General features: G+C 47.9%; 1 protein-coding gene across 2 annotated transcripts; it reads left to right on the forward strand.

The window, feature by feature from the left end:
- Window positions 1–32247: 32247 nt before the first annotated feature.
- Window positions 32248–53269, forward strand: LOC109772224 (uncharacterized). 2 transcript variants are annotated; one of them, XM_073508943.1, is made up of 11 exons: window positions 32248–32509; window positions 32628–32773; window positions 36826–37034; window positions 37171–37316; window positions 37414–37490; window positions 37579–37701; window positions 37791–37893; window positions 38088–38125; window positions 51724–51808; window positions 51961–52227; window positions 52326–53269. In XM_073508943.1, exons 3-11 carry the CDS (start codon window positions 36883–36885, stop codon window positions 52664–52666), a joined length of 1332 nt encoding a protein of 443 aa, XP_073365044.1. In that variant the 5' UTR covers window positions 32248–32509; window positions 32628–32773; window positions 36826–36882; the 3' UTR covers window positions 52667–53269. The 2 variants fall into 2 exon arrangements, with proteins under 2 accessions (XP_073365044.1, XP_073365045.1); XM_073508944.1 differs by lacking the exons at window positions 32248–32509; window positions 32628–32773; window positions 36826–37034; ... (3 more) ...; window positions 37791–37893; window positions 38088–38125 and adding an exon at window positions 38192–51547.
- The last annotated feature ends 18820 nt before the right edge of the window (window positions 53270–72089 follow it).

Here is a 72089-nt window from a genome sequence, read left to right on the forward strand (position 1 = left end):
TGAATATTCTAGGAAATATGAACACTTTTTTAAATCTTGAACAGTATTTTTCAAAATTATGTACAATTTCGAAAGAATGCGAACAAAATATGAAAGGGCAAATCTTTTAAAATTCACAAACATTTTTAGAATACACCAACTTTTTTTATAAAAACATGAACATTATTTGAATTTCTGAACATTTTTTAAAACAGAAACATTTATTAAAAATTCATAAGATTTGTAGAAAATGTCTATCTTTTATACATGAACATTACTTTTAATTTCGAAAATTTCACTAAAACCAGAATATTTTTTCGAATTTGGAGCATTTTTTGAAACAACATTTTTTTAGAAATCTCGAACAATTTTGGAAAATAATAGTTTCTTTGAAAAAATGAGAAACTTTTTGCAAGTTCTGAATAATTTTCAAAATAGCAAAAAAAATTGGGTTCTTAACATTTTCCAAATTTTGTTTTTTATTCTGGACTTGTTTGAGAATTTTTAATTTACGAAAAATAAAATTGGAAGGGAAAAAAGTGATAGGAAAAGGAGAAGAAAAATAGAAGAAAAACACAGAAAAAAGAAAAATGGGACAGTCCATTATTGGTTGTCCTGTGCGAAAGTCCGACAATTTGTCGCCCAGTGCGAAAAATAAAATTTTCCCAACTACGTGGGCAGAAAAATAAGTGGGCTGGTTCCGCTGGACCACAGAGCGCCGCCCACGCACGAAAATTCTTTTTCTAGCATACAAACACACAAGAATTTGGTACCACCTCAGATAGAAAAAAACATTCTTTTCGATGGCGAACGGATGAAAAAATTGGTGAAACACACTTACTTTATTAATAGGTATAGATTCACCACACTCTTTGTTGGGGAACGTAGTAATTTCAAAAAAATTCCTATGCACACGCAAGATCATGGGGATGCATAGCAACGAGAGGGGAGAGTGTTGTCTACGTACCCACGTAGACCGAAAGCGGAAGCGTTAACACAACGCGGTTGATGTAGTCGTACGTCTTCACGATCCGACCGATCAAGTACCGAACGCACGGCACCTCCGAGTTCAGCACACGTTCAGCTCGATGACGTCCCTCGAACTCCGATCCAGCCGAGTGTTGAGGGAGAGTTTCGTCAGCACGACGGCGTGGTGACGATGATGATGTTCTACCGACGCAGGCCTTCGCCTAAGCACCGCTACGATATTATATCGAGGTGTAATATGGTGGAGGGGGGCACCGCACACGGCTAAGAGATCAATAGATCAATTGTTGTGTCTATGGGGTGCCCCCTGCCCCAGTATATAAAGGAGCAAGGGGGAGGCGGCCGGCCTAGGAGGAGGGCGCGCCAAGGGGGGAGTCCTACTCCCACCGGGAGTAGGACTCCTCCTTTCCTTGTTGGAGTAGGAGAAGGGAAGGGAGAAGGAGAAGGAAGGAAGGGGGCGCCCTCCCTCCCTAGTCCAATTCGGACTAGTCCATGGGGAGGGGTGCGGCCACCCTTTGGGGCCTTTCTCTCCTTTCCCCGTATGGCCCATTAAGGCCCAATACGAATTCCCGTAACTCTCCGGTACTCCGAAAAATACCCGAATCACTCGGAACCTTTCCGATGTCCGAATATAGTCGTCCAATATATCGATCTTTACGTCTCGACCATTTCGAGACTCCTCGTCATGTCCCTGATCTCATCCGGGACTCCGAACTCCTTCGGTACATCAAAACTCATAAACTCATAATAAAACTGTCATCGTAACGTTAAGCGTGCGGACCCTACGGGTTCGAGAACCATGTAGACATGACCGAGACACGTCTCCGGTCAATAACCAATAGCGGGACCTGGATGCCCATATTGGCTCCCACATATTCTACGAAGATCTTTATCGGTCAAACCGCATAACAACATACGTTGTTCCCTTTGTCATCGGTATGTTACTTGCCCGAGATTCGATCGTCGGTATCTTAATACCTAGTTCAATCTCGTTACCGGCAAGTCTCTTTACTCGTCCGTAATACATCATCTCGCAACAAACTCATTAGTTGCAATGCTTGCAAGGCTAAAGTGATGTGCATTACCGAGAGGGCCCAGAGATACCTCTCCGACAATCGGAGTGACAAATCCTAATCTCGAAATACGCCAACCCAACAAGTACCTTCGGAGACACCTGTAGAGCACCTTTATAATCACCCAGTTACGTTGTGACGTTTGGTAGCACACAAAGTGTTCCTCCGGTATACGGGAGTTGCATAATCTCATAGTCATAGGAACATGTATAAGTCATGAAGAAAGCAATAGCAACATACTAAACGATCGAGTGCTAAGCTAACGGAATGGGTCAAGTCAATCACATCATTCTCCTAATGATGTGATCCCGTTAATCAAATGACAACTCATGTCTATGGCTAGGAAACATAACCATCTTTGATCAACGAGCTAGTCAAGTAGAGGCATACTAGTGACACTCTGTTTGTCTATGTATTCACACATGTATCAAGTTTCCGGTTAATACAATTCTAGCATGAATAATAAACATTTATCATGATATAAGGAAATAAATAATAACTTTATTATTGCCTCTAGGGCATATTTCCTTCAGTCTCCCACTTGCACTAGAGTCAATAATCTAGTTCACATCGCCATGTGATTTAACATCAATAGTTCACATCACCATGTGATTAACACCCATAGTTCACATCGTCATGTGACCAACACCCAAAGGGTTTACTAGAGTCAGTAATCTAGTTCACATCGCTATGTGATTAACACCCAAAGAGTACTAAGGTGTGATCATGTTTTGCTTGTGAGATAATTTTAGTCAACGGGTCTGTCACATTCAGATCCGTAAGTATTTTGCAAATTTCTATGTCTACAATGCTCTGCACGGAGCTACTCTAGCTAATTGCTCCCACTTTCAATATGTATCTAGACCGAGACTTAGAGTCATCTAGATTAGTGTCAAAACTTGCATCGACGTATCCCTTTACGACGAACCTTTTGTCACTTCAATAATCGAGAAACATATCCTTATTCCACTAAGGATAATTTTGACCGCTGTCCAGTGATCTACTCCTAGATCACTATTGTACTCCTTGCCAAAATCAGTGTAGGGTATACAATAGATCTGGTACACAGCATGGCATGCTTTACAGAACCTATGGCCGAGGCATAGGGAATGACTTTCATTCTTTTTCTATCTTCTGCCATGGTCGGGCTTTGAGTCTTACTCAATTTCACACCTTGTAACACAGGCAAGAAACTCTTTCTTTGACTGTTCCATTTTGAACCACTTCAAAATCTTGTTAAGGTATGTACTCATTGAAAAAACTTATCAAGCGTCTTGATCTATCTCTATAGATCTTGATGCTCAATATGTAAGCAGCTTCACTGAGGTCTTTCTTTGAAAAACTACTTTCAAACACTCCTTTATGCTTTGCAGAATAATTCTACATTATTTCCGATCAACAATATGTCATTCACATATACTTATCAGAAATGCTGTAGTGCTCCCACTCACTTTCTTGTAAATACAGGCTTCACCGCAAGTCTGTATAAAACTATATCCTTTGATCAACTTATCAAAGCATATATTCCAACTCCGAGATGCTTGCACTAGTCCATAGATGGATCGCTGGAGCTTGCATATTTTGTTAGCACCTTTAGGATTGACAAAACCTTCTGGTTGCATCATATACAACTCTTCTTTAATAAATCCATTAAGGAATACAGTTTTGTTTATCCATTTGCCAGATTTCATAAAATGCGGCAATTGCTAACATGATTCGGACAGACTTAAGCATAGATACGAGTGAGAAACTCTCATCGTAGTCAACACCTTAAACTTGTCGAAAACCTTTTGCAACAATTCTAGCTTTGTAGATAGTAACACTACTATTAGCGTCCGTCTTCCTCTTGAAGATCCATTTATTTTCTATGACTTGCCGATCATCGGGCAAGTCAACCAAAGTCCATACTTTGTTCTCATACATGGATCTCATCTCAGATTTCATGGCCTCAAGCCATTTTGCGGAATCTGGGCTCACCATCGCTTCTTCATAGTTCGTAGGTTCGTCATGGTCTAGTAACATAACCTCCAGAACAGGATTACCGTACCACTCTGGTGCGGATCTTACTCTAGTTGACCTACGAGGTTCAGTAATAACTTGATCTGAAGTTCCATGATCATCATCATTAACTTCCTCACTGATTGGTATAGGCGTCACAGAAACTGGTTTCTGCGATGAACTACTTTCCAATAAGGGAGCAGGTACAATTACCTCATCAAGTTCTATTTTCCTCCCACTCACTTCTTTCGAGAGAAACTCCTTCTCTAGAAAGGATCCATACTTAGCAACGAATGTCTTGCCTTCGGATCTGTGATAGAAGGTGTACCCAACAGTCTCCTTTGGGTATCCTATGAAGACACATTTCTCCGATTTGGGTTTGAGCTTATCAGGATGAAACTTTTTCACATAAGCATCGCAACCCCAAACTTTAAGAAACGACAACTTTGGTTTCTTGCCAAACCACAGTTCATAAGATGTCGTCTCAACGGATTTAGATGGTAGCCTATTTAACGTGAATGCAGCTGTCTCTAATGCATAACCCCAAAACGATAGTGGTAGATCGGTAAGAGACATCATATATCGCACCATATCTAATAAAGTACGGTTATGACGTCCGGACACACCATTATGCTGTGGTGTTCCAGGTGGCGTGAGTTGCGAAACTATTCCGCATTGTTTCAAATGAAGACCAAACTCGTAACTCAAATATTCTCCTCCACGATCAGATCGTAGAAACTTTATTTTCTTGTTACGATGATTTTCTACTTCACTCTGAAATTATATGAACTTTTCAAATGTTTCAGACTTTATGTTTCATCAAGTAGATATACCCATATCTGCTCAAATCATCTGTGAAGGTCAGAAAATAATGATACCTGCTACGAGCCTCAATATTCATCGGACCACATACATCTGTATGTATGATTTCCAACAAATCTGTTGCTCTCTCCATAGTTCCGGAGAACGGCGTTTTAGTCATCTTTCCCATGAGGCACGGTTCGCAAGCATCAAGTGATTCATAATCAATTGATTCCAAAATCCCATCAGTATGGAGTTTCTTCATGCGCTTTACACCAATATGACCTAAATAGCAGTGCCACAAATAAGTTGCACTATCATTATTAACTTTGCATCTTTTGGCTTCAATAATATGAATATGTGTATCACTACGATCGAGATCCAACAAACCATTTTCGTTGGTGTGTATGACCATAGAAGGTTTTTATTCATGTAAACAGAACAACAATTGTTCTCTAACTTAAATGAATAACCGTATTGCAATAAACATGATCAAATCATATTCATGCTCAATGCAAACACCAAATAACACTTATTTAGTTTCAACACTAATCCCGAAAGTATAGGGAGTGTGCGATGATGATCATATCAATCTTGGAACTACTTCCAACACACATCGTCACCTCGCCTTTTACTAGTCTCTGTTTATTCTGCAACTCCCGTTTCGAGTTACTACTCTTAGCAACTGAACCAGTATCAAATACCGAGGGGTTGCTACGAACACTAGTATAATACACATCAATAATTTGTATATCAAATATACCTTTGTTCACTTTGCCATCCTTTCTTATCCACCAAATAGTTGGGGTAGTTCCGCTTCCAGTGACCAGTCCCTTTGCAGTAGAAGCACTTAGTCTCAGGCTTAGGACCAGACTTAGGCTTCTTCACTTGAGCAGCAACTTGCTTGTCGTTCTTCTTGAAGTTCCCCTTCTTCCCTTTGCCCTTTTCTTGAAACTAGTGGTCTCGTCAACCATCAACACTTGATGTTTTTCTTGATTTCTACCTTCGTCGATTTCAGCATCACGAAGAGCTCGGGAATTACTTTCGTCATCCCTTGCATACTATAGATCATCACGAAGTTCTACTAACTTGGTGATGGTGACTAGAGAATTCTGTCAATCACTATTTTATCTGGAAGATTAACTCCCACTTAATTCAAGCGATTGTAGTACCCAGACAATCTGAGCACATGCTCACTGCTTGAGCTATTTTCCTCCATCTTTTAGCTATAGAACTTGTTGGAGACTTCATATCTCTCAACTCGGGTATTTGCTTGAAATATTAACTTCAACTCCTGGAACATCTCATATGGTCCATGACGTTCAAAACGTCTTTGAAGTCCCGATTCTAAGCCGTGAAGCATGGTGCACTAAACTATCAAGTAGTCATCATATTGAGCTAGCCAAACGTTCATAACGTCTGTATCTGCTCCTGCAATAGGTCTGTCACCTAGCGGTGCATCAAGGACATAATTTTTGTGTGCAGCAATGAGGATAATCCTCAGATCACGGATCCAATCCGCATCTTTGCTACTAACATTTTTCAACATAATATTTCTCTAGGAACATATCAAAAATAAAACAGGGAAGCAACAACGCGAGCTATTGATCTACAACATAATTTGCAAAATACTATCAGGACTAAGTTCATGATAAATTTAAGTTTAATTAATCATATTACTTAAGAACTCCCACTTAGATAGACATCCCTCTAATCCTCTAAGTGATCACGTGATCCATATCAACTAAACCATGTCCGATCATCACGTGAGATGGAGTAGTTTCAATGGTGAACATCACTATGTTGATCATATCTACTATATGATTCACGCTCGACCTTTCGGTCTCCGTGTTCCGAGGCCATATCTGTTATATGCTAGGCTCGTCAAGTTTAACCTGAGTATTCCGCGTGTGCAACTGTTTTGCACCCGTTGTATTTGAACGTAGAGTCTATCACACCCGATCATCACGTGGTGTCTCAGCACGAAGAACTTTCGCAACGGTGCATACTCAGGGAGAACACTTATACTTTGATAATTTAGTGAAGGATCATCTTATAATGCTACCGTCAAACAAAGCAAGATAAGATGCATAAAGGATTAACATCACATGCAATCAATATAAGTGATATGATATGTCCATCATCATCTTGTGCTTGTGATCTCCATCTCCGAAGCACCGTGTTCACTTCCCGGACTCCGCCGAGAAGAGACCATCACGGTTACACACACACTTGGTGTATTTTAATTGGGTCAAGTGACAAGTTATCTACAACCGGACATTAACAAATTCCCATCTGCCTCATAACCGCGGGCACGGCTTTCGAAAGATAATACCCTACAGGGGTGTCCCAACTTAGCCCATCATAAGCTCTCACGGTCAACGAAGGATAAACCTTCTCCCGGAAAGACCCGATCAGTCTCGGAATCCCGGTTTACAAGACATCTCGACAATGGTAAAACAAGACCAGCAAAGCCGCCCGAATGTGCCGACAAATCCCGATAGGAGCTGCACATATCTCGTTCTCAGGGCACACCGGATAAGCGAAGCGTACAGGTACCAACATAACCCAAGTTGCCAAGGGACGGTCCCGCACGGTGCTCTAGTTTGGACCAGCACTCAGAGGAACACTGGCCCGGGGGTTAAAATAAGATGACCCTCGGGCTCGCGAAAACCCGGGGGAAAAGGCTTAGGCGGCAAATGGTAAAACCAAAGTTGGGCCTTGCTGGAGGAGTTTTATTCAAGGCGAACTGTCAAGGGGGTCCCATAAATCACCCGACCGCGTAAGGAACGCAAACTCAAGGAACATAATCCCGGTATAACAGTAACTAGGGCGGCAAGAGTGGAACAAAACACCAGGCATAAGGCCGAGCCTTCCACCCTTTACCAAAATATATAGATGCATTAATTAAATAAGAGATATTGTGATATCCCAACATATCCATGTTCCGACATGGAACAAACTTCAACTTCACCTGCAACTTGCAACGCTATAAGAAGGGCTGAGCAAAAGCGGTAACTTAGTCAAACAACGGTTTGCTAGGAAAGGATGGTTAGGGCTGACATGGCTAAAATGGGAGACATGATATAGCAAGTGATAGGTAGCGGAGCATGGCAATAGAGCGAACAACTAGCATAGCAAAAATAGAAGTGATTTCGAGGGGTGGTCATCTTGCCTGCAAGATTCTCAGAGTTGTCGAAAGCTTGATCCTCGTAAGCGTACTCGACAGCTTCCTCGTTCACGAACTCGTCTCCCGGCTCTACCCAAGACAAGAACACAAACAAACGGAACCACAATCAACAACGAGGAATGCGCAAGCAACATGATGCAAAACAAGTATGATATGCAAGATATGATATGCGATGCATATGCGTGCTCCGGAAGGAAAATGATGAACATGGCAGTAACTTGGCAAACCAAGCATGCCACTGGAAAGATGAGATGATTTCGGTCGAAATCGATATAAAGATCACCGGAATCGGATGCACGATTTGCAAATGGCAAGCAAAACAAAAATGACACGAATCTGCGATAAACAGCAAGATAGCACTTAAAATACAACAAATAACAATGCTACAGCACCCCAACATAGCAACAAAGCACATGGAAGTAAACTACAGGAGATTCTTGACAAAATATGAACACTAAGCTACGGCTAGTTCACAACATATCAAGATCAAACAAGCATGGCAGAAGTGCAAAAGATTACAGGTTCACAGACTTGGAGAAAAACTGGACATGGCAGAAAACAGCATCAGGTAGCAATGTTCAGAGCATGAAATCAACATGCTACAGGAACTTAACATAGCAAAACAAGGCATGGTAGTGTTCTTCTAAATGCACATGACAGAAGTCCCTTACTGAGTATAAGCCAAAAAGGACAAGAAGATAAGATCGCAAACATGTAAACATAGCAATTTCGTTATCAGGTTTCAGACTTGGCAGAAAACAGAGCATGGCAGAAATAATAATATGAAGGCCTCTTTGTGAGCTTGATGCACTCACTAAAGAGAAATGCATGATAAACCAAGCATATCTACAGCAAGATGGCATGTTTATGAAGCTAACCATGGCAAGAACAATTGCATAGCATGTATGGATCAACTACAATAAGCTTGGCAAAAATGAATATCATGTTAAGAATCTGCCAAAAATATTTTATAGCAAAAGTAGAGCAAGATTGAGTCATGCTATGGCACTCCATAATTGCAAAAAATTGCAGGAATGGATCAATTACAACTATAGATACAAAACATCCTTACTGAACATCTCTAAAATATGCATGGATCTCTCTGTAGCATCAAGTTTACATGGCAACAAAATTACAGCAGACAAGGAATTAAATCAGTCCCTGAAATCAGAAATATTACGGGGCCTACTTTGCATGTTTGTGCTAGTCACCACAGAGATCACAAAAATACATGGACTATACCATTGGAAAGATGGCATGGCATACTTCAAAACACATGTAGAGCTCATGCTCAAAAGATGCACAGATTAAATGATACAAAAATAACAAATCTCCAAGTTCTGCTAAGAACCAGAGATTAACAGCAACTAGCCCTCTTCCAACGAAGATTTGGGCATCAAGATGACCTCTAATAAACATGGTGCAATTGAACAAAATGAAGAGCATCACGAGACGAACAATATGACATATTACACGCGTGAATCGGAGCTACACGCACAAAGTTACGGCATCGGGAACAGAGGCACATGCTGAAATAAAACCAACACTTAGAGAAAAAATAGGGGGCTACGGGAAGAAGTCAACGGGAGCATCCCGATCGGGCCGGCTCCTCGAGCTCGGGCTCGCTCGCCGGTCGGGAGGGAAGAGGAGGCGGGCGCCGGCGGAGGAGAGGGTCGCCGGAGGTGGGGGTCGCCGGCGGTGGCGGCGGTGAGGGAGGCCGGAGGCGGCGGGCCTCGGGCGGCGGGGCACGGCGCCGGCGGCGGAGATGGCGGGGCCGGCCGGCGGCGATGGCGGCGGCGGCGGGGCCGGCGCAAGGCGGCGACGCGGCGGCGGCGGCGGTGCGCGGCGGCGGCGCGGGCACAGGAGGAGGCGGCGGCGGGCTCGGGCGGGCCCGCTGCGGGCTTCGCGGGCCGGCGGCGGGGCGGCTGGACGTGTCCGGCTCCGGCCGGACGTGTCCGGCGGCGGAGTGGGACGAGGGCTAGGGTTAGACTGCGGTTGTATTTCGGGATGCCCACATATTTATAGGTAGAGGGAGCTAGGAGGCTCCAAATGAGGTGCGGTTTTCGTCCACACGATCGTGATCGAACGACCTAGAGCATGGAAGAGAGTTTGGTGGGTTTTGGGCTGGTTTTGGAGGGGGTTTTTGCTGGATACTCAATTGGACTTTGCGGATGCCCGGTTAACCGTTGGAGTACCAAACGACCTCTGAATGGAACGAAACTTGACCGGTAGTCTCCGGGTGGTATATTAAGACCACTTGACAAGCCTCGGTCCATTCCGAGGAAGTTTGACACACGCACACGAAAGAAAACAAGAGGGGTGCACCGGAGGAGATAGGAGCGTCGGATTGCAAAACGGACAACGGGGGAAATGCTCGGATGCATGAGACGAACACGTATGCGAATGCAATGCACATGATGACATGATATGAAAATGCATGACATAAAAAAATACAAAACAAAAGACAAAACCCGACAATGGAGGGAAAAACATATCACATAGCCGGAAATGGCAAGAGTCGGAGTTACAAATATGGCAAGTTACATGCGGGGTGTTACAACACTCCACCACTACGAGAGGATCTCGTCCCGAGATCTAGGACTGAAAGAACTCCGGATATTCGGAACGGAGATGGTCCTCGCGTTCCCAGGTGGCTTCCCGGTCGGAATGGTGCGACCACTTCACTTTCAGGAATTTGATAGACTTGTTGCGAGTCTTGCGCTCAGTTTCTTAAAGAATAGCAACTGGGTGCTCATGATAAAACAAATCTTCTTGAAGGTCAATCTCTTCGAAGTTGATAGTGCGCTCAGGCGTCTTGAAGCACTTGCGGAGCTGTGACACGTGGAACACATCGTGCACGTTCGCGAAGTTGGAAGGAAGCTCAAGTTGATAGGCGAGGTCGCCTCTTTTGCCAATGATCTTGAAAGGACCCACGTATCTAGGGGCAAGCTTCCCTTTGATACCGAAGCGACGAGTGCCTTTCATTGGAGAGACGCGGAGGTAGACATGGTCTCCGATCTCGAAAGCCAAATCACGATGCTTACTATCATAGTAACTCTTCTGGCGCGATTGCGCGGCTTTGAGGTTATCACGGATGACTTTACACATATCTTCAGCTTCAGTGATTAAGTCATTGCCAAGAAGTTGGCGTTCACCAGTCTCTGACCAATTGAGAGGAGTACGACACTTTCTGCCATAGAGAATCTCGAATGGGGCCTTGCCCGAACTCGCTTGGAAGCTGTTGTTGTAGGAGAATTCAGCATAAGGAAGACAATCTTCCCATTTCATGCCAAAGGAAATGACACAAGCCCTGAGCATATCTTCAAGAATTTGATTGACTCGCTCGACTTGGCCACTAGTTTGAGGGTGAAAAGCTGTGCTGAAGCGAATATTTGTGCCCATGGCCTTCTGGAAGGAGTCCCAGAACTTAGAGGTGAAGATGCTTCCACGATCTGAAGAAATCAATTGTGGAATGCCGTGCAAAGATACAATTCTGGAGGTGTAGAGCTCTGTCAGCTGAGCTGCTGTGATGGATTCTTTGATAGGAAGGAAATGAGCCACTTTAGAGAGCTTGTCGATGACAACGAAGATAGCATCATTTCCGCGCTTGGACTTGGGAAATCCAGTCACGAAGTCCATCTCGATATGATCAAACTTCCACTCTGGGATAGCAAGAGGTTGGAGGAGACCAGCTGGTCGTTGGTGTTCTGCTTTCACTCTTCGGCAGACATCACATTCATTCACGAATTGAGCAATCTCTCACTTCATTCTAGTCCACCAATACGACTGCTTGAGGTCATGATACATCTTCGTACTTCCAGGATGAATGGAAAGGAGAGAATTGTGCGCCTCGTTCATTATGACTTTCCTTAGATCACCTTTCGGAACCACAATCCGGTCCTCGAAGAACAAAGTGTCTCTGCCATCAATGCGATAGCACTTGTATTTGGAAAGACCCTTGTCGATACCACGTTTCACCTTCTTCACCATGGCATCAAGGAGTTGTGCCTCACGAATTTGATCTTCCAAAGTAGGAGATACTATGAGGTTGGCAAGAACGCCTTGAGGAACAACTTGAAGATTCAGCTTGCGGAAAGCTTCACAAAGATCCGGTTGGAAAGGCTTGAGGATTAAGCTGTTGCAATAAGCTTTCCTGCTTAAAGCATCTGCAATGACATTTGCTTTGCCTGGAGTATATTCGATACTCGGATTGTACTCTTGAATCATTTCGACCCATCGAGTCTGCCTGAGGTTGAGGTTGGGCTGAGTGAAGATATACTTGAGGCTCTTGTGATCAGTGAAAATGTCCACTTGTCTTCCCAATAAGAGATGTCTCCACGTAATCAACGCATGGACAACTGCCGCCAACTCAAGATTGTGAGTGGGGTAGTTCTTCTCGTTGGGCTTCAACTGCCGAGAGGTATAGGCCACAACTTTCTTCTCTTGCATTAACACAGCACCGAGACCTTGGAGAGAAGCATCACAGAAAACTTCATACGGCTTGGATTCATCAGGAGGAGTCAAGACAGGAGCTGTGACTAGTTTATCTTTGAGAGTGTTGAAAGCAACGTCACACTCAGGAGACCAGACATACTTCACATGCTTCTGTAGGAGGTTGGAAAGAGGCTTTGCAGTCTTGGAGAAATTCTCAACGAATCTTCGGCAATAGCTTGCAAGACCCAGAAAACTGCGGAGCTGCTTGACATTTTGAGGAGGTTCCCAATCCAGAACTGCGGACACCTTCTCGGGGTTAACAGCGATGCCTTTGGCAGAGATGATGTGACCAAGGAAAAGAACTTCATCGAGCCAAAGCTCACATTTAGAGAACTTCGCATAGAATTGATACTCTCTGAGCTTGTCGAGCACCAATCGCAAATGTTTGGCATGGTCCTGCTTATTCTTGGAGAAGACCAAGATACCATCGAGATACACCAGAACGAATTCATTGGTATAGGGGTTGAAGATGAAATTCATCATCTGAGAGAACACCGGAGGAGCATTGACAAGGCCGAAAGACACGACAGTATATTCATAAGAACCAAAGCTTGTTCTGAATGCTGTCTTGGGAATATCTTCTTCACGAATGTGAATCTGATGATAACCCATACGAAGGTCACGCTTCGAGAATACTTTAGCACCTTTGAGTTGCTCAAATAGCTCATTGATGTTGGGGAGTGGATACTTGTTCTTGATTGTCTTCTTGTTCAATGGACGGTAGTCGACACAAAGTCGGTCCGTGCCATCCTTCTTCTTGACAAAAAGAACACCACAACCCCATGGAGAAGAACTCGGTCTGATCAAACCCAGACGCTCTTGTTCATCGAGCTGCTTCTTCAATTCCTTCAGCTCGTTAGGTCCAAGCTTGTATGGACGCTTGCAAACGGGTTCAGTGCCAGGCTCTAGTTCGATAACGAACTCAACTGGCCGATGAGGAGGCATACCCAGAAGCTCTTCTGGAAAGACATCTTGATACTCGCAAACGACTGGAATTTGAGAGATGGCATTTAATTCGCCCTTCTCATTGAGAGAGAAAAACCGAATGGTTTCATCACGAGCGGCATAGATAATCACATCCTCAGACGAGTGTGTCAATTGAATTTCCCTGGCAGCACAATCAAGTTGAGCCTTGTGCTTAGAAAGCCAGTCCATCCCGAGAATAAGATCAATATCCGAGTCACCAAGGACCATTGGAGAAGACTGAAATTTATAGTCACCTATCTTGATGGAAACATTCGGAACCATCGAGTTGGCTCTCATTGCCTTCCACGGAGAAATAACACCCAAAGGTTTATCCAGATAAGACCAGGAAAACTCATGCTTGGCAAAAAACGGTCTTGACATGAAACAAAGCGATGCACCAGTATCAAAAAGAACTTTTGCAGGAATATCGTTAATAGGAAGATTACCCATTATCACATCAGTAGATTCCTCCGCTTGAGCTGCATTCAACATGTTCACCTTTGCAGACTTTGGATTATGCTTGACCACTGCATTGCTGGAAGATCTGACAGGAGGAGGAGGAGGAAGACGCCTCTGGTTGAAGCACTTGTTAGCATAGTGACCTTTCTGCTGACATTTGTTGCAAGTCACCTCTGAGAGTGGACGGTGATAAGGAGCATTGGACTTTGGAGCTTGATTCTGAGACTTGTTCTGATAGCCAGAGTTGGAAGAACCATGGCCACCTTTGTTCTTCTGCTGGTAAGGCTGACGAAACGGAGGAGGAGGAGGCAACCAGAACTTCTGTTGCTTAGCTGTCACAAGTGAGGAAGAAGAAGACTGAACTGCGTCTCTGACTCTCTTCTTAGAAGCCTCACACTTGAGCTGAGCAGCCTCTTGCTTCAGTGCCATATTGTAGAATTGATCAAAGTGAGTAGGCTCAACAAGAACAAGAGCTAACTGCAGATCCTCTTTAATGCCACCTCTGAAGTGATAGATCATGCTCTTCTCATCAGGAACGTCTTGTTTAGCGAAGCGAGCAAGTTTCTGAAACTGAATGTTGTATTGATACACAGACATGTTTCCTTGCTTGAGATTGCGGAACTCCTCACGCTTGCTCTCAACAACACTTTGTGGAATGTGGTGCGCTTTGAAGTCCCGACAGAAGTCAGTCCAAGTGATCACACGACCTCCTCTGGAATCTTTGTATTGTTGATACCAATCAGCAGCTTGGTCCTTGAGCTGGAAAGAAGCGAACTTGACATAGTCCTCAGGCCTGACATTGCTACATTCAAAATGCTTGTTGATGTCCACGAGCCAATCATCGGCATCCGTAGCCTCGGCACAGTAGCTGAAAGACTTGGGCTGATTTGCGAGAAACTGGTTGAGAGTGGCAAAGTGAAACTGATTGTTGCCTTGACCTTGATTGCCTTGATTGCCTTGCCCTTGAGTACGTTCTTGCAAGAGTTGTAGAATCATCTGAGCATTGGCGTTGGTGGCTGCCATGATAGCCTGCCATGCCTCCGGAGGTGGAGGTGGTGGCGGAGGGTTCGCTTGACTCCCTTTAGCGCGATCCGGATTCTGACGCGTTGGCGGAGCCATCCTGAAGAGGGTGACATCCGTTAGCATCTTGATAGACAAATAGATAAGTAGAATCAACGGACAGAAATTGCAACATATAGTCTTCACAATAAACATTCGAACGAAGATGAACGAATGAATTCCGTAGTAAATCATCACACTTCCATAAGTTGAGAAGCCACTTGAAAAAGATATGGAATGAACATATGAATTCGAAGTAACTCGAATACCACAATACAAAATAAAACAAGTATTGGCTTGCAGAATAAGCCGGAACAAACATATGATAGATATTTCGTCCGAAGTTTTCGTGGTGGGGCCCACACGGGCTCAATCGTACAGCACCATCATGTACAAGGCTGTGCACATGACATACGAAGCATCCCTGAGTCGGCAAAGCCATGGACTCTTTAAGACACAACGAGACCATTGTAAAATCAACAGTGGAAAGGCAGACCACTAGACGTCGAACCCCAATCTCATATCATGCGTCTGTCGGAAAGATATCCTAAGGCTACTTGAATTCCCACTTATAAACTCCCAAAACTTTCTGGTTATGCAATCTGGTGTAGGAGATACAGGGGAGACAAAATATATCACCCAAACTAGCAATCCCTAGATCCAGCTGTATCCATCCGTCAACACATAACCAAGAAACCTTCGGAAATCGTTTACCTCAACCTTCGAAAAACATCCGTTATACAAGTTATGGCAATACTCCCGAACTCCCGCCCCAGTACTGGGTGGCGTCGAGGTGATCTCACCAACAACTGCATAAAAGAGATTTCGATGTCGGCGAAACTCAGGTATTCCAGAACTGCAACGATAAAATTGTGACGACAACACCTCGGAGCTCAACTCCCCGGGACACTGCCACAACCCCTAAATGTCAGGAGGCACCAAGAACAATGTTCTCATCACAAATCCATCGGAACGATTCCAAGATACCCGCGTGATCCTAAAATTTTTTTTAGTGAAATTTGAGGACAGAGTAGTCAAAACTTCTACGTCAGGAGACCTCACCAGAGCGACGAAGGGACTGAGGAGTAAAAAGAATCCTACTCTCCGATATATATAATCCTAAGACTCAAAACATTTTTTTTCTAGACTCAACAACGCCAGCGATTCGATCAAGAAGGGGGCTCCTAAGTCGGGGATGGCTCTGATTACCAACTTGTAACGCCCACGATGCGGCTATATCTCCCACGTGTCGAGGCACGACTTAGAGGCATAACCGCATAGTGGTTTTGTCGCAAGAAGGGTCATCTTCACACAATCCCATGTAATGAACAAGAATGGGATAAAGAGTTGGCTTACAATCGCCACTTCACACAATACATAAATAAATATCATCATACATCATCCAAAATACAATCATAAAGACCGACTACGGTCGAAATCCAGATGAAAATAAGATAACCCCAAATGCTAGATCCCCGATCGTCCCAACTGGGCTCCACTACTGATCATCAGGAAAAGACACATAGTAACGACCACGTTCCTCGTCGAACTCCCACTTGAGATCGACGCCATCATCTGCACTGGCATCGTCGGCACCTGCAACTGTTTTGGTAGAATCTGTGAGTCACGGGGACTCAGCAATCTCACACCCGCGAGATCAAGACTATTTAAGCTGGTAGGAAAAGGATGGTGCAATGAGGTGGAACTGCAGCGGCAAAAGCATATATGGTGGCTAACTTGCGCAAATGAGAGCGAGAAGAGAAGCAACGGAACGGGCGTCATCTAGCAATGACCAAGAAGTGATCCTGAACACCTACTTACGTCATACATAACACAGACCGTGATCACTTCCCGGACTCCGCTGAGAAGAGACCATCACGGTTACACACGCACTTGGTGTATTTTAATTGGGTCAAGTGACAAGTTATCTACAACCGGACATTAACAAATTCCCATCTGCCTCATAACCGCAGGCACGGCTTTCGAAAGATAATACCCTACAGGGGTGTCCCAACTTAGCCCATCATAAGCTCTCACGGTCAACGAAGGATAAACCTTCTCCCGGAAAGACCCGATCAGTCTCGGAATCCCGGTTTACAAGACATCTCGACAATGGTAAAACAAGACCAGCAAAGCCGCCCGAATGTGCCGACAAATCCCGATAGGAGCTGCACATATCTCGTTCTCAGGGCACACCGGATAAGCAAAGCGTACAGGTACCAACATAACCCAAGTTGCCAAGGGACGGTCCCGCACGGTGCTCTAGTTTGGACCAGCACTCAGAGGAACACTGGCCCGGGGGTTAAAATAAGATGACCCTCGGGCTCGCGAAAACCCGGGGGGAAAGGCTTAGGCGGCAAATGGTAAAACCAAAGTTGGGCCTTGCTGGAGGAGTTTTATTCAAGGCGAACTGTCAAGGGGGTCCCATAAATCACCCGACCGCGTAAGGAACGCAAACTCAAGGAACATAATCCTGGTATAACAGTAACTAGGGCGGCAAGAGTGGAACAAAACACCAGGCATAAGGCCGAGCCTTCCACCCTTTACCAAAATATATAGATGCATTAATTAAATAAGAGATATTGTGATATCCCAACATATCCATGTTCCGACATGGAACGAACTTCAACTTCACCTGCAACTAGCAACGCTATAAGAAGGGCTGAGCAAAAGCGGTAACTTAGCCAAACAACGGTTTGCTAGGAAAGGATGGTTAGGGCTGACATGGCTAAAATGGTAGACATGATATAGCAAGTGATAGGTAGCGGAGCATGGCAATAGAGTGAACAACTAGCATAGCAAAAATAGAAGTGATTTCGAGGGGTGGTCATCTTGCCTGCAAGATTCTCAGAGTTGTCGAAAGCTTGATCCTCGTAAGCATACTCGACAGCTTCCTCGCTCACGAACTCGTCTCCCGGCTCTACCCAAGACAAGAACACAAACAAACGGAACCACAATCAACAACGAGGAATGCGCAAGCAACATGATGCAAAACAAGTATGATATGCAAGATATGATATGCGATGCATATGCGTGCTCCGGAAGGAAAATGTTGAACATGGCAGTAACTTGGCAAACCAAGCATGCCACTGGAAAGATGAGATGATTTCGGTCGAAATCGATATAAAGATCACCGGAATCGGATGCACGGTTTGCAAATGGCAAGCAAAACAAAAATGACACGAATCTGCGATAAACAGCAAGATAGCACTTAAAATACAACAAGTAACAATGCTACAGCATCCCAACATAGCAACAAAGCACATGGCAGTAAACTACAGGAGATACTTGACAAAAGATGAACAATGAGCTATGGCTAGTTCACAACATATCAAGATCAAACAAGCATGGCAAAAGTGCAAAAGATTACAGGTTCACAGACTTGGAGAAAAACTGGACATGGCAGAAAACAGCATCAGGTAGCAATGTTCAGAGCACGAAATCAACATGCTACAGGAACTTAACATAGCAAAACAAGGCATGGTAGTGTTCTTCTAAATGCACATGATAAAAGTCCCTTACTGAGCATAAGCCAAAAAGGACCAGAAGATAAGATGGCAAGCATGTAAACATAGCAAGTTTCGTTATCAGGTTTCAGACTTGGCAGAAAACAGAGCATGGCAGAAATAATAATATGAAGGCCTCTTTGTGAGCTTGATGCACTCACTACAGAGGAATGCATGACAAACCAAGCATACCTACAGCAAGATGGCATGTTTATGAAGCTAACCATGGCAAGAACAATTGCATAGCATGTATGGATCAACTACAATAAGCTTAACAAAAATGAATATCATGTTAAGAATCTGCCAGAAATATTTTATAGCAAAAGTAGAGCAAGATTGAGTCATGCTATGGCACACCATGATTGCAAAAAATTGCAAGAATAGATCAATTACAACTATAGCTACAAAACATCCTTACTGAACATCTCCAAAATATGCATGGATCTCTCTGTAGCATCAAGTTTACATGTCAACAAAATTACAGCAGACAAGGACTTAAATCACTGTCCCTGAAATCAGAAATATTACGGGGCCTAATTTGCATGCTTGTGCTAGTCACCACAGAGATCACAAAAATACATGGACTATACCATTGGAAAGATGGCATGGCATACTTCAAAACACATGTAGAGCTCATGCTCAAAAGATGCACAGATTAAATGATACAAAAATTAGAAATCTCAAGTTCTGCTAAGAACCAGAGATTAACAGCAACTAGCCCTCTTCCAACGAAGATTTGGGCATCAAGATAACCTCTAATAAATATGGTGCAATTGAACAAAATGAAGAGCATCACGAGACGAACAATTTGACATATTACATGCGCAAATCGGAGCTACATGCACAAAGTTACGGCATCGGGAACAGAGGCACATGCTGAGATAAAACCAACACTTGGAGAAAAATTAGGGGGCTACGGGAAGAAGTCAACGGGAGCACTGTACCAGATCCCGATCGGGCTGGCTCCTCGAGCTCGGGCTCGCTCGCCGGTCGGGAGGGAAGAGGAGGCGGGCGCCGGCGGAGGAGAGGATCGCCGGAGGTGGGGGTCGCCGGCGGGGGCGGCGGTGAGGGAGGCCGGAGGCGGCGGCCCTCGGACGGCGGGGCACGTCGCCGGCGGCGGAGATGGCGGGGTCGGCAGGTGGCGATGGCCGTGCGCGGCGGCGGCGCAGGCGGGCGGCGGCGCGGGCACAGGAGGAGGCGGCGGCGGGCTCGGGCGGGCCCGGTGCGGGCTTCGCGGGCCGGCGGCGGGGCGGCTGGACGTGTCCGGCTCCGGCCGGACGTGTCCGGCGGCGGAGTGGGACGAGGGCTAGGGTTAGACTGCGGTTGTATTTCGGGATGCCCACATATTTATAGGTAGAGGGAGCTAGGAGGCTCCAAATGAGGTGCGGTTTTCGCCCACACGATCGTGATCGAACGACCTAGAGCATGGAAGAGAGTTTGGTGGGTTTTGGGCTGGTTTTGGAGGGGGTTTTTGCTGGATACTCAATTGGACTTTGCGGATGCCCGGTTAACCGTTGGAGTACCAAACGACCTCCGAATGGAACGAAACTTGACCGGTAGTCTCCGGGTGGTATATTAAGACCACTTGACAAGCCTCGGTCCATTCCGAGGAAGTTTGACACACGCACACGAAAGAAAACAAGAGGGGTGCACCGGAGGAGATAGGAGCGCCGGATTGCAAAACGGACAACGGGGGAAATGCTCGGATGCATGAGACGAACACGTATGCGAATGCAATGCACATGATGACATGATATGAAAATGCATGACATAAAAAAATACAAAACGAAAGACAAAACCCGACAATGGAGGGAAAAACATATCACATAGCCGGAAATGGCAAGAGTCGGAGTTACAAATATGGCAAGTTACATGCGGGGTGTTACAACACTCCACCACTACGAGAGGATCTCGTCCCGAGATCTAGGACTGAAAGAACTCCGGATATTCGGAACGGAGATGGTCCTCGCGTTCCCAGGTGGCTTCCCGGTCGGAATGGTGCGACCACTTCACTTTCAGGAATTTGATAGACTTGTTGCGAGTCTTGCGCTCAGTTTCTTAAAGAATAGCAACTGGGTGCTCATGATAAAACAAATCTTCTTGAAGGTCAATCTCTTCGAAGTTGATAGTGCGCTCAGGCGTCTTGAAGCACTTGCGGAGCTGTGACACGTGGAACACATCGTGCACGTTCGCGAAGTTGGAAGGAAGCTCAAGTTGATAGGCGAGGTCGCCTCTTTTGCCAATGATCTTGAAAGGACCCACGTATCTAGGGGCAAGCTTCCCTTTGATACCGAAGCGACGAGTGCCTTTCATTGGAGAGACGCGGAGGTAGACATGGTCTCCGATCTCGAAAGCCAAATCACGATGCTTACTATCATAGTAACTCTTCTGGCGCGATTGCGCGGCTTTGAGGTTATCACGGATGACTTTACACATATCTTCAGCTTCAGTGATTAAGTCATTGCCAAGAAGTTGGCGTTCACCAGTCTCTGAACAATTGAGAGGAGTACGACACTTTCTGCCATAGAGAATCTCGAATGGGGCCTTGCCCGAACTCGCTTGGAAGCTGTTGTTGTAGGAGAATTCAGCATAAGGAAGACAATCTTCCCATTTCATGCCAAAGGAAATGACACAAGCCCTGAGCATATCTTCAAGAATTTGATTGACTCGCTCGACTTGGCCACTAGTTTGAGGGTGAAAAGCTGTGCTGAAGCGAATATTTGTGCCCATGGCCTTCTGGAAGGAGTCCCAGAACTTAGAGGTGAAGATGCTTCCACGATCTGAAGAAATCAATTGTGGAATGCCGTGCAAAGATACAATTCTGGAGGTGTAGAGCTCTGCCAGCTGAGCTGCTGTGATGGATTCTTTGATAGGAAGGAAATGAGCCACTTTAGAGAGCTTGTCGATGACAACGAAGATAGCATCATTTCCGCGCTTGGACTTGGGAAATCCAGTCACGAAGTCCATCTCGATATGATCAAACTTCCACTCTGGGATAGCAAGAGGTTGGAGGAGACCAGCTGGTCGTTGGTGTTCTGCTTTCACTCTTCGGCAGACATCACATTCATTCACGAATTGAGCAATCTCTCGCTTCATTCTAGTCCACCAATACGACTGCTTGAGGTCATGATACATCTTCGTACTTCCAGGATGAATGGAAAGGAGAGAATTGTGCGCCTCGTTCATTATGACTTTCCTTAGATCACCTTTCGGAACCACAATCCGGTCCTCGAAGAACAAAGTGTCTCTGCCATCAATGCGATAGCACTTGTATTTGGAAAGACCCTTGTCGATACCACGTTTCACCTTCTTCACCATGGCATCAAGGAGTTGTGCCTCACGAATTTGATCTTCCAAAGTAGGAGATACTATGAGGTTGGCAAGAACGCCTTGAGGAACAACTTGAAGATTCAGCTTGCGGAAAGCTTCACAAAGATCCGGTTGGAAAGGCTTGAGGATTAAGCTGTTGCAATAAGCTTTCCTGCATGCACAAAGTTACGGCATCGGGAACAGAGGCACATGCTGAGATAAAACCAACACTTAGAGAAAAATTAGGGGGCTACGGGAAGAAGTCAACGGGAGCACTGTACCAGATCCCGATCGGGCCGGCTCCTCGAGCTCGGGCTCGCTCGCCGGTCGGGAGGGAAGAGGAGGCGGGCGCCGGCGGAGGAGAGGGTCGCCGGAGGTGGGGGTCGCCGGCGGGGGCGGCGGTGAGGGAGGCCGGAGGCGGCGGGCCTCGGGCGGCGGGGCACGTCGCCGGCGGCGGAGATGGCGGTGCCGGCCGGCGGCGATGGCGGCGGCGGCGGGGCCGGCGCAAGGCGGCGGCGGTGCGCGGCGGCGGCGTGGGCGGGCGGGCCGGCGGCGGGCTTCGCGGGCCGGCGGCGGGGCGGCTGGACGTGTCCGGCTCCGCCCGGACGTGTCCGGCGGCGGAGTGGGACGAGGGCTAGGGTTAGACTGCGGTTGTATTTCGGGATGCCCACATATTTATAGGTAGAGGGAGCTAGGAGGCTCCAAATGAGGTGCGGTTTTCGCCCACACGATCGTGATCGAACGACCTAGAGCATGGAAGAGAGTTTGGTGGGTTTTGGGCTGGTTTTGGAGGGGGTTTTTGCTGGATACTCAATTGGACTTTGCGGATGCCCGGTTAACCGTTGGAGTACCAAACGACCTCCGAATGAAACGAAACTTGACCGGTAGTCTCCGGGTGGTATATTAAGACCACTTGACAAGCCTCGGTCCATTCCGAGAAAGTTTGACACACGCACACGAAAGAAAACAAGAGGGGTGCACCGGAGGAGATAGGAGCGCCGGATTGCAAAACGGACAACGGGGGAAATGCTCGGATGCATGAGACGAACACGTATGCGAATGCAATGCACATGATGACATGATATGAAAATGCATGACATGACAAAATACAAAACGAAAGACAAAACCCGACAACGGAGGGAAAAACATATCACATAGCCGGAAATGGCAAGAGTCGGAGTTACAAATATGGCAAGTTACATGCGGGGTGTTACAGGGCGCCCCCCCCCCTAGTCCAATTCGGACTAGTCCATGGGGAGGGGTGCGGCCACCCTTTGGGGCCTTTCTCTCCTTTCCCGTATGGCCCATTAAGGCCCAATACGAATTCCCGTAACTCTCCGGTACTCCGAAAAATACCCGACTCGGAACCTTTCCGATGTCCGAATATAGTCGTCCAATATATCGATCTTTACGTATCGACCATTTCGAGACTCCTCGTCATGTCCCTGATCTCATCCGGGACTCCGAACTCCTTCGGTACATCAAAACTCATAAACTCATAATAAAATTGTCATCGTAACGTTAAGCGTGCGGACCCTACGGGTTCGAGAACTATGTAGACATGACCGAGACACGTCTCCGGTCAATAACCAATAGCGGGACCTGGATGCCCATATTGGCTCCCACATATTCTACGAAGATCTTTATCGGTCAAACCGCATAACAACATACGTTGTTCCCTTTGTCATCGGTATGTTACTTGCCCGAGATTCGATCGTCGGTATCTTAATACCTAGTTCAATCTCGTTACCGGCAAGTCTCTTTACTCGTTCCGTAATACATCATCTCGCAACAAACTCATTAGTTGCAATGCTTGCAAGGCTAAAGTGATGTGCATTACCGAGAGGGCCCAGAGATACCTCTCCGACAATCGGAGTGACAAATCCTAATCTCGAAATACGCCAACCCAACAAGTACCTTCGGAGACACCTGTAGAGCACCTTTATAATCACCCAGTTACGTTGTGACGTTTGGTAGCACACAAAGTGTTCCTCCGGTAAACGGGAGTTGCATAATCTCAGTCATAGGAACATGTATAAGTCATGAAGAAAGCAATAGCAACATACTAAACGATCGAGTGCTAAGCTAACGGAATGGGTCAAGTCAATCACATCATTCTCCTAATGATGTGATCCCATTAATCAAATGACAACTCATGTCTATGGCTAGGAAACATAACCATCTTTGATCAACGAGCTAGTCAAGTAGAGGCATACTAGTGACACTCTGTTTGTCTATGTATTCACACATGTATCAAGTTTCCGGTTAATACAATTCTAGCATGAATAATAAACATTTATCATGATATAAGGAAATAAATAATAACTTTATTATTGCCTCTAGGGCATATTTCCTCACTCTTATAGTTAGAGCATCTACAGCCGGGTGCCCCAAACCCGTCTCATACGGGCGGGTCGCCGATCATGATTTTCTGACCCAGGCGGCCCCCTCAAACGAGCCTCAAACGCCCGGGCTGACCGGCACCCATCATATCCAGCTCAAATATGGGCGGATATGGGGGCGCCTGGGCCAGCCCGCCACGTAGAACTGACAAAGGGGTCCTACGCGGACTTGCCTGAAAACCCGGCGGTCCGACGGGTGCCTCTTCCGTCGCACCGGTATGAACACAGCATGGCGCCACTCCGGCCTGCCGCCCGAAAGCAAATCCGCCTATTTAACCCGGGTGGAGTCCCGCAACCCTAGTCCATCCACCTTCACCATCTCCGCGCCGCCAGTCCGAGCCCATCCACCTCCTCCTTCTCCCGCTCCGGCGCTCTGCCCACGCTCTGGCGCTCCGCAATGGTCCGGAGGAAGATCACCTACTACGCAATGCTCACACCGGAGCGCCGCTACTCCAACAGGAGATCCGGGTGAGACACGCCGTGTGCGTTGCCCTCATCGCTGTCAGGCTGCCTCCGAACTTGCCATAGTCGGAGGAGGAGGAGCTGGCTCCGATGGAGTTGGAGGAGGTGGATGAGGCGGAGCAGCCGAAGCCGGAGCTAGCGGGCTACAACATGGAGCAGGCGGAGGCGGATTTCGCCATCGCCCAGTCCGAGGAGATGGCGAAGCAGCAGGCCATCTTGAAGTCCATCCAGGATGAGGCCTATGTGGAGGCCAACCGGGCGTTCCTCCGGCAGGAGCAGGCGGTGTCCGACGCGCTCTTCGTCGAACTCGACGCGGAGGAGGCCAGAGCGGACCGGCCAGAGGAGCCAGAGCTGCAGCTGCCGCCAATTCTGCCTGAGCCGGCGGAGATCGTCGACATCTCCGATGATGAGTAACTAGCTGATCGACATAGTACGTAGGTTTATTTCGTTTGTATGTCTTTGTATGGATTTAAGAATCTAGTATGAGATGATGCAACTAGTGAAATTTGAGGCATGCCCGATCACTGCCCGTGGACACGTCTGGACGCGTCCGCGGGTGTTTGATGGGCCGTATTTGATGTATCCGGCTGTAGATACTCTTAGGCATTTATTCCTTCTTTCCTACTTTGTGGTGAAAAGAGAATTGTATTGGTCAAAAATCAAAGCAGCCTTGCAAAGTTAGACATTTGTTCGAGACGTCAAAAATCATAATAATTTAGAACTTCTAAACTCAGATTTAGAATCCAAGCATAATCCAAAGCAAAGTGTATTGTTTTTTTTTTCTTTTCATGCCTCTAACCATCATTGATTAGTCAAAACAGGCAAAAGAAAGAAAAAAAGGTTTATCATAGACACCTTTGCTTTTGAGAGGGGAATGGCTATGTATGACCGCTAATTTTCCTCATGTGCGTTTTTCTTTTAAAATTGCTAATTTATTTTGAAGGAATTTTAACTATGAACATTAAATATTATGCATTAATTTTTCTCCTAAAGATATAATGGAGGATGTTCACATTTGGTAAAAGAGTACATTCCACTTTTAAGCTCTAGTTATATGACAACTCACTGCATTTTAAAGTCCCGCCACATTTACCTCTAATTGTGACATTGTGACAACTAGTAGAATGCCCGTGCGTTGCTACGGGCATTTAAAATATATTGCTAGAGTTATATATAGATATAATTCTTGTTAAATTTCACAAGTACGGAAAAGATAGCTAGTAATAATTGAAATTCACTTCACTTGCAATTTAAGCTGATAGAAAAAAGGTAATTTGGCGATGTATACATAGAGAGCGATGATCCAGCTAATAATCAGTTACGAATTAAGATCTATTTGATGCGCTTAAGATATTGTTGCACAATATCAGGAATGTTGTTTTTAGCTTAATTCGCACGATATTTGAGAAAGTATAATAAAAGCTTCTTTAGCAACTCATAACCATCCTACACAAGCAGTATATGTAGTTAGCACGAAAATTTCATGTGGAAGGTCTAAAAATGTGCACAGAGAATACTCACCATGCAAACTGGATGAACCAATTCTTTACCATTCTACGAGAGCATAAAATCAAAAACAAATGTCAGACACATCAGTGCAATTAAATAAATTAATATTATCTTGAATATAGTGATAACAAAATTAAATGCTTGTATCTTGAATATTATGATATTGAAATATATAAATTTACCCGTCCATGCTCGTTGGAATACCAGCCAGAAATATATGTTGCCATCTATATATATTGGAATTCCAGCCGAGTTGGGCTATTTCGATTGAATCGTTGAATTCTCTCGCAAATCTTTGTAATTTCACTAAATGTCCCAGAGTTTTAGTCTCTGGCTCCTATGATGTATTGATGGGGTGTAGAATATATACACGATGTATATGGAATATAAATCTAAAAGTGGTCTATGTTAGAAACCATAAATCATGATAACAATGGACAAGAGAGCAATATGCCCCGTGCAACACCACTCTCCCCTCCCTCCCACTCTCTCAACCTACCTCAATCGATCTCTCCCACCTTTCTCTTGGTCTCGAGTTTGTTGCCTTCTCAGGAGGCTCCAGTGCTCTTACAAAAAATGTCTGTACAATTTTGAACTTCTTACCACCCAAAGATTCTATGGCACATCAAATTCTGCAGTGCAAAGAACAAAAATATTGGTTGAAATGATGAAGTACATAACATATTGCAAGTTTTAAAACTAACCACTTCCTCTGTCCCACAATATAAGACATTTTTGCAAGCTATGTTAACTTAGAAAAACGTCTTATATTATGAGATGGCGGGAGTATATCTTACCAGTATTCCTGTTTCACCGGTTAATATAATTTGGAATATATTGACAAGGGAACTACTTTTATATGTTTCTTCCTCCGTCCAAAAATAACTGACGCTCAAAGGGATGTATCTAAGGAGTTAAAAAATTGAAACACACGTCGGTTGATAGTAAAAGCCATAAACGTAAAAAATGACCATTTCAAATACAATAAAAAATGGCTAACTTCATAACGATAAATATATTTAGCCTTATTTTCATACTTTTCGAGACTTCGTGCTTGAGCATAACTCCTTGGATACCCATTAAGAAGCCACCCTCTTTCTCGCACATCAGTTTGTGATAGTCCTGAGACAACCATCCCGAGATTGAGCATTTTTCAACAAGACACAATAAAAAAGGGAGTTGGTAGGCCTCACCGGTTTAGTTTCACCTCACGTCCCACAATCCCCTCCATGTTCGTGTTTTCTCCCTCCCAATAAAAACCGAATCAATACGCCTGACTCTCCTAGTTTGTTTTTTCGTGCTTGTTTTGACAAGTGTCGATTCAATTCAATCATGTAAATATTAGGTAATTAAGAATTCAGAAATCGCATCATATATGTGAGTCACCTTCCTAAAAGACAGGAAGATGATTTTTTCCAATAACATTCCAAAACAAAATCTTCGTTGATAACAAATTGCTTATCATGCGCACCATGCCGTGTATATCTATCATTATCTCTACTATTGAATCACAATCACAAATTTCCTAATACAACAAAAATCACATATCTTTTCTTATTTGACCAAATTACAACAAAAGTCTCCATCTCACAACTTACCAAATTACAACAGAAATCAGAATTTCCAATTCAATTCATAAGTCTGTGGAGCGGCGAGCCCTCACATAAAAAAATGGCACCTCCCCTCTTTCATTCTCATCTTACAAGATCAATATATAATTTGAAAACATGGGATATTTACAACAAGATATAATATATAGTTTCAAAACAGGGGATATTTACAAGATATAGTAAACGAGACAAAGCAGCAGTAGTCGCTACAACAGTAAGGTTCTAAAAAAGGGTCACCAATGGTTGATCAATGTGTACTCACTGAGAAATAAAAATTGAGCAGCGTGAACCTTTTCTTCATGTTGTTGAAGTATTCTCCCGATGCAGGAGAATCCAAAGTAAGACAATACTCCATTTTCTCATAAACATCTTCAAAGAAGTGAGTAGAAACTGGGCGTGTTCTTCCTTCAACACTAATCACATGGCAATCTCCAAAGTATCTTGCAAATAGGCTTGAACCAACAGTTGTAGACTTGAAGTTAGAGCATTAAGAAATAAATAAACACATCTCATAATAATCGGTGCAACAAGAAACTGCAAATATGAAAATAAATAAGAAAAAATATATAAGGGAATGGACACTACATGAGAATCACTTTCAGTCTTCTTCTTGGTTGATTAGAGCGTTTTTCAACAAGACTCTTGAGAACAATCAGCAAGAAGTCGCTCTGAAAGGGGGAAATCAGGATTAACCATGTGCTTCATCTACATATAGGGAGACATTTTGTAGCACATAAAAAAAGAACATTCACGACACGAGCAAGTACATACCAAAATAGTGTGTTCATGTACTTCGTTTATTACAACATGAGTAACATCACTTAAGTGATTTGTTTCCCAGAAATGTGTGAAGTGTGTAAGAATGAATTCTTAGCAACTATTAAGAAATGGCAGAAAGGCAAAATTTAAAATATATAAAGAAAAAACAGTGGTATTATTTTTTAGTAGCTGAAACTTAAAGCCTCAAATATAGGTTCCAGACAGCCCAAATGAAAAACAGAACTATATAAGTAGAACATGTTATCATGTTACTTTGGAACACAACCGAAACATTTCATAAAGACGCAATAATGATAGATATGAGCGCTGTACTTCCAAATAACTTTCTCAGAAGGATACCATTTCTACAAAACAGAAGCTTATATCGAAGATTTATCCTAAAGGTAGAAAAGTTTAAATGGTGTCAGCAAGTGCTACGCAAGGAACTAAGTCTGTAGGCGAAGGCACCTACCACATAATTGAGGGATGATGATGCCCAGCTGCTGCAACATACTCTACCTCAATGGAGTACCAAGTTACATATTAGATCGGAATCTTTGCGCCATGTCATGCACAAAACAGAGACGAATTAGTTGAGTTGGATATAGTAAGTAACTACACACGTGTTCCCTTGTACTTATACAACCTAGCAGTGGAATGATAGTGTTCTTTGTACAGCCATGCAACACCTAGAATGATAGTGTTCTTTGTACAACCATGCAACACCTAGAATGCAGCAAACAGAGGAATAACTCGCCTGAAATTTATGACACAGACAGAGTGAATGCCAGCATCTTCAGCCGCCCTACACGCCACCAGAATGACATCTGAAACCTGCACAAGACCAACACATGACATGATTCTTAATTCAGACGTTACAGGCATGGATTCGTGAAGACCCAAGATATCATATAATATTAGAAACCAACACCATTAAAGGAGAGTTGTTGCTATTAAATCAAAGACAAGTGCCTGTAGAGAAATCAACACAACATAACCGTGGAAGCTAGTGTCGGTGCTCACGGAAGAAATCAAGCAGGGGCTCCAGGTAATCATGTTGCAGAACAAAAATTGAAGACAAGTGCATGTAGAGAAACTGCTATTCAACATTAGAGGCCACACTACAACATGTGTGTATTATGGTCATGTACTATTGGCCCAGGGCATATGAATAATCCATTTGTATTAACATATTGTGAATTGCATTGTTTGTTTCATACAAGAAAGTAGCATGCAACAACTCAAATTTTGCAAACAGGTGACAAGCCATCTTCTTACCTATTTTGGAGAGGCAGTTCCTTCTATCAGGACACTTGAGTCCACATCAATTAACTTGAGTTTATAAACATGTTTAGATCCACTTGTAGATGTACCGACAGTTAGTCTACAAACCTGCATTTCTAACTATTTATCATTAATCCATGTACAAACATAATCATCAGTTGCATCGCATGATCCCATTTCAACAATAATAAAATAAACTTCTATGCAGACCCTTAAGCAAAATAGACCAAATATTGAAGAACTAAACTGGAGAACCATGGACATTGACACTACATAATAAATTTTGCGAAGGTGCTTAGATGCTATCTAATAACTTTTCTTCCAATCTGCACAAATGCTTACAACAAATACTCCTATCATATATCAATACAGACATGCTTGTAGCCCACTGATTTGAAACCAATTTTGTGTATTATGTAGCATAATAATTCATGGGCAAACTGAAAAGCAATCTGGCGCAATAGAAGATATTAATTGTACAGCTCAACATGAAAAAACTGATAATTTGTATGTTAAGTGAAATAATTATGACACAAAATCATCCTAGAGATAAATTACATTTCTGAATAACATACTCTATCAAATTCGACCACGCTGTTCTATTTTCTGTTCATTCCAATGAACTTTCCCATTATCTTCCTTGAATCTCTCTATGAAGGTCTTAGGCCAAGCCATTCGACGTTTGGAAGAGATTCCCCTTCTTGTACAACAGTAACCATAATAATTTACTAACATATTAATGTAAAATCCCCGCTGCTATCTTACATTATTTCTTCAGAGAACAATATGACAATGTGCTCCAATTCTGGACAGTCACACGAGGGAAGCATTCGGCAAGATACAACACATTGAATCCTGCAAACAAATACACAGTACTTCTATAAGCAAGCGGCCAAGTGCAAAGTGTGCATGGGTTCTTCAATACTTCTATGCAACACATGGATATATTGAATGTTTGACTGAAATTTAAGACTTGCAGGTCAATAAATATCATTAAAATCTCTAGGATGCATTTTATAACCTACTGGTAGATTTTGATATTAAAGGTGAGATTAATAGTCATATGCCCTTCTGTTTCAATACCACTAAATTTCAATAATGGCTTACAATCGTCGGGATATGCATGCATAGGAAGGCATCTACTTGCTGAATAATATGCAGTCTACAAGACTACAATCAAAACATTGTGTCTCTCACTTAGTCTTTGCATATTACTTAAGAATAAACAATCTGCAATCAAAACATTGTGCCTTGGTCTTTTGTCGGCAACATCTAAAATTTAGTAAGTCCTGGCAGTAAAAGACCAACAAGTGCAAGAATTGGAACATAAAGAAGCTTACCTGGGCATGATGACATCGGGTTGTAAGCCCAGATCGAGGCAGTAGAGCTCCCTCAATCTCTCTTGCCAAGCCCTCCCTCTGACCATCAGTAGAAGAGCCACTCGCACTGCTTTTGAACTCTCCTTTATGCGCTGGATTTTAAAGAGGCATCAGCAATATGATATGAACTAATCTAGCGGATAGTTTTATGTCCGTTATTCTAATCTGCACTCTCGTGCTAATCAAACTATAGATAAATCACAAAAAAAATGCCGGTTTGGCCCTCGATCTAACCGAACAAAGTCTATTGTGATCAGCAGGCAAAAGAAATAACAGCGACATTGCACGAGAGGTGGGAAAAAATCGGTACGGGTAAAATAACCAGAGTGGGAACGGGAGGAGACAAGGACAAACAAACGAAAGGAAGCGACCTACCAAACCGACCATCACAACCGAAGACTCCTCCTTTAGGAGTAGAGATTTTTATTCTCTTTGACTGTTTTCTAAAACTGAAAATCTGGATCCACATGCTAAGGGCGATTAGGGTTATAACTCGAACGCACATTTGTTAAAGGTGTAACGAATCATGTGAAATTTCAACAAATTCAATCAAAATATATGAAATTGGGCATGACGTATATGTGCCGCTAGTTGACCACACTACTCAATACGTATCAGATATATCCATAACGAATTTGATATTTGAATTAGTCAACTGGGACGTCATTCGGACATGGGTCCATGCCAGTCTTTAAAAAAGAACAAAATAGTGCAAATTAGCCACCACAAGGTTACAACTAAGGGGTAAATGAGCCTATCTTTTTTAACGCAAGGCAAACGTTGTCATAGGGAAAAGACTAGTCAGTAAAATGTAGAATCCGCTCTTGGCAAAAGTATTGGCACAAACATGACCAGGACACAATATGAAACGAATTGGTATAAGATGCCATATGGGGCCAGGCTCACGTGGACCCTGGTTCTTCTGCTGCTTGTAACGGCACGTGTTGCACACGTCGAATATTACAAAGTGGAAATGCTCATCTGTTTGGTGGTTGCCTTGGTGTCCACCTCTCGATCGGGCGCTGGTCTGAACGAAGGAGACGTAAACGTAGATGGTTTAGCGCCTCCTATGATTCCGGTCAAGCTGCCTTGCAGCAGAACAACTCCAGAGCAAAAGGAAAGCAGCCAAGTTGTAGTACTCTGCAATCCAGTACGCGTAGTATGATCCGGCGGCTGCTCCTGCTGCTCTGCCAGCTCGCCGTCGCCGGCGCAGCGTCCAGTTCCAAGGTGGTGACCAGACTCCCCGGGTTCCAGGGGCGTCTCCCCTTCCACCTCGAGACCGGGTACCCAATTCTCGCTTCTTCTTCAGCTAATTTCTCCACGCACCATGGCGGTGGGAGGTACGATCGCCTTGATCGACTCCAACAGAAAGGATATAACCTGCTGCTGCTTAATTACTAGGTACGTGGAGGTGGACGATGACAGCGGCACCGAGCTGTTCTACTACTTCGTGGAGTCCGAAGCCGGCGGCGAGGATGCCCCTTTCCTCCTCTGGCTCACCGGCGGCGACCACTGCTCCGTACTCAGCAGCCTCGCGTTCGAGATCGGTACATCTTGTTTGCGTTCTCAACCGATGACTCGCCGTTACTCTCTACTCCGTCGTATCATACATGAGATGCATACACATGTCAACCGCGACTGCAGGTCCATTCAAGTTGAGTAAATAGCATAAAACTACTAGTTTACAGGCTATGGTTTCAAAAAACTACCGAATTTATTTTTTTCGCTGATAACTATCAAGTCAAGGGTTGGCTGTTTCAAAAAACCCCAAATTCTCTTTGTTAAAAAATTAAACAGGTTTATGACAGGTCGGGCCCGCCATTAAACACACCGTTTGGTTGACCATTTGTTTGACCGTTAACTGACTTGTGGGGGCCACATGTCAGCGCCTCATCAACAGAATTTTTACAGATTAGCCCTTACAAATATTTTTAAAAAGCAATCGGGTCCCTGGAATCATTTTAAAAAAGCAATCGGGTCCTTGCAGTGTCGCCGCCGCGCCTCCAAAGGGCTCTGCCCGTGGTCGCCGTTGCACCATGGGGCTTCGCCCGTGGTCACCGCGCCCGCAGCCTGGGTGGCCGGGGTGGTCGCTGGGCGCGCCGCCGTGGGGCTCCGGCTCAGGTCGCCGCGCCGCCGCGCGCCATCGGGATTCGCCTGGAGCGCCGCCAGCCGTGGGGCTCCGGCTCGGGTCGCCGTGCCACCGCGCGCCATGGGAGCCGCCTGGGGCGCCGCCGGCGATGGGGCTCCGCTCAAGTCTCCACGCCGCCCCCACGCCGTGCCTCGCCCGCGGCCGCCGCCATCCCCTGGCCCGAGCTCCTCAAGCTCGACGCAGATGGCCTGCGCCGCTGCTGGAGTCTCGCGGACGAGGCCGGCCTTGTTGCAACCGTCGCCACCAGGAGCTCCGGCTTGGGGGGAGGTTCGCCAGCTTGGGAGGGGGAGGGGGTCGCCGGCTCGGGAGAAGAGAGGTCTGGTACAGGAGGCAGAGAAAGAAGAAAGAGAAGAGGAAGAAGAAACTTACATGTGGGCCCCATATGTAAGTTAACGGTCAAACTAAGGTCAAACTAACGGTTTGTTTAGCTATGGGCCCAACCTGTCATAATCATGATCAACTTATAAAGACTCGATGATTTGGGTTTTTTGAAACAGCCGACCGCCCATTTGGTAGTTATCTGAGAAAAATTAAAAAGCGGTAGTTTTTTGAAACCATAGCCTGTAAACTAGTAGTTTTATGCTATTTACTCATTCAAGTTCGTCGTAGATCCTTAAAATGGCAACATACTGAGCCTGAAAATCAATCCGAACTCATGGATGAAGGTCGGCCACATTTACACCTTGCAGCTAGCCATATTCCTGTACATGCATACTCAGGTCCAATCCTCGTTCCTGTCTTGACGACGCCCATTTGCATGTGGCACATATCCTCTTCGTTGATTCGCCGGCCTGGGGAGGATTATCCTTTTCCAAACAACCCGAAGGCTACCATGTTGGGGATGTATCTAGCTCACCAATTGAACGTGACACTAAATTCCACTACTGAAATTTGCATGGTGTTGTGTAGTGATACATGAGTTAAAATTGGGTTGAGTGATGCAGTGGACAAGTTGACTACAAGAGGGAGTCAGCGTACATGGGTTTAAGTGATTTGACTGATGTGAAGTGTTAATAGGTGTGCTCAATTTAATGTTTAAATTGTGCTGATTAAAGGCAGCAAGTGTATCTAAGTAGGAGAGAATTTGCAATATTCAGACTTCCAATGTTCAGACTCTATTCAATCAAACCATGCTACAAAACACAAGAATTTTAGGTTTCGTAACATTTTACCTTTGCATTGACACCTAGAACACACCGACAGTTCCATAATAAGTTAACTGGAAAAAGTTTGAGATTTAGATTTTATGACATTTTATCTTTGCATTGACACCTAGAGCACACGTTTTTTTTTTTTGCATTGACACCTAGAGCACACGTTTTTTTTTTTGCATTGACACCTAGAGTACACCTATAGTTCTATGCATTGAAACCTAGAGCACCAAAATTTCAGATAGTGTGAGCACCAATATTCAGATAGTGTGAGCAGTGTAATTCATATAATATGAGCACAAACATTTAGACACAAGCATAGATAGATAGGATATCATAAATAGGCGAGTTTAGATAGAAAGCACACATAGTTCTAGTTCTTCGGACGCAAGCACACTACTAAGTTCAGAAATTAACTGAATCCATATATTGATTCAGTTCTTGCTACAGAAATTAACAAGGACCTCAGTGTCAGTTCGAACTCACTCTTGTCACAGCTTCAAAAGACAGAGATATCGGCAAACTGGCCCCATGATGCGAAGCTGCTTCTTCTTCCTCCTGCTTCTTGTGTCTGTCTCCACCTCCATCTACTACTGCATCTGCTGCTCCATCTGCGGCGCCTCCACCTGCACCTGCACCCGTTGCTCCATCTGCGGCGGCTCCATCTCCATCAGAGCGATGGGCAGCACTGGCACCACCCTGTCGAGCTCGTAGTCGATGCGGAGTTGGTCGCGGTTCCGGTACATGTACCAGCATGCCCACTGGAATGGATCCAGGGAATCCCTAGCCTCCCCCATCGCCCAGACCAAGTTCTCGATCAGTGGGCGGCGGAGGTCTGCCAATCGGGCGTACTCCTCATGGTTGGCAGCCGCCCTCACTGTGCGCACATGATTCTTGAGGATTGCAACGCTGGTGTACCTGGTGCTCACCTCGCGCACGTAGGAGAGCTTGGTGATGTCGCCACCGAAGATCTCTTGCAGCGCCTGGTCCCATCTGAGGCCAAATGCCATGGCGCGATGGAGGTTTTCTTTGGTTTCTTGTGGGAAGGAGAAAGTTGGATGGAGAGGAGCGGGGGAGAGGCTGTGGGGTGCTGGTTATCTATGCAAAGGGTGAATGTGAATGAATGCACTGTGTGTGAAGACTGGGGTTTTATGGAGAAACTGAACGTGCGCAGCCAATCGATCAAACTACCGCTTCATTTTCTTAGAATAATCGAATGAGCAGAGCCCGACCCAGCAAGGCAGCAACCCAGTATAAATAACAACGATCTAATGCGCCCAGCACAGCCCAATCCAGTAAACGGAAACGTAGGAACCCGCCAGCCCAACCCAGCAGCCAGCTTCGTCTTGAACGCAAAAAGAAGGTGGCCGTTAGCGGCGTGTCGTGACCGATGTCGGCGCGTGTGCGATCGGCCACGTCAAAACGAGCTCAAAAAACATTTCAGTGTTTTTTGCCACGGGTAATTTTTCGGTGCGGCGTAAAATGTCGCATTTGTAAAATGATGGTTTTCCATGAGTTGTGACACGAAAGTGGGGGACGATGAAGATGTGGACAATGACGACCTCTAGTTGCCCCCCGGGTCCTCCGCTCCCTCGCCGGCGGAGTGGATGGACGAGTTTGTCGCGGGCCAGGAGCTCACCTCCCCGTGCCCTCGACAGGCTCCCCTCCACCCATGTTGTCCCCTTGTCCTTCGCTCTGTCTCCGGAGGGCGGCCGGGCAGGTCCGTCGTCGGCCAGGAGCTCTCCTCGCCGTAGCCTCGCACTCGTCGCCGGCCAGGACCTCATCATGAGGATTCAGATGTGTGGTTGTGAAAGTGGGGAAAATGGATACGGCAGTGGGTGGGGGAGTGAGGCTGCGTGTTGTGTGCAGGACCGAGTGGGCTGCGTTAGTCGTTCGCGGCGTTCGCTCCTGGGACCGAACGCTCGACTGTGGATGATGTGGCTGGGGATGAGCTTCAAATCCGTGTATTTTGATCTAATGGCTCTGAACGCGTTCGGAAGAAATCCTAAGAAAACTGACGTTCGGATTTTATCAGTATCTTTTTTTTTTGCATGTCGTGTGATGTCCCTAGACTAAGGTGCCTTTTTATTTTAGCTGCAACTTGCCACGCCTGACACATGATATCATTTTGATTGGCCATCTAGTAGCTGTCAGAAAAGTATTAGCCATCCAATATTACAGTTCCCTAGAAAGAAACATGGTATATTATAGACAATGAGAAAATAATATTAAAGTCCCATGTGGATCGTGCTCACGATTGTTCTTCTACTACCTTACGGCATGTATTTTGCACATATAGGCTTTGAACTAGTAGACAGAGCAAAAGGAAGCAGTTGACCACTACCATCTCGGAGAAATGGACGTGCTGCTGCTCCTGCTACTATGCTTCTTCCTCACCATCGTGCTGACCACGAGGCAGCTCGCTCTCGCCGGCGCAGCCTCCAGCTCCAAGGTGGTGACTAGCCTCCCCGGCTTCCAGGGCCGCCTCCCCTTCCACCTCGAGACCGGGTACCCATTTTGTCACTCTGTTCTTTGCTCAACGTTTTCTACGCACCAAGGTTGTAGGAGGTGCCGATGTGCGGGAAGACAACTGTCTTCCTTGGTCCACTGCATTGGTTATAACCTGCTGCTGCTCAATTATAAGGTACGTGGAGGTGGGCGAGGACAACGGTACTGAGCTGTTCTACTACTTCGTGGAGTCCGAGGCAGGCGGCGAGAATGTCCCTTTCCTCCTCTGGCTCACCGGCGGCGACCATTGCTCCGTACTCAGCAGCCTCGCGTTCGAGATCGGTAAATTTTGTTTGCGTTCTCAAGCGATAACTCGCCCTTACTCTCTACTCCGTGATATCATACATGAGATGCATAAACATGACAACTGCAACTGCAGGTCCATTCAAGTTCGTCGTAGAGACTTACAATGGCACCATACCAAGCCTGGAAATCAATCCGAACTCATGGACGAAGGTCGGCCACGTTTTACCTTGCAGCTAGCCATATTACATGCATACTGAGGTCCAATCCTGACTCCTGTCTTGACGACGCCCATTTGCAGGTAGCACATATCCTCTTCGTTGATTCGCCGGCCGGGGCAGGATTTTCCTTTTCCAAACAACCCAAAGGCTACGACGTTGGGGAAGTATCTACATCACTGCAGCTACATGAGTTCCTCATCAAGGTGCTACCTAACTGCTTAGATTTTCATTTGTTGGGACGCATTGATTGGCTGCATCCTCCTTAGTGTTTGATCTACGTGACCTTGTCCAGTGGATCAGCGACCACCCCAAGTTTCTATCAAGTCCTCTCTACATCGGGGGAGACTCCTACGCTGGAAAAATCGTACCCTTCATCGCACAAAAGATTTCCGAAGGTACGGACACTTGCTGTATATTTCCACGTATCCAACATTGAGCATGTGTTTATAGTTAACTGTATTCGCTGATTTCACCACAAGGTAAACGTGGTGAGCCATCTCAAAATGAAGAAAAAAAGTATTAACTGAGTTCAACTCTATCTTCATGGTTTTTTACGGACGGCGTCATCTTTATGCTTTCATCCCTACAGGTAATGAAGTTGGAAGGAGACCCCTTCTTAATCTCAAGGTACCTACCGTAATCCTCACAAGTCTGCTCAAGAGAATATGAAATAATACATATGGCTAAAAACATGCATATCGTGAAAACACGCATCACAAATGTGTACGTGAAGGTGATACATCGTTATCGGTTTTGCTATTAATTATTTATTATTGTGCTTCTATAGTGAGTTTAGAATGACTCGCCACTCGTGTCACAAGATTTCATTCATTAGTGTGTTTATTTTATGGGGCGCCATTATAGCATAGGCCAATCTGGATATTGCAACTACCCGAGGCCCGATGTGTCAGGGTCATTAGCTTATATACTGGGTCCGTCCAAGTCACCAATACATACACATCCCAACAATCTATCCACTTATGGTTCCAACCCAAGCAGCTAACACATGTGCATCCGCACAAGTTGGTCAATATTTTTTTAGAGAAAAAGGCCGCGGCCTGGCTTTAAATTAATAAAGCCCACCAGTAGCACAAGTTAAGCCCAAGGGTAACAGACCCACAAAAGCCGAAGCAGAAGAAGAGTTTAACCGGCCACAACCGGCAACCAGGCACACAGACCAGCAAAGAACTAACAAGACAAAATGGCGCTAACGACGACAGCGGCGAGCACCAACTACTGTGGAGAGGCTTGATTTATATCCAGAAGACTAGCAGTCGAAGATCGAACGCGAGAAATGAGAAGATCCACAACCGCCGAGTCACCATCCTTTGTCAGAGATTTCCACTTATGTAAAAAGATAGAGAATTTGAAGATGCAGTCAACCGCCCTGCTAGGGAACACAAGTTCAATAGTAAATTTATTCCTGGTTGTCCACAGGGTCTAGCACATGGCAGAAAAATGAACCAGAACAATCTCTTAGTCTGTCCCACGAGGGTTGACGCCTTGGCCCACAGCTCCCCAAAGCTATTCGGGGCCCAGGTCACACCCAACCACTTGCGACAGCAGCTCCAGAACAACCTAGCAAGAGGGCACCAGAAAAGGATATGATCAGTGTCTTCTTCCCGCGGAGGGAGCAAAATTCGGAACCATACCCATTCCTCTTTTTGATTTGAACTGCAGCAGGCAAGCGTCCCCGCATAGCATGCCACATGAAATTCTAATCTTGGGCGGCACCCTCGCACTCCAAATAGGAGAGAATCTAGACACAGGAGCACCCACATACAACAAACGACAACAGGACTTAACAGAAAAACGGCCAGAGGCCGAGTGTGGCCAAGAGACCACATCCCGTGACTCCGAAAGGGCCGGGAGGGAGGCAACGAGGCACTGCCAGTCCTCCAACTCTACAGGAGACAAGGCTCGGTGAAAACCAAGGTCCCAATCTCTGGCTGCAAGCTCTGCGATGGAGGCAGAAAGAGACGCAACAAAAGAAAAAAAGAAGAGCGAAGGCAGCCGCGAGAGGCCCCTCCCGGTCCACCTGTCGAGCCAAAATATAATCGAAGAACCATTGCCCACTGAGAACTTGACCAAAGCCCTGAAATCATCACGCACATTAAGCAACTGACGCCAAAACTAAGAAACTGAAGAGCCCCCTGGGCCGAGACTATCAGCGGGTTCGAATGAGGAAAGTATTTGGCTTTAAGAATGGAACGCCAGAGGGCGGCCAGACCAGGGGAAAGGATGCGCCACCACTATTTAATCATGAGGCATTTGTTCATAATTGTAATACTGAGAATGCCCAAGCCCCCAAGCGATGTAGGTCAACCATACCGAGCCAGGAAACCACTCATGTGTTTGTCGCTTCCATTTGACCAACTTATACTTTTTCTTATTATCAGCGGTATTCCAGTAGAAACCACTCCTGTGTTTGTCAAAACCCGCGTGAATGCCTTCCGGCAGGTGATAAAACCCCATGAGATACATAGGCTGCAGCAAGGAGAGACAAGCATTGATTAGACAGACCCTCCTGGCCGAAGAATTGTAACGACCTCTCCAAGGCATAACACGATTACCCACCTTAGTGACAGACAAGGGACAGTCTTTAGCGATAAGTTTGTAAAGGGAGATAGGCATCCCAAGATATTTGTAGGGGAAAGATAGAAGACTGCAGTTGAGGAGGGAGGCCACCCGCCTCGCCTCCTCTAGGGGAGCACCAACAACTAAAACCTAACTTTTAAAAGTTAATCTTAAGACTAGAGAGTTCCTCGAAGCAAAGTAGAAGAAACTTAAGTTAGCAATACAGTGGTCAGAGTTCTCCACAGTATTAATTGTATCATCCGTGTACTAGAGATGAGACACAATAGAGGGAATGAGATGGGAAGCAACCGGAGTAATATGGCCATTCACGGCCGCATGATTAAGGATGCAAGAGAAAGCATCAACCACAAAGTTAAAGAGGAGGGGGCAAATGGGATCCCCCTGTCGAGGCAACGAACCTGTGAATGAGTAATAGGGGTACGAACAAGGGGTGGGGGAGCCTAGCTACACTACAGGTGTATCACTCAAATTTAGCGAGTTCAGACCCCTCTCGGGGAGGTAATAGCCCTACATCTCGTGCCCGGAAGCTTGTGTTGTCTCTTTGGGTGTAAGATTACAATGGATGCTCAACCCTTGTCATGGAGTAGAGGGGAGGCTTATATAGAGTGTGCCTCGGCCCATAAATGCCACGTTACAAGGGAGATGAATGAGCATAACTACAACAGTTATAGGTAACGGTCACCATAACTACACTTGATGACCAACATCAAGCCTCTCGACCGTTGCAGTTCCCTCGTCGCCTCTACGGCTCCTCTGTCCGAGTGGTGCGGTGAGGCCGACTGGAGGGAAGCCATCCGAGTGATGTTGGTGTATCTGAGTGGATATCTGGGGGTACGCATCTGAATGCGCATGTGGTCCTAGGACCTCCTAATTATGCTGTGGGGCCCTAGGTGGGCCCTAGATGTGAGGTCTATGACCCTATACGGAGTAGGTGACCCCATCACCCCCTGCCGGAGGCCCTTGCCATTCTTAAAGTAGGCGCTAACCTTCCCGTTAACAGACACGGCGGCCTGGCCCCCACCAACCAATTGCATAATATGGTGAACATACGCACCCTCAAAACCTTTTGCCAGAAGAACATCTAGAAGAAAAGACCAATTGACCGAGTCGTACGCTTTCTCAAATTCTAATTTACGAATAATAGCATTACAGTTCATGACTTTATGGTCATGCCCAATCCCATGCAGGCTAAGAAATCCATCTAGGATAAAGCACCCTTTAATAAAAGCATATTGTTGTTGGCCAATGAGCTTATGGGCAACATGAGATAAGTGTTTAGCAAAACTTTTGGAGGGAAATTTAGCAATGTTATTGATTAGGGCAATGGGTCCGAATTGACGGAATGAATCAGCCCCTTTAACCTTAGGCAGAAGATAGATGATCGCATAATTAAGCTTGGAGATGTCAACGGAGCCCAGACAAAACCCAGTGATAATAGCATACACCAAATGCTTCAAAACCTGCAAGAATTTTTTAAAGGCATAGAGAACCCATCAGGTCTAGGAGGGGCTGCTTAGCCGCCAGAAGATTAGAGAAGAAGGAAAGAATATGGTCCTAGATCATTACAGGATCGGCCACAACCTCTCTATTGACCAGGAGCCTAAATATGGAGCACCTCCTGCGGTGGCCATTGGCAATAGCAAAAAAATAAGCCGTAATGGATCGCATTTTAAAAGCCACGAGATGTGCCCATGGTGCTGCCAGTAAACCTCCTCCTGACGATGGAGGTCCAAGAGGGCATTTTCCAAGTTATCTGTGGGCCCAGTCGGCCTCATCCAAACCTCCTGAGTCATCGACCACATCCAATTACTTGATGCAAGATAACATGTTGTCCTTTCCTCTACGGTAGTCAGCCGCTCTATTTTGACCCCAACCTCTCAGAAATTGCTGAAGATTAGAAGACAAGAAGTGTCAGTCATCCAGAGGACCAAAAGATCCGTGGGGCAAGCCAAAAAAACTCTATAATCTTTCCCAAGACTAACGGGAAAAAACCCTCGACCAACAGGCACGAAGCATCAAACTTAAAAGGGCGAGGAATGACGGAAGAATTCAGACCAGAGTCCAGAAGAAGAGGCGTGTGATCGCTACCAATAAAGGACTTAGTGGCCAAGGAGGGGCGAGGGAAGAAAGCTTCCCATTCAGGAGAGGTTAGGACCCTGTCAAGCACCGATTGGACATGGTCTAGCTGATGGTTAGACCAGGTAAACATAGCCCTAGACCTCTACAGTTTCTGGAGAGCGAGAAACCCTCCACCCTGGACCAAGAGAAATTAGAATTATTTTTGTCCCACAAGAATCTCAGAAGATTAAAGTCCCCACCGATCAAAAAACAAAGACAGATCAACTCAACCTCAGAAGTTAGCTCCAAAAAGAAATCGTTAGACAAAGCATGATTAGCAGGACCATAAACCCTAATAAATTCCAAATGCTGATCCAAGGCTCAGTGGTGCAAACCCATACTCGTAAAGAAAGAGCCTGAGTCAAAGGAAACGAAATCCAAAACATCCAGACGAGCACCAATTAAAATCCCACCCGACTGGCCAGAGGCAGGCAGCCACTTCTAGAAAAAACATCAACACCAGCCAAGGAGACCATGTCAGTGGAGAGAACGAGACTTTGGTGGTTTCCTGAAGACACACGAGATCGATATTGTAGCCCTAATATAGTCCTTTAACAGGTTTCGTTGCCCCTAGCTCCGAAACCCTACATATTCCAAACTAGGGCTTGCATTTAAAGTTCAAGTTTTTAATACGGAGACTGAACCTCGAGGGCCCAGCAGATGTCACTAACCACTTGCGCGTAGGTTTACCAACAGGGACAGAAACCAATGTCAGATCCGATGGTAATCCCCCCTCAGTCACAACTGGGGAAGGAGCAACAGAGGCCGCATCAGCCACATGTTCTTTAGCCCTTGCCAAAGCGGCCTGGGCGAGCTCATTAGCACGAATCTTAGAAATCAAAGTAGAAGGTGACCCAAAGGAGCCATCCAGAATAAAACGGAACCTGTCGCTACTGCTATAAAGTACTCTTCAGAAAAATCAGTTAAAAGGACACGTTTGGGGGAGGCAAGACTCGTACGTGTCACAACCTGATCGTTCTCCTCCACCCTCCGAGCCACACGATCAAGTATAGACTCCCCTGCATTCCTGGCACGGCGGCTCTTGTGAGTAGTGGAGGTGGGGTGTGAACAGGCAGGGAACAGCCAGATGTGGGGGGGGGCAGAGTATCCTTGGGTGAAGCCACCTTGCCTAGGTCACGGTCAAGCTTGCGGTAGAGGCCAGTCGTGGAGTGCTTGGAGGCCCCAGAGCTCCGATTGCAGACAGAGAACTTCTTGACAGGAAACTTGGAGCATGAGCGAACAGGAGTGGCCGAAGGAGCTGCCGGCGCAGGAGGGACCATGCCATCATCCACCCCCAAGAGTGACAGCGACGCTTGCCTAGCTGGGTGATTGGAGCAGACCGCCGAGAAGGGGCTAAGGAAACCCGTTCACCCTACGGTAGAGCTCAGGCCATCCCCCACACCTGCAGCAGCAAAGGCAGGTTCCTCAGCAGCAGCGAACCCTCAAGAAGGCGCACGAAGATACGAAAGGCGTCATCACCCGGAAAGACTTGAATGTGGCCACGGACGCGAGAGGGGTCAATGCACTTGATAAGCATATGAACCGGGCCAGGCCGCGCAAGGGAGGAGGCATCCATAGCCACAACAAGAACAATCAGATCCACGAAGGGCAGAAGAGGAGCAGAAGAGCACATCAGAGGAGGGACGTCATAAAGAAGGACCAATGTTTCATACAGAACCGCAGATTTTGGCACCATCTTCCGCCTCCTTGACAGAGATAACCAGCTGGTCGAGAGGGAGAGTGAAGCTTGTGCACGAAACGATCATACGGAGGCTTTCTTTTGATGGAAAATGACACTGAAGGAAGCGGCAAACAACTGTTGGATTTGCCAATACCAGTCCTCCAAACCCCACGCCTTCAACTCATCAGCCAATATCTGAGTGGACGCCCCTTTGGATAAGATGGAAATGATAGAGGCATTCTAGATAGCAGGCACGGGGGTCACCTGATAGAGATTACCGACCAAGGTGAAGAACTCGCTACCAGGTAAGCCCAGCCCAAGGTGCTTGAGTGCCCAAGAAGGGGAGTGGTTCATGAAATCGGCAGTGAGGTGGCCATCTTGGTGGAAGATAAGGAAAAGGGCGGAAATTTATAGTGAGATTGGAAATGACCCAAACGGTGGCACGCAAAGCAAGAGAAGGAGCCAGATGAGGAGGACGGACCAGGGGCCGCCAGAGATGGCAATGAAGAAGGACCGCTAGGAGCAGGAGGGGGGAGAATACCATCACCATGGCCAGTAGGCCTATATTTGCGGTTCTTGTTGGGGAAGTCATTGTTCTTGGAGCGCAAATTAGGGCGAGGGCCGCCCGTACCGAAGCCCGCATCCGAACCCACACCAGAGAGAGGCGCTAGAGGGCGTGACAGGACGGATCCCCTAGCTCCCGAGCCCATAGCCATAGCCTCCCACGGGTCCAGAGCCATGCCGGCGTCTTCCGGGCCGGACAACGCCCCCCAGCCATCCATGGGTCGGGCTGCCTACCGCGCTGCCTGCTCCTCCTAGAGCTTGGCCCGCAGCGCCACCTCGCAGGTCAAGGAATCCGCATCGCCCACCCCCTAGGCCTCCAGCGACCGCTTGTTGTTGGAGTTGTGCTCACTGAAGGAGCCCCGCGTTGGTCCATGGCGGCTGATCGCTCTCTGACTATAGCGCCAGAAAAGCTCCTGTCTGCTAGGATTACGTCGGTATTTCCCCAAAGAGGAAGGAATGATGCAGCACAGTGATGGTAGGTATTTCCCTCAGTGAAGAAACCAAGGTTATCGAACCAGTAGGAGAACCAAGCAACACAACGCAAACAGCACCTGCACACAAATAACAACACCTCGCAACCCGACTTGTTAAAAGGGTTGTCGATCCCTTTCAGGTAACGATGCCAGAAAATTGGTAAAATAGTGAAATAATAGATCGCAAATAAATAAAGTGCAGCAAAGTATTTTCGTATTTTTGGTTTAATAGATCTGAATAAAAATGCAAAGGAAAAATAGATCGCAAGGCAAATATATGAGAAAGAAGATCCGGGGGCCGTAGGTTTCACTAGTGGCTTCTCTCGAGAAAAATAGCAAACGGTGGGTAAACAAATTACTGTTGGGCAATTGATAGAACTTAAAATAATTATGACGATATCCAGGCAATGATCATTACATAGGCATCACGTCCAAGATTAGTAGACCGACTCTTGCCTGCATCTACTACTATTACTCCACACATCGACCGCTATCCAGCATGCATCTAGTGTATTAAGTTCATTGAAAAACGGAGTAATGCAATAAGAACGATCACATGATGTAGACAATATCCGTTTATTTATTGTGTTAGATATAGATCTCGTCTTTTTATCCTTAGTAGCAACGATACATACGTGTCGGTTCCCTTTCTGTCACTAGGATCAAGCACCGTAAGATCGAACCCACTACCCGGCACCTCTTCCCATTGCAAGATAAATAGATCAAGTTGGCCAAAAAACCAAATATCGGAGAAGAAATACAAGGCTGTAAGAGATCATGCGTATAAGAGATCAAAGAAACTCAAATAACTTTCATGGATATAAAAAGATATAATGGATCATAAACTCGAAGTTCATCAGATCCCAACAAACACAGCACAAAAGAGTTACATCATCTGGATATCCAAGAGACCATTGTATTGAGAATTCAGCGAGAGAGAGGAAGCCATCTAGCTACTAACTACGGACCCGAAGGTCTACAAAGAACTACTCACACATCATCGGAGAGGCACCAATGGAGATGGTGAACCCCATCCGAGATGGTGTCTAGATTGAATCTGGTGGTTCTGGACTCTGCGGCGGCTAGATGAATATTTCGTCGAATCCCCTAGGGTTCTGGGATTTTTGGGGTATTTATAGAGAAAAGAGGCAGTCCGGGGGGCACCCGAGGTGGGCACAACCCACCAGGGCGCGCCTGGGCCTCCTGGCGCGCCCTGGTGGGTTGTCCCCTCATCGGGACTCCCCCAGGTGCAGCCAGGGCCTAACTTCTTCCTTTTGGTCCATAAAAAATCATCGTGAAGTTTCGTTGCATTTGGACTCCGTCTGATATTGATTTCATGCGATGTAAAAAACATGGAACAAACAGCAAGTGTCACTTGGCACTATGTCAATAGGTTAGTACCAAAAAATGATATAAAATGAATATAAAATGATTATAAAACATCCAAGATTGATAATAAAACAGCATGGAATAATAAAAAATTATAGATATGTTGCAGACGTATCAGCATCCCCAAGCTTAACTCCTACTCGTCCTCGAGTAGGTAAGTGATAAAAACAGAATTTTTGATGTGGAGTGTTGTTTATCAAGTCATATCATATTCTTTTCTCTATAGCATGGACATTTGGACTTTTATGTGATTCAAATCAATAGTCTAGTTTTGACATAATAATTTAGATACTCAAGCATATCAACAAGCAACCATGTCTTTCAAAATATCAACGCTAAAATAAGTTATCCCTAGCCCATCATGCTCAAACATTGATCCATTCATGAAACACACTCGAATATTAACTACACCCAATACTTAAGTACGATCATATTGCCTCGTAGTTGGTGCTTTTGTAAGAGAAGATGGAGACTCAAATTCAAAAATAAAAATAGCATAAAGTAAAAGAAAGGCCCTTCACAGAGGGAAGTAGGGATTTGTAGAGGTGCCAGAGCTCAAACCGAAAAAATTAGAGATAAAAACATTTTGGGAGGTGTATCCATCCCACCAACGAAAACGACTCAGAGTTACAAACAATTTCCATGCTAGATATGCCATAGGCGATTGCCAAACAGAAAATAAAGTTTATTCCTTTTTCCACCATTCTTTCACTTTCCATGGCTAGCCGTATCCACGGTTGCTCTCCATACCAACACTTTCCAAGGAATTTATTATTTGACAACATAAAGTAAATTCATTTTTGCATTTCGGGACTGGGCATCCCTAAAACCTTTGCCTTACTCTCGTGCAATGACAAGTGAATAAACACTCATCGTGAGAATAACACATCCAGCATGGAAAATATTAGCCACCCGTTACCGTTCCGCGAGCAGCGAAACAAATACACAAAAGAGATGTTTATTTTGAAAAAAAGAGATGGCACATGCAAATTTCTTAGAACGGCAAAAGAATACCGCATATAGGTAGATATAGTGGACTCATGTGGCAAAACAGGTTTAAAGGATTTTGGATGCACAAGTAGAGATCATACTTGGTGCAAAATGAAGGCTAGCAAAAATATTGGGAAGCGACCAACCAAGAAACGAATAATCGCATAAGCAAGAATTAAGCATAATTAACACCGAATAATGCACCACATGTCGGGTGGTAGGTGCGACATATGCCAACGGGTGGCTTATCATTGTGGGAGCCAGTAAGACGTCACCGATGCCTGGAAACGGGATGAGGCGAAGACATGCACGCCGGTGAATCTTACCCAGGTTCGGGGCTCTCCGTGGAGATAACACCCCTAGTCCTGCTCTGTGGGGTCTCCGCATGATCACTAGATCAATACAAGTGGCTACAAGTGCTCCTCGAGCTGTCTGGCTAGAGGAAGAAGAAGGGCAAGGCTAGCTCTCCCTTTCTCTCTAGGTGGTGTGTCTAACTCTATGAGATCAACCCTTTGCATGGGTGTCCTGGGGGGTTTATATAGGCCTACCCCCTAGGGGTACAATGGTAATCCGGCTGGGCATGGGTCCCAGCCATCAGCGTCTATGTTGGTCGGCTTCTCCGCCGGTCAGTGGGGCCCGCCGACTGGTGGGTCCCGCCGGCTGTCGGCTTCCTGGCCGGCAGGCCGGCCCCACCACTTGGGGGCTTTGTCGGCGGCTGGTTACTGTTGCCTCGCCTCTGATGACGAGGGCTTTGTCGAGGTAAGCGTGGCTACAGTGTCGCCGCCTTGTGAGCTCTCACTGTAGCTTTACCTCGTCTTGTCTTCTTAATGAGGCACATGTTTCGAGGGAGGGAGGTGGCCGGCTACTGGGAGCCGGCTACACCCCTGGCCGACTAGAGGAGGCCAGGCCGCCTTCGGACGTCTCTTTGGCAAAAGGGGCCCGCCGCCTGCGGGCCGTACTCGCACCTGTCGTGAGTGACATCGAGGCCAACATGGCTACAGTGCCGCGCCGGACGGGGGATGGCTGGCCCGTACGGCGCCCTGTAGCCACGCCTGCTCCGGGAATCGGGGGTAGTGGGCTGTACTGTGGCCACACCCCATCGTACCGCCGCTATGAGGGTTCAGTCTTGGTGGGTGCAATCTTGGCCGGCTTCCGGGAGCCGGCTTTCTTCGTGGCCGGCTTCTGGGAGTCGGTCTTCTTGGGGCCGGGTTCCCGGAGTCGGCCATCTCGTATCTTTCTTGGAGCAGGTTTCTGGGGCTAGGTCACCTTCTGGGAGTCGCCCCTGGGGGTAGCCGGCCGGGGGAAGGCGACCCTATGCTTTGTATGCTTGAAGGCCCGAATGGCCTGATAATTTTCAAAGAGCCAGGGGGAGTCGGTTTGGCTACCCGTGGTCAGTTACTCCGACAGTAGTCCCCAAAGCTGGTTGGGCTTCGAGGCTGAGTGGAGGTCAAGAAGCTCGGTCAGCTTCTTGTCTTGACGAGCCAGCAGCTGGGAGCCGGCTTCGGTTGGGCGCGCCATCTTGGCGAAATTTTTTTGAAGTCGGAAGGCGGGAGTCCGTCGGCGCGTGCGCCGGGCTGCGAGCCGGCCGCTCGCCGCCTGCGAACCATGTGGCGTCCCCTGGCTAAAGCGAGCCTGCCAACCCACGCGCGCGACAAGACGTCGCCGCAGGTCAAGGGCCCACCACTCCTACGCCTAGGCCCAGGCGCGGATTCTTTGCGGCCCAAAGCCGTCCGCACGTCTTCCGGCGACGATTTCCGCACGCCGTTAGAGCCCGGTAATCGCGGGACGTGGGGGAGTGGGCGCAGTTAATCCCACGTTCCTCCCCACGTCTCGCCTCCTCGGCTTCGCCGCACGAGGCTATAAGTAGGGGGAGGAGGGGGAGCGGCAGACGCTCGCACGCTCCTCTCCTCTCCGCCATCTTCTTCCTCCTGCTTCCCCTCGCAGTAGCGCCTTGCCGTCGTGCCATCCCACCATTCTTCACTCCACCCCGCAGCTCTGCCGCCGCAGGGCCGTGCTCTCTCCGCCGCCGCACCCTCCTCGCTAGCTTCTCGCCACCATGCAGTACGGCGGGGACTGGGACGGCTCCAACGTCCACATGGACCACATCGAATTCCTTCGCAAGACGCGGCGGCTGCCCGGCGCGGACCATGTGCGGGTCCGCCTCGCGCCTGCGAGGAAGATCACGCCGGAGCCGGAGGAAGGCGAGCGAGTAGTCTTCCGCTCGCATTTCCTGCGCGGCATCGGCTTGCCGGCGAGCGCCTTCTTCCGCTCCTTCCTCGACTTTTATCAACTCCAGCCGCACCACCTCTCTCCGAACACGGTGGTGCTGCTGTCCGCCTTCGTCACCTTGTGCGAAGGCTTCCTTGGCGTTCTCCCCACCATCGAGCTCTGGGGGGGGGTTCTTCCAATCTAAGCTGGGCACCCGCATGCAGGGCGTGCCGGCCCAGAGCGGCACCTTCATCGCGATGCGGAGGCCGGCGGCCGACAACCCCTTCCCCGTCATCACGTTAATCCAGTCGGCGAAGCGCTGGTAGAAGTCCTATTTCTACGTGAAGAACGTCGCCCCGCAGGGCGACTACGTCAACTTGCCGGCTTACGTAGCCGGCCCTCCTGCTGGGAGGCGGCCCCACTGGTCCTATAGGGCCGCGTCGCTGACGCCGGCTGGAGCCGCGGCCGTTGCCTGACTACGGGTGATGATCCAGTCGGAGGGCCTGACTGGGCCTGACTTGCTGGCCGCCTTCCGCTTCAGAGCCGCCCTTACCTGATCTGTCAGATGAGCGGCCAGCTCGATCCGAGCCGGATGTGCACCAAGGACATGCCGCATGATGAGGTGGCCCACATGGTGAATTACCTTGCGAACTGCAAGCTCTCCACAGAGTGGCGGTTTGGCAAGGAGCCATATTCCCGGGCGCATCCTCTGCCCATGGTATGTTGTCTCTTTCCTTTCCTTTCCTTAGTTTTGTTGCCGAATTCCTTCTGGCCGCCTCTGACCAGTCGGGGTGCCCTAGCAGAGCTCTCTCCTTCGACCTGCGGCCGGGTCGGAGACGGAGCACCGATTCCTCCCTGACCGGACGGAACATGACCTGGAGAACTACGACTTGGGGGCGGCGGGCATGGAGGACAACACCGAGACGGGTGGCGGCGAAGCCGGCGGCAAGGCGGGCGGCTCCGGTCTTGGGGCCAGCTTCGACGACTGGCTGGATGACGACGAGGCGGAAGTCGTCCCACGCCTCCAGCCGGCGTCTGGCCACGGCGCGGGTTCCTCCGCCGCGCCGCCTGCTCGGGGCGGCGGGCAGAAGCGTCGTGCCGTGTCGGGCTTGTTCGACAGTCGGCCAAAGAAACCCAAGGGCGGGGCGGCGGCGACCAGGCGGGATGAGGCGGCCGCGAAGGCGGCCCGCTTCCGCAAGGTGGTGAAGCAGCCGCAGACGGTGTCGGTGTAAGTGTATACTCCTTTGTGCATTCTTTCTTCTTTTCTTTGGTAGTTTCTGAGTCCTTATCCTTTCTCAAAAAATCAGGGCTCCGCTGTCGCTCGAGTGGGTTGCTGCCGCCTCCGTCGTCGGATCGCCGGGAGGATCCGGGAGCACCCACCGCGTGGACCCCCGCGCCGAGCTTCAGGCGTCGATGGAGCAAAACGCGCGGGAGGAGCGGGAGGTGGAGGAGTTGAGGGCGGCTGCCGCCAAGGCGGCCCAGGAGGAGGAGGCAGCGAAGGCGCGCGCCGACGCAGCGGCCAAGGCCCAAGCGGAGGCTGCGGCCGCGGCGATGGCGGAGGGGGCCTTGCTCGTCACCCCTCTGCACGTCGCGGCGCCTGAGGTCCCAGAGCCCCCACCAAAGGAAGCCGGCGGCGACCAGCCGGGATTGGAGAGGGAGGACGACGTCGTCGTCCTGGAGAGGGAGGCGGCACCGACCCCGCCGACTGGAGCGACTCAAGGCGGCCAGCCTAACTTGCCACCTGCGCAATCGGCCGGGGGCGAGCCGGCCGCGAGGACGGATCTGGTGGTCCAGTCGCCATCGTGCCAGCGCGCGGGGAAGGCTGCATCGGAGCCGCAGAAGGCCGCGGGCTCCAGCTCGTCGGCCCAGGACATGGAGGCGGCCAGCGCCAGCTCGGGGTGGACGCCGGGTGGAGGGACGGCTGTGGTGAACGTGGCAGCGCAGGGCGTCCGGAACCGGCTTCAAGCCCAGGCTGCGGCGCTGAGGAAATATAATGACGAGTTCCTTGTGACGCGGGCGGCCATTCGGGTTAGTCTTCTTATTTTTGCTTTTTTGATCTTGGTTTCTTCCGTGGGGGCGCGTCGGCGTACCCACTGGGTGTAGTCCCCGAGTTCTGAGTCGGCTGCTGAGCAGGCGGCTTGGAACTTCTTAGCGGGCTTTGTTTTGCTATCTTTTTCTCATTCGCTCCTCTGCCTGACTTGCAGGACTACCACAACCTCCGCGCGGCTGCCTTCAACTCCCAGGCTCGGGAGCTGACCCAGAAGACTGCTGACCTATCTGAGAGCCGGGGTAAGTGCTTCGTCTTTTATCTCACGTGGGGGCGCATCAGCGCACCCACTGGGTGTAGTCCCCGAGATTCGGGCCGACTGCTGAGCAGTCGGGTCGGATCTTCCTTGACGACTTCTCCCTTATTGCTTCTTTCTTTTCTGCCATCCCTGCAGTGGCCAATGCCAGTCTGAGGGAACAGCTGGACGGGACTCAGGCCGCCCTCCGCGCTAAGGAGGCCGAGTTTGCCGCCTTGGCACAGGAGCGTGACCGCCTGGCCAAGAGGTTGGCCGACCAGGAGGAGAGCCACAAGGCGGCCCTGAAGGCGGTGCAGGACAGCGAGGCCGCCCTCCAAGCCGAGTATGAGACAGAGGCGGCCAGCTGGGCCAAAGCGAAGCAGACGCTGATCAACGGCTATGGCCAGATCGAAGACTTGGTTGACGGTAGGCCGCCTTCCTCTTCGTCCTTGTTTGCCGCTTGCCGTTTTAGCTCATTTTCTGACTTGGTGTTTTTCTCTTCTTTCTCTTTCTTCCTTGCGCAGAGTACTTCCCTGGCTACTCTACCACCGCCAACCAGGTCGTCGAGGCCCACCGCGAGGCACAAAGGCAGGCTGGCGCCGAGATCGCACCAAACGCTCGCCGGTCGCTGGAGGAGCAGCTCTTGGCGATTCAGGCCCGCCTCCAGCCGGCTCATCGCATGCTCCGCCGGCTTCAGCATGTTGGGGCACAGGTGTTGGCCTCCCTCTGGCCTAGAGAGGTGATTCCCCGCACCCCCAGTCGGACCGCCGACTGGTTGGAGGTGGCGGTCGGCCGCTTCGAGGCCTGGAAGGCTTCGGCGGCTCGATCCGGCGCCAGGCGGGCGCTGGAGTTCGCCAAGGCCTAGTATCCCGAGCTGAGTCTGGACCAGCTGGCCAGCTGGCGGCAGGAGGCCGACACGGAGCTGGAGCCGGCACGGCCGGCTATCATCCAGCGGGCTTCGGTGATCGCCGACTACATCGACACCGACGTCTTCGCTCCTGAGGTGGACGACAGCGGCGTTGCCCAGCCGGAGGAGTGGTTCGGGCTGAACCCGGCAAACGGCGAGGACTCGGCCGAGGAGATCGACTCCAGCGACAAGGGCGAGGAGGAGGAGGAGGGTGAAGACGTCGCGCCAGATGGTGGAGCGGCCGGTCAGCCTCAGCTTGATCGTGCCTCCAGCAACAAGGCACGCGTGGGTGCGCCGTCTGCGGCCGGCGATGATCAAGCCGAGACCCGCCAGCCGGCCACTCCTCCAGCCGGTGGTGCCGTCTCCGCCGACCAACCCGGCTCCCACACTGCGCCCTTAGTCTAGTCTGCTGCCTCTATTTTCCTGTTTCACCATTCTTGGAACAGTATTTTGTTAAGTTTGCACAATTCCACCCACTTGGGGTGTATTCGAACAATATTGACTGCCGGCCTGTTGGGGGCCTTATGTGTAAATATAATTATGCATGCGTTTGGCTTTCCCTTGTTCTTTGCTTTTCATCCTTCTGCTGTTTCCTTTGCCGCCCTCCCTTGGTTGCCGCCTCCCCAGTCGGACAGTTGCTCTGCAATCTGTGGCTGGAGAAGTGCTTAGCTAGTTGGGAGGGCAAGTACTCTAGCTTTGTTGGATTATAGCGAAGTGATTGGGAGGCCGGCCGGCCGGCTGTTTTGACAGCCGGCAAGCGTGGTTGGAGGCCGTCTTTGTGTTATGTAAGTTCGTTAGTCCTTAGCCGTTTTTCGTGTGGGCATCCTTTCTGCCTTTCGCTCTTGTCAGTCGGACAGTCGGTTCTTCGAGCTGCAACTTTCAACAAGAGAGGGCTCGGGTGCCGGCACACTACTTGTCTGACTTCAGGTAGAACTTTTAATATAACTTAAGGCGGCCAGTCCCCGGGCCGACTAGTCGAACCCGGTGCCAGACAGAAAATCAAATGTAATAATACATTCATGAGTATGACACTCGTCATTCATAGATAAAGGAGGGCAGTCCCCGAGTGCTCCTCGGGGGGCCCGTTGTTTCGTACTTAATACAAAAAGGTAGCATGATACATACTGCTTTCAACTGTAAAATCTTCTCAGGAGGTTCGCGTTCCATGGTCGTTCCGACTCCTTGCCGGAATCATCCCTCTTGCGTGCTCTTGGTTTTTGTGCGTCTATCAGGTAGTAGGAGTCGTTGCCTAGCACCTTGCTGACGATGAAAGGGCCTTCCCAAGGGGTCGAGAGCTTGTACTGGCCGGCTGTTTGCTGTATCAGCCGGAGCACAAGGTCGCCCTCTTGGAAAGATCTTGGCTTGACCTTCCGGTTGTGGTAACGGCGCAAACCCTGCTGGTAGATGGCGGACCGGCTGAGTGCTAACAGCCGGCCTTCTTCCAGCAGGTCGACGCCGTCTTCTCGCGCTTCCTTGGCCTCCGCCTCCGTGTACATGGTGACCCGAGGCAAGTCGAACTCGATGTCAGTTGGGATGACAGCCTCGGCACCATATACAAGGAAGAATGGAGTGAAGCCGGTTGACTTGCTTGGGGTAGTACGCAGACTCCAGAGGACAGCCGGTAGCTCATCGAGCCAACAGCCGGCCGATCGCTCCAGTGGTACGACTAGTCGAGGCTTGATGCCGGAGAGGATGAGTCCGTTTGCTCGCTCGACCTGGCCGTTTGACTGCAGGTGGGCAACGGACGCTAAGTCCAGTCGGATGCCCTGTGTCGCGCAGAAACGTGCCAGTACTCCCTTGGCAAAATTTGTGCCGTTGTCGGTGATGATGCTGTGTGGCACACCATACCGAGTAGTGATGTCTGCGATGAATGTCTCGGCAGTCGGCCCGTTCAGCTTCTTGATCGGCTTCGCTTCAATCCACTTGGTAAATTTGTCCACGGCGACAAGCAGATGTGTCATGCCGCCGCGGGCTGTCTTGAATGGGCCGACCATGTCCAGCCCCCAGACGGCAAAGGGCCAGGTGAGGGGGATGGTCTTGAGTGCAGAAGCCGACAGGTATTGCTTGGAACTGAAGACTTGGCATCCTTTGCAGCTTTTGACTATCTCTTTGGCATCTTCCAAAGCAGTCGGCCAAAAGAAACCATGGCGGAAAGCTTTGGCCACAAGTGATCTTGAGGCTGCGTGGTGGCCGCATTCGCCTTGGTGGATATCCTTGAGGATTGCCACACCTTTCTCTGGCTCGACGCAGCGCTGGAAGACTCCAGTGACGCTGCGCTTGACAAGCTCTCTGTTTATTATTGCATATGCTCCGGCTCGGCGTTGCACTAGCCTTTCCGAGATCTCATCAGTCGGCAGCTCTCTGTTGACTAGGAAGTTGAGATGGGCTGGGCCCATGATGGAGCTGTGACTTCTTCTACTGTCAGTACGGCCACTGTGACTCGGGTGGGTGGGTTGGGTGGTGGAGAGTTGGAGTCGGCCACCGCTTCTTGTGTCGCTGCAGTCCCCGGGCCGACAGCTGCAGTCCCCGGGCCGGGTTCTGAAGTCTCCGAGCTAGGTGCGACTACAGCAGTCCCCGGGCCGGTTGTCGAAGTCTCCGAGCCGCCTGCTGGTTTCCTCCAATCGGATCCGTGTAACGCCCATGATGCGGCTATATCTCCCACGTGTCGAGGCACGACTTAGAGGCATAACCGCATTGTGGTTTTTGTCGCAAGAAGGGTCATCTTCACACAATCCCATGTAATGAACAAGAATGGGATAAAGAGTTGGCTTACAATCGCCACTTCACACAATACATAAATATAATTCATACATCATCCAAAATCCACACATAGACCGACTACGGTCAAGATCCAAATGAAAATAAGATAACCCCAAATGCTAGATCACCGATCATCCCAACTGGGCTCCACTACTGATCATCAGGAAAAGACACATAGTAACGACCACGTTCCTCATCGAACTCCCACTTGAGGTCGATCCCATCATCTGCAATGGCATCGTCGGCACCTGCAACTGTTTTGGTAGAATCTGTGAGTCACGAGGACTCAGCAATCTCACACCCGCGAGATCAAGACTGTTTAAGCTTATAGGAAAGGATGGTGTAATGAGGTGGAGCTGCAGCAGGCAATAAGCATATATGGTGGCTAACATACGCAAATGAGAGCGAGAAGAGAAGCAACGGAACGGTCGTCAACTAGCAATGATCAAGAGGTGATCCTGAACTCCTACTTACGTCATTCATAACTCAAACCGTGTTCACTTCCCGGACTCCGCCGAGAAGAGACCATCACGGCTACACACACGGTTGATGTATTTTATTTAACTCAAGTGACAAGTTCTCTACAACCGGACATTAACAAATTCCCATCTGCCTCATAACCGCGGGCACGACTTTCGAAAGATAATACCCTGCAGGGGTGTCCCAACTTAGCCCATCATAAGCTCTCACGGTCAACGAAGGATAAACCTTCTCCCGGAAAGACCCGATCAGTCTCGGAATCCCGGTTTACAAGACATTTCGACAATGGTAAAACAAGACCAGCAAAGCCGCCCGAATGTGCCGACAAATCCCGATAGGAGCTGCACATATCTCGTTCTCAGGGCACACCGGATGAGCAGTCCATACAACTAAAACCAATCCTCGAGTTTCCCCAAGGTGGCGCTGCAAAGGGCTCAAGTTTGGACCAGCACTCAGAGGAACACTGGCCCGGGGGTTTAAATAAAGATGACCCTCGGGCTCGCGAAAACCCGGGGGAAAAGGCTTAGGTGGCAAATGGTAAAACCAAGGTTGGGCCTTGCTGGAGGAGTTTTATTCAAGGCGAACTGTCAAGGGGGTCCCATAAATCACCCAACCGCATAAGGAACGCAAACTCAAGGAACATAATACTGGTATGACGGAAACTAGGGCGGCAAGAGTGGAACAAAACACCAGGCATAAGGCCGAGCCTTCCACCCTTTACCAAATATATATAGATGCATTAATTAAATAAGAGATATTGTGATATCCCAACATAATATCCATGTTCCAACATGGAACCAACTTCAACTTCACCTGCAACTAGCAACGCTATAAGAAGGGCTGAGCAAAAGCGGTAACTTAGCCAAACAACGGTTTGCTAGGAAAGGATGGTTAGAGGCTGACATGGCAATATGGGAGGCATGATATAGCAAGTGGTAGGTAGCGCAGCATGGCAATATGAAAGAAATATGCCCTAGAGGCAATAATAAAGTATTATATATTTCCTTATATCATGATAAATGTTTATTATTCATGCTAGAATTGTATTAACCGGAAACATAATACATGTGTGAATACATAGACAAACAGAGTGTCACTAGTATGCCTCTACTTGACTAGCTCGTTAATCAAAGATGGTTATGTTTCCTAGCCATAGACATGAGTTGTCATTTGGTTAACGGGATCACCTCATTAGGAGAATGACGTGATTGACTTGACCCATTCCGTTAGCTTAGCACCCGATCGTTTAGTATGTTGCTATTGCTTTCTTCATGACTTATACATGTTCCTATGACTATGAGATTATGCAACTCCCGTTTACCGGAGGAACACTTTGTGTGCTACCAAATGTCACAACGTAACTGGGTGATTATAAAGGTGCTCTACAGGTGTCTCCAAAGGTACTTGTTGGGTTGGCATATTTCGCTATTAGGATTTGTCACTCCGATTGTCGGAGAGGTATCTCTGGGCCCACTCGGTAATGCACATCACTATAAGCCTTGCAAGCATTGTGACTAATGAGTTAGTTGCGGGATGATGTATTACGGAACGAGTAAAGAGACTTGCCGGTAATGAGATTGAACTAGGTATCGAGATACCGACGATCGAATCTCGGGCAAGTAACATACCGATGACAAAGGGAACAACGTATGTTGTTATGCGGTCTGACCGATAAAGATCTTCGTAGAATATGTGGGAGCCAATATGGGCATCCAGGTTCCGCTATTGGTTATTGACCGGAGAGAGGTCTCGGTCATGTCTACATAGTTCTCGAACCCGTAGGGTCCGCACGCTTAACGTTACGATGACAGTTTTATTCAGTTTTGATGTACCGAAGGAGTTCGGAGTCCCGGATGAGATCGGGGACATGACGAGGAGTCTCGAAATTGCCGAGACGTAAGGATCGATATATTGGACGACTATATTCAGACTTCGGAAAGGTTCCGAGTGATTCGGGTATTTTTCGGAGTACCGGAGAGTTACGGGAATTCGTATTGGGCCTTGATGGGCCATACGGGAAAGGAGAGAAAGACCCCAAAGGGTGGCCGCACCCCTCCTCATGGGCTAGTCCGAATTGGACTAGGGAGGGGGGCACCCCGTTCCTTCTTTCTCCTTTCCCCTTCCCTTCTCCTACTCCCACAAGGAAAGGAGGAGTCCTACTCCCGGTGGGAGTAGGACTCCCCCCTTTGGCGCGCCTCTCCCCTTGGTCGGCTGCCTCCTCCTTGCTCCTTTATATACGGGGGCAGGGGGGCACCCCATGGACACAACAATTGATCCTTGAGATCTCTTAGCCGTGTGGGGTGCCCCCCTCCACCATATTACACCTCGAGAATACCGCTGCGGAGCTTAGGCGAAGCCCTGCGTCGGTGGAACATCATCATTGTCACCACGCCGTCGTGCTGACGAAACTCTCCCTCAACACTTGGCTGGATCGGAGTTCGAGGGACGTCATCGAGCTGAACATGTGTAGAACTCGGAGGTGCCGTGCGTTCGGTACTTGATCGGTCGGATCGTGAAGACGTACGACTACATCAACCGCGTTGTGATAACGCTTCCGCTTTCGGTCTACGAGGGTACATGGACAACACTCTCCCCTCTCGTTGCTATGCATCACCATGATCTTGCGTGTGCGTAGGAAAATTTTGAAATTACTACGTTCCCCAATAGTGGTATCAGAGCCTGGTTTTATGCGTTGATGCTATGCACGAGTAGAACACAAGTGAGTTGTGGGCGATATAAGTCATACTGCTTACCAGCATGTCATACTTTGGTTCAGCGGTATTGTGAGATGAAGCGGCCCGGACCGACATTACGCGTACGCTTACGCGAGACTGGTTTCACCGTTGCGAGCACTCGTTGCTTAAAGGTGACTGGCGGGTGTCTGTCTCTCTCACTTTAGTTAAACCGAGTGTGGCTACGCCCGGTCCTTGCGAAGGTTAAAACATCACCAACTTGACAAACTATCATTGTGGTTTTCATGCGTAGGTAAGAACGGTTCTTGCTAAGCCCGTAGCAGCCACGTAAAACTTGCAACAACAAAGTAGAGGACGTCTAACTTGTTTTTGCAGGGCATGTTGTGATGTGATATGGTCAAGACATGATGTGATATAATTTGTTGTATGAGATGATCATGTTTTGTAACCGAGTTATCGGCAACTGGCAGGAGCCATATGGTTGTCGTTTTATTGTATGCAATGCAATCGCCATGTAATGCTTTACTTTATCACTAAGCGGTAGCGATAGTCGTAGAAGCATAAGATTGACGAGACGACAACGATGCTACGATGGAGATCAAGGTGTCGCGCCGGTGACGATGGTGATCATGACGGTGCTTCGGAGATGGAGATCACAAGCACGGTGCTTCAGAGATGGAGATCACAAGCACAAGATGATGATGGCCATATCATATCACTTATATTGATTGCATGTGATGTTAATCCTTTATGCATCTTATCTTGCTTTGTTTAACGGTAGCATTATAAGATGATCCTTCACTAAATTATCAAAGTATAAGTGTTCTCCCTGAGTATGCACCGTTGCGAAAGTTCTTCGTGCTGAGACACCACGTGATGATCGGGTGTGATAGGCTCTACGTTCAAATACAACGGGTGCAAAATAGTTGCACACGCGGAATACTCAGGTTAAACTTGACGAGCCTAGCATATAACAGATATGGCCTCGGAACACGGAGACCGAAAGGTCGAGCGTGAATCATATAGTAGATATGATCAACATAGTGATGTTCACCATTGAAACTACTCCATCTCACGTGATGATCGGACATGGTTTAGTTGATATGGATCACGTGATCACTTAGAGGATTAGAGGGATGTCTATCTAAGTGGGAGTTCTTAAGTAATATGATTAATTGAACTTGAATTTATCATGAACTTAGTACCTGATAGTATTTTGCTTGTCTATGTTAATTGTAGATAGATGGCCCGTGTTGTTGTTCCGTTGAATTTTAATGCGTTTCTTGAGAAAGCAAAGTTGAAAGATGATGGTAGCAATTACACGGACTGGGTCCGTAACTTGAGGATTATCCTCATTGCTGCACAGAAGAATTACGTCCTGGAAGCACCGCTGGGTGCCAGGCCTGCTGCAGGAGCAACACCAGATGTTATGAACGTCTGGCAGAACAAAGCTGATGACTACTCGATAGTTCAGTGTACCATGCTTTACGGCTTAGAACCAGGTCTTCAACGACGTTTTGAACGTCATGGAGCATATGAGATGTTCCAAGAGTTGAAGTTAATTTTTCAAGCAAATGCCCGAATTGAGAGATATGAAGTCTCCAATAAGTTCTTCAGCTGCAAGATGGAAGAGAATAGTTCTGTCAGTGAGCATATACTCAAAATGTCTGGGTATAACAATCACTTGATTCAACTGGGAGTTAATCTTCCGGATGATAGCGTTATTGACAGAATTCTTCAATCACTGCCACCAAGCTACAAGAGCTTCGTGATGAACTATAATATGCAAGGGATGAGTAAGACAATTCCCGAGCTATTCGCAATGCTAAAGGCTGCGGAGGTAGAAATCAAAAAGGAGCATCAAGTGTTGATGGTCAATAAGACCACCAGTTTCAAGAAAAAGGGTAAAGGGAAGAAGAAAGGGAACTTCAAGAAGAACAACAAACAAGTTGCTGCTCAGGAGAAGAAACCCAAGTCTGGACCTAAGCCTGAAACTGAGTGCTTCTACTGCAAGCAAACTGGTCACTGGAAGCGGAACTGCCCAAAGTATTTGGCGGATAAGAAGGATGGCAAGGTGAACAAAGGTATATGTGATATACATGTTATTGATGTGTACCTTACTAATGCTCGCAGTAGCACCTGGGTATTTGATACTGGTTTTGTTGCTAATATTTGCAACTCGAAACAGGGGCTACGGATTAAGCGAAGATTGGCTAAGGACGAGGTGACGATGCGCGTGGGAAATGGTTCCAAAGTCGATGTGATCGTGGTCGGCACGCTACCTCTACATCTACCTTTGGGATTAGTTTTAGACCTAAATAATTGTTATTTGGTGCCAGCGTTGAGCATGAACATTATATCTGGATCTTGTTTGATGCGAGACGGTTATTCATTTAAATCAGAGAATAATGGTTGTTCTATTTATATGAGTAATATCTTTTATGGTCATGCACCCTTGGAGAGTGGTCTATTTTTGTTGAATCTCGATAGTAGTGATACACATATTCATAATATTGAAACCAAAAGATGCAAAGTTGATAATGATAGTGCAACTTATTTGTGGCACTGCCATTTAGGTCATATCGGTGTAAAGCGCATGAAGAAACTCCATACTGATGGACTTTTGGAACCACTTGATTATGAATCACTTGGTACTTGCGAACCATGCCTCATGGGCAAGATGACTAAAACACCGTTCTCCGGAACTATGCAGAGAGCAACAGATTTGTTGGAAATCATACATACAGATGTATGTGGTCCGATGAATGTTGAGGCTCGTGGCGGATATCGTTATTTTCTCACCTTCACAGATGATTTAAGCAGATATGGGTATATCTACTTAATGAAACATAAGTCTGAAACATTTGAAAAGTTCAAAGAATTTCAGAGTGAAGTTGAAAATCATCGTAACAAGAAAATAAAGTTTCTACGATCAGATCATGGAGGAGAATATTTGAGTTACGAGTTTGGTCTACATTTGAAACAATGCGGAATAGTTTCGCAACTCACGCCACCCGGAACACCACAGCGTAATGGTGTGTCCGAACGTCGTAATCGCACTTTACTAGATATGGTGCGATCTATGATGTCTCTTACTGATTTACCGCTATCGTTTTGGGGTTATGCTTTAGAGACGGCTGCATTCACGTTAAATAGGGCACCATCAAAATCCGTTGAGACGACGCCTTATGAACTGTGGTTTGGCAAGAAACCAAAGTTGTCGTTTCTTAAAGTTTGGGGCTGCGATGCTTATGTGAATAAACTTCAACCTGATAAGCTCGAACCCAAATCGGAGAAATGTGTCTTCATAGGATACCCAAAGGAGACTGTTGGGTATACCTTCTATCACAGATCCGAAGGCAAAACTTTTGTTGCTAAATTCGGAAATTTTCTAGAGAAAGAGTTTCTCTCGAAAGAAGTGAGTGGGAGGAAAGTAGAACTTGATGAGGTAACTATACCAGCTCCCTTATTGGAAAGTAGTTCATCACAGAAACCTATTTCTGAGACACCTACACCAATTAGTGAGGAAGTTAATGATGATGATCATCAAACTTCAGATCAAGTTATTACAGAACCTCGTAGATCAACCAGAGTAAGATCCACACCAGAGTGGTACGGTAATCCTGTTCTGATAGTTATGTTACTAGACCATGACGAACCTACGAACTATGAAGAAGCGATGGTGAGCCCAGATTCCGCAAAATGGCTTGAGGCCATGAAACCTGAGATGGGATCCATGTATGAGAACAAAGTATGGACTTTGGTTGACTTGCCCAATGATCGGCAAGCCATTGAAAATAAATGGATCTTCAAGAGGAAAACGGGCGCTGATAGTAGTGTTACTATCTACAAAGCTAGAATTGTCGCAAAAGGTTTTCGACAAGTTCAAGGTGTTGACTACGATGAGAGAGTTTCTCACTCGTATCTATGCTTAAAGTCTGTCTGAATCATGTTAGCAATTGCCGCATTTTATGAAATCTGGCAAATGGATAAACAAAACTACATTCCTTAATGGATTTATTAAAGAAGAGTTGTATATGATGCAACCAGGAGGTTTTGTCAATCCTAAAAGTCCTAACAAAATATGCAAGCTCCAGCGATCCATCTATGGACTGGTGCAAGCATCTCGGAGTAGGAATATACGCTTTGATAAGTTGATCAAAGGATATAGTTTTATACAGACTTGCGGTGAAGCCTGTATTTACAAGAAAGTGAGTGGGAGCACTACAGCATTTCTGATAAGTATATGTGAATGACATATTGTTGATCGGAAATAATGTAGAATTATTCTCCAAAGCATAAAGGAGTGTTTGAAAGGAGTTTTCAAAGAAAGACCTCGGTGAAGCTGCTTACATATTGAGCATCAAGATCTATAGAGATAGATGAAGACGCCTGATAAGTTTTTCAATGAGTACATACCTTAACAAGATTTTGAAGTAGTTCAAAATAGAACAGTCAAAGAAAGAGTTCTTGCCTGTGTTACAAGGTGTGAAATTGAGTAAGACTCAAAGCCCGACCACGGCAGAAGATAGAAAGAGAATGAAAGTCATTCCCTATGCCTTGGCCATAGGTTCTATAAAGCATGCCATGCTGTGTACCAGATCTATTGTATACCCTACACTGATTTTGGCAAGGGAGTACAATAGTGATCTAGGAGTAGATCACTGGACAGCGGTCAAAATTATCCTTAGTGGAATAAGGATATGTTTCTCGATTATAGAAGTGACAAAAGGTTCGTGGTAAAGTGTTACGTCGATGCAAGTTCTGACACTAAATCTAGATGACTCTAAGTCTCGGTCTAGATACATATTGAAAGTGGGAGCAATTAGCTAGAGTAGCTCCGTGCAAAGCATTGTAGACATAGAAATTTGCAAAATACTTACGGATCTGAATGTGACAGACCCGTTGACTAAAATTATCTCACAATCAAAACATGATCACACCTTAGTACTCTTTGGGTGTAAATCACATAGCGATGTGAACTAGATTATTGACTCTAGTAAACCCTTTGAGTGTTGGTCACATAGAGATGTGAACTATGGGTGTTAATCACATGGTGATGTGAATTGTTGATGTTAAATCACATGGCGATGTGAACTAGATTATTGACTCTAGTGCAAGTGGGAGACTGAAGGAAATATGCCCTAGAGGCAATAATAAAGTATTATATATTTCCTGATATCATGATAAATGTTTATTATTCATGCTAGAATTGTATTAACCGGAAACATAATACATGTGTGAATACATAGACAAACAGAGTGTCACTAGTATGCCTCTACTTGACTAGCTCGTTAATCAAAGATGGTTATGTTTCCTAGCCATAGACATGAGTTGTCATTTGATTAATGGGATCACCTCATTAGGAGAATGACGTGATTGACTTGACCCATTCTGTTAGCTTAGCACCCGATCGTTTAGTATGTTGCTATTGCTTTCTTCATGACTTATACATGTTCCTATGACTATGAGATTATGCAACTCCCGTTTACCGGAGGAACACTTTGTGTGCTACCAAACGTCACACCGTAACTGGGTGATTATAAAGGTGCTCTACAGGTGTCTCCAAAGGTACTTGTTGGGTTGGCATATTTCGAGATTAGGATTTGTCACTCCGATTGTCGGAGAGGTATCTCTGGGCCCACTCGGTAATGCACATCACTATAAGCCTTGCAAGCATTGTGATTAATGAGTTAGTTGCGGGATGATGTATTACGGAACGAGTAAAGAGACTTGCCGGTAACGAGATTGAACTAGGTATCGAGATACCGACGATCGAATCTCGGGCAAGTAACATACCGATGACAAAGGGAACAACGTATGTTGTTATGCGGTCTAACCGATAAAGATCTTCATAGAATATGTGGGAGCCAATATGGGCATCCAGGTTCCGCTATTGGTTATTGACCGGAGAGAGGTCTCGGTCATGTCTACATAGTTCTCGAACCCGTAGGGTCCGCACGCTTAACGTTACGATGACAGTTTTATTGAGTTTTGATGTACCGAAGGAGTTCGGAGTCCCGGATGAGATCGGGGACATGACGAGGAGTCTCGAAATGGTCTAGACGTAAAGATCGATATATTGGACGACTATATTCAGACTTCGGAAAGGTTCCGAGTGATTCGGGTATTTTTCGGAGTACCGGAGAGTTACGGGAATTCGTATTGGGCCTTGATGGGCCATACGGGAAAGGAGAGAAAGACCCCGAAGGGTGGCCGCACCCCTCCTCATGGGCTAGTCCGAATTGGACTAGGGAGGGGGGCACCCCGTTCCTTCTTTCTCCTTTCCCCTTCCCTTCTCCTACTCCCACAAGGAAAGGAGGAGTCCTACTCCCGGTGGGAGTAGGACTCCCCCCTTTGGCGCGCCTCTCCCCTTGGTCGGCTGCCTCCTCCTTGCTCCTTTATATACGGGGGCAGGGGGGCACCCCATGGACACAACAATTGATCCTTGAGATCTCTTAGCCGTGTGGGGTGCCCCCCTCCACCATATTACACCTCGAGAATACCGCTGCGGAGCTTAGGCGAAGCCCTGCGTCGATGGAACATCATCATCGTCACCACGCCGTCGTGTTGACGAAACTCTCCCTCAACACTCGGCTGGATCGGAGTTCGAGGGACGTCCTCGAGCTGAACGTGTGTAGAACTCGGAGGTGCCGTGCGTTCGGTACTTGATCGGTCGGATCGTGAAGACGTACGACTACATCAACCGCGTTGTGATAACGCTTCCGCTTTCGGTCTACGAGGGTACGTGGACAACACTCTCCCCTCTCGTTGCTATGCATCACCATGATCTTGCGTGTGCGTAGGAAAATTTTGAAATTACTACGTTCCCCAACACAATAGAGCGAACAACTAGCAAAGCAAGGATAGAAGTGATTTCGAGGGTATGGTCATCTTGCCTGCAAGGTTCTCAGAGTTGTCGAAAGCTTGATCCTCGTAAGCGTACTCAACAGGTTCCTCGTTCACGAACTCGTCTCTCGGCTCTACCCAAGACAAGAACATAAGCAATGGAAACACAATCAAACACGGGAAATGCACAAGCAACATGGTGCAAAACATGAATGATATGCAAGATATGATATGCGATGCATATGTGTGCTCCGGACGAAAAATGATGCACAAGGCAGTAACTTGACAAACCAAGCATGCCACTGGAAAGATGAGATGATTTCGGTTGAAATCGATATAAAGATCACCGGAAACGGATGCACGGTTTTGCAAATGGCAAGCAAAACAAAAATGACACGAATCTGCGATTAACAGCATGATAGCACTTAGAATGCAACAAGTAACAATGCTACAGCACTCGAACATAGCAACAAAGCATATGGCAGTAATCTACAGGAGATGCTTCACAAAAGATGAACACTGAGCTATGGCTAGATCACACTATAACAGGTTCAAACAAGCATGGCAAAAGTGCAAAAGATAACAGGTTCACAGACGGTGAAATTACTGGACATGACTGAAACAGCATCAGGTAGCAATGTTGAGAGCACGAAATCAACATGCTACAGGAACTTAACATGGCAAAACAAGGCATGGAAGTATTCTACTAAATTCATATGACAAAAGTCCCTTACTGACCATAAGCCAAAAAGGTCCTGAAGATATGATGGCAACCATGTAAACATAGCAAGTTTCGTTAACAGGTTTCAGACTTAGAAGAAAACAGAGCATGGCAGAAACAGTAATATGAAGACATCTTGGTGAGCTTGATGCACTCACCACAAAGCAATACATGACAAAACAAGCATACCTACATCAAGATGGCATGTTTATAAAGCTATCCATGGCAAGAGCAAGTACATAGCATGTATGGATCAACTACAACAAGCTTGGCAAAATTGAATAACACGTAAACAATCTGCCAGGAATATTTTATAGCAAAAGTAGAGCAAGATTGAGTCATACTATGGCACTCTGTAATTGCGAACAAGGGCAGGAATGGATCAATTACAACAATATCTATAAAACATACTTACTGAACATCTCCAAAATTTGCATGGATCTCTCTGTAGCATCAAGTTTAAATGGCAACAAAATAACAGCAGTCACAGACGTGGAGAAATTACTAAGTCTCTGAAATCAAAAACATTACGGAGCCTAGTTTGCATGCTTGTGCTAGTCACCACAGAGATCACAAAAATACATGGCATACACATCTGTAAAAATGGCATGGCATACAACAAAACACATGTAGAGCTCATGCCCATAAGATGCACAGATTAAATGCAACAAAAATAACAAATCCTCAAGTTCTGATAAGTAACAGCGGATAACAGCAACTAGCACTCTTGCACCAGAGATTTGGGCATCAAGATGGACTCAAATGAACATGATGCAATGGAACAAAATGTAGAGCATCACGAGATGAACATTTTGATATATTACACGTGAGAAACAGAGCTATATGCAGAGAGTTATGATACGATGAACATGTGCACTTATTGTAAAAACTCGGGGACTTGGAGAAAATCGGGAGAGGGGAGAGTCAACCTGCGGACGTTGACTGGATCGGGATCGACCGAGGGAGCTCGAGCTCGACGGGGCGGTTGCCGGCGGCGGCGCGGAGAAGGAGGAGGCGCCGAGGAGGCGCGGTGGTCGGCGGGGAAGAGGGGGGGCGACGCTGGAGGGAGGCGGCGTCGGGTGCGGCGGCGTCGTGGTGCGCGGCAGCGGCGAGCAGTGGCGATGGCGGGCAGCGGCCGGAGGCGAGGGGTGGCGCCGGCGGAGCGGGCAGCGGGCAGCGCAGGCGGCGGGAGGGGCGCGCGCGCGGATCTGGGCCCGCGGGGGCCGGCGGCGGGCCTGGCGGGCCGTGACGCGAGGCGGCGAAGTGGGGCGCCCGGGTGGTGACGTGGCGCGCCCCTACTGGCTGCGGGCGGCGGCGGTTTTTCGTCCGGCGTGGACCGGACGCGTCCGGCGGCGGAGAGGTAGCGGGGCTAGGGTTGGACTGCGAATGTTTTCGGGAAGGGATGCAAATATATAGGCAGAGGGAGCTAGGAGAGTCCAAATGAGGTGCGGTTTTCGCCCACACGATCGTGATCGAACGACCTAGAGCATGGAGGTGAGTTAGAGGGGTTTTGGGCTGGTTTTGAGGGGGGGTTTTGCTGCAACACACAAATGGACTTTGCGGTTACCCGGTTAACAGTTGGAGTACCAAACGACCTCCAAATGGAACGAAACTTGACCGGTGGTCTCCCGGTGGTATACTAGGGCCACTTGACAAGCCTCGGTCCATTCCGATAATGCTTGACACCCGCTCACGAAACGAAAACAAAAGGGGTGCGCCGGAGGAGGTGGGAGCGCCGGATTGCAAAACGGACAACGGGGAAAATGCTCGGATGCCTGAGACGAACACGTATGCAAATGCAATGCACATGATGACATGATATGAGATGCATGACATGACCAAAATGCAAAACGGAAAACAAAACCCGACCACGAAGGGAATATCATAACACATAGCCGAAAATGGCAAGACTTGGAGTTACAAATATGGAAAGTTACATCCGGGGTGTTACAATCCGGCTGCATCGGGGGCAGGCGGTACGAAGATAGAGTCCGACTCTGGAGACGGCTTGATAGATGGTTTGAGGAGGCGCTGGAGAGAGACACCGGTTGGTATAGCCTGTCAGGTGGAGCCGATCCGCGCCAGGGCATCTGCTTGGTCGTTGTCGGCCGTGGCACGTGAAGGAACTCGCACCCTTCGAAGTACCCACTGATCTGCTGGACGAGGAATCGATAGCTCGCCATGTTTGCATCCTTGGCGTCCCAGTCGCCAGATGACTGCTGGATCACTAAGTCTGAGTCGCCATAACACCGGATCCGGCGTATGCCGAGCTCTTTGGCTAGCCGGAGCCCGTGTATGAGCGCCTCATACTCGGCCACCTTGTTGGAGGCGGCGAAGTGGATTTGCAGCATGTATCTGAGCTTGTCGCCTTTGGGAGAGGTGAGGACGATGCTGGCTCCCAAGCCGGTGCGCATCTTGGAGCCGTCGAAGTGCATCCGCCAATGAGTAGAGTCGGGAGCCGGCGGTAGGTACTGGGTCTCGGCCCAGTCGACGAGGAAGTCGGCCAATGCTTGGGACTTGATGGCGGTGCGGGGCTGATAGAAGATTGTGTAAGGTGCGAGCGCAATGGCCCATTTAGCCACCCGACCGGATGCATCCCAGCTGCCTATGATCTCGGCAAGCGGGGCGGTGCACACGACCGTGATGGGATGCTCTTGAAAATAGGGCTTCAGCTTCTTGGCGGCCAAGTACACTCCATAGCACATCTTCTGGTAGTGCGGGTAGTTTTGCTTTGAGCTGGATAGTACTTCTCTTAGATAATATACCGGCCTCTGGACTAGCTGGGCTCGGCCTTCTTCTGGTTGCTGAACCACGATGACTGTACTGACCACTCGGCTAGTTGCGGCAATGTAGAGGAGCATGGGCTCCTTCTCAATCGGCGCCGCCAGGACAGGTGGAGTGGTCAGCATCCTCTTCAACTCATGGAAGGCTTGATCTGCTTGGTCATTCCACTCGAAATGAGCGGATTTCTTCATGAGTTGGTACAGGGGGAGAGCCTTCTCTCCTAGCCGGTTGATAAAGCGGTTTAGGGAGGCCAGGCACCCGGTGAACTTCTGAACGTCTCGCAACTTGGTGGGAATCTCCATTCTCTCAATGGCCTTGATCTTCACAAGGTTGCACTCCATGCCACGTTCGGAGACCAGAAAGCCTAGAAGCTGGCCGGCTGGTACTCCGAACACGCATTTCTCAGGGTTGAGCTTGATCTGGAATCGGCGCAAGTTGGCAAATGTTTCTTTGAGGTCTTCCAGCAGGGTGCCGCGCTTCTCCGTCTTCACCACAATATCATCTACGTAGATGTGGGCATTTCTGCCGAGTTGCTTGAGGAGGCATTTCTGCATGCAACACCGAAAAGTGGCACCGGCATTCCTCAAGCCGAATGTCATAGTCAGGTAACAGAAAGCTCTGAATGGTGTGATGAAGGCGGTTTTCAGGCGGTCTGCTGGGTCCAACTTAATCTGGTGGTATCCTGAGTAAGCATCCAAAAAACTCAACAGCTCGCATCCGGCTGTGGAGTCTATCACTTGATCAATCCGTGGCAAAGCAAACAGATCTTTGGGGCAGGCCTTGTTGAGGCTAGTGTAGTCTATACACATACGCCATTTGTTGTTCTTTTTCAACACCAAGACTGGGTTGGCAAGCCACTCTGGGAAAAACACTTCCATTATGAAGCCGGCGGCAAGGAGCCAGGCTATCTCTTCTCCTACGATTCTTCTCTTCTCTTCTGACAGTCGGCGGAGAGGCTGCTTGATCGGCTTCGCGTCGGCTCGGACGTGTAACTTGTGCTCGGCGAAATCCTTCGGAACACCCGGCATGTCCTTTGGGGACCATGCAAAGATGTCTCGATTCTCACGGAGAAGGTCGACGAGCTCGCCTTCCTATTTACTGTCCAGGTTTGCACCAATGACTGCAAACCTTTCCGGGTTCTCCGGGTCCAGAGGTATCTTCTTCGTTTCCTTGGTCGGCTGGGAGGAGCCCTGCGCATCATAATCCTTGGGGTTGGGGGACAAGGCCGGCTGCTTGCCGGCCATGGCCACAACTCGCTCCAGCATCTTCTTCTCTTCTGCCACTACGAGGGACTCGGCCAGCCGGCTACTGGCTGCAGCGCACTCAATGGACTTCTTGTAGTCGCCGGCTACAGTGATGATCCCCTTCGAGCTCGGCATCTTAATCTTCAGGTAGGCGTAGTGGGGCACAGCCATGAACTTGGCCAAAGCAGGTCGGCCAAGCAAGGCGTGGTGGTAAGGGTTTTCCAGGTCCACTACCTCGAACCAGATTGCTTCTCGGCGAAAGTGATCCTTGTGTCCGAAGACAACATCCATCTTGATCTTGCCGATCGGGGAACAGGACAGGCCGGGTACGATGCCATGGAACACGGTCCGGCTTGGCATGAGCTGCTTCGCCTTGAGGTCCAACTTCTCCATGGTATCGCGGTACAGTATGTTGATACTGCTTCCGCCATCAATCAGAACGCGGGAGAATCGGGCAGCTCGCCTCTCCGTTGCGAGGGTGACATCCAACACTAATGCGTAGGAGCCAGGGGACGGCATCACCTCTGGGTGATCGGCCCGGCTCCAGTTGATAGGCCTTTCGGACCAATGCATGAACTCGGGGTTGCTGGAGGCGACTGCGTTCACCTCTTGGTGCTGTCGGCGCCGGCTGCGCTTGTCTTCAACCTGGCTTGTGAAGACGACGTAGGCGGCGTGCTCATCAGGGAACTCATCTTGAATGGCTCCGACTGCTGGGGGGCTGGAGGCGGCGGGCCGGGAGGCGGAGGCGGCACCAGCCCCTCGCCCTTGGAGATCCGCGTGAGCCAGTGGCACTTTCGGGTCGTGTGGTTGGACGGCTTCGCGCCGCTGTGGAACTTGCAGGGGGCATCGAGAGTCTGCTCGTAGGAGAAGGTCGGCTGCCAAGACGGCCTGCCGTCCTTCTTCTTGGGAGCTGGCCGCTCTTTGGGCTGCTCATCTTCGACTGTGGCCACCTGCCGACTGGTGGAAGGCGGCATAGAGGCCTTGCGCTTGTGGTTGTTCTGGTAGGGGCGCCGATTGGAGTCGCCAGCCGGCGTCTTGGGAGCCGGAGCGAGCACCTTCCCAGAGGCGTCCACTCGGAGCTCGGTTTTCATCGAGGAATCGGCCGTGGCGTACTTGTCCGCAATGATCAGCAGCTCGTCGAGGGTAGCCGACTCGTCGCAGAGGAGTCGGTACTTGAGGAGGGTGCCCTCTCGGCACCCGGCGGTGAAGTATTCAATGGCTTGAACCTCGTGCACCCCCTCGCAGGAGTTGCGAAGCTCGGCCCACCGCGTGAGGTAATCGCGGGTCGACTCGTTGGGCCCTTGGACGCATAGGGAGAGCTGGCGGGGCTTGGGAGGCCGCTTGTACTTGCTGGTGAAGTTGCGGACGAAGACTTCCGTGAAGTCCAGCCAGCTGTTGATGCTGTAGGGCTTGAGGCTGTTGAGCCAGGTGCGTGTCGTGCCTTGCAGCATGAGAGGGACATACTTCACGGCTACACGCCTGTTGCCGTTCGCTATGCTGACAGCGGTAGAGTAGTCGATGAGCCAATCTTCCGGCTTCACAGAGCCGTTGTACTTGGGCGTGTCTCTGGGGAGCGAGAACCCTTTGGGGAAGGGCTCGTCGCGGATGCGGGGGCCGAAGCATGGCGGGCCGACATCATCATCTTCTTCTAGCGCCAGGGATCGAGCTAGGCGGTCGATCCGGTGACGGGCGTCGTTCTCGCCGACTCCTTCGCGGTGGCCTAGTCGGCCACCAAGAGTCGGATGCGTGACAGGCGGCGGGGTGGGATATCTCTCCCCTCGAGGCGGGGGAGGAGGCGGATTTCCTTGGCGCTCCACTGCTCGAGGGCGGCCTTCCGCGTCGCGCTCGAT

Source organism: Aegilops tauschii, chromosome 2, assembly GCF_002575655.3.
Source record: "Aegilops tauschii subsp. strangulata cultivar AL8/78 chromosome 2, Aet v6.0, whole genome shotgun sequence".
NCBI classification, from domain to species: Eukaryota; Viridiplantae; Streptophyta; class Magnoliopsida; order Poales; family Poaceae; genus Aegilops; species Aegilops tauschii.

What these genes read in the sequence shown, in the direction of transcription:
- LOC109772224 (XM_073508943.1), top strand. Translation starts at nt 36,883, where the DNA reads ATGGACGTGCTGCTGCTCCTGCTACTATGCTTCTTCCTCACCATCGTG. An exon ending in CAGCCTCGCGTTCGAGATCG is followed by an intron (nt 37,317 to 37,413) that starts GTAAATTTTGTT and finishes CTGCAACTGCAG; the next exon opens with GTCCATTCAAGTTCGTCGTA. An exon ending in TACATGAGTTCCTCATCAAG is followed by an intron (nt 37,702 to 37,790) that starts GTGCTACCTAAC and finishes GACCTTGTCCAG; the next exon opens with TGGATCAGCGACCACCCCAA.